We start from the raw sequence: 62,118 nt of genomic DNA, 5'->3' as shown, positions 1-62,118 counted from the left end.
TTTTTTTTTAATGTTCATATTATTTATGCATTTGATAATTGAATTATTTAAGAATTAATATATATATATATATATATATATATACACACACTAGTGCAACGAAGGGAAATAACAACGGTTGTTTTTGACAATATGTTTCGGTTTTCGAACCGAGCTATATACAGGCGAGATAAAAAGGTTGGGGACTTTTGGCCTCGGTTACAACCGAGGTAATATGTTGAACGATACTGCCTCGGTTCTTCATCAACCGAGGTAATAACCTGGACCTATGGCAACGGTTCTAGCTTGAACCGCTGCCAAAGCACTATATTTTTTTTTAAAATAAATTATCGTGCACCCTATGGCATCGGTTGTAGTTGAACCGAAGCCATATGTAGGCTTTCTACGTCGGTTTTGGCTATAACCGAGGCCTATTCTCCTGCAATTTTTTTTAATAACAGGTATGTTTTTGTGATATCCACTATCACAAAAACAGACCTACATATCAAACACAATATATACAACACAGATTCAACACAATATTCAATATTTACATCACATAATGTTTAAAACATAATGTACAAAGTCTAGTAACTATAAATCAACATGTTCTAATGTATTTTAAATCTAAGGTTAAACCCATTCGGAGGTCCCTATTTTCGTGGGATTGTCCCAGTTACATCCCCGTCTTTTAAGTTTTGCCAATTAGGTCTTTACTATTGAAAAATTGAATCAATTGGGCCTCTGCCGTTAAATCAACTTAACGGGGTTAAGTTTTTGCTTACCCGTGAGGTTGACGTGGATAATTTTGGATACGTGGCGTGCACAAACCCTTGTACCTAGGTTTTTTTATTTCTACGTGGCATTTTCTTAAACAATGAATTTAAAAATTGGGGTTTTTGTTAGGGATTATAAAATTAGGGTTAATTGAAAATTGAATTGGGATTATAATTGGGAAGAGAAAATCTGAAGCTGAGTGTTTCGCAAGCAGAGGTGAAGTCCTTAGGGCATTGGAGCTTCGTGATTGGAGTAAGAAAAGTCCTTTCAAATATTTGCTTTCCATCATAGTCCTTAACTTTGACCTTGATAGTGGACCCTGGGTTTCTTGCTAATAGCTCATGAGCATAATCATAAATTCTACTATATTGCATAGTGAAGGACCCTTCCACTTCGTCTGAAGCATAGGCTTTCGCCCTGTAAGCCATATTTTTACTTATTGCTATGTTCCATTTCCTACTTATTTTATCTCTAATGTCAACACCCTTAACATTAGAATTCTCTCTTACTGTTTTTTCCAATTTTTTACTTAGCCATTTTGCATTGAATATGCCCAACTTGTGATCCCTACTGCATGTGTGTCGATCCACCACAATCCTCAACTGCCATGTATCTATTGCCTCCATGTAACCAAAATAAGCCATCCATGGACATTCTCCTTTTGCTCCCGCACACTTAAGCCTTATTCTTTTTTATCATTTTTAATAAATTTTAGATTTTTTTCATTCTCTAGTGCGTAGGTTTTGATGGCATCCAAGATGTCTTTTTTGTGCCCAAAAAATGTTCCCACCTCCCAGTTGAAATTAACCATCTCTTTTGGCATAGTGAATGTAATACAATTTCCATATCCCTCTTCAACATCACTTTCTTCATCACTGATATCAGGAGCAGTTAACTCCTCAGATTCCCATTCATCATTGAATAAACTGCTATCACTAATGTCATGTTCTTCCAAATCTGACTCACAAAGAACACTGCAATCAACCTCCATATTACCAGAACTATCATTTTCTCTAAAGTCACACTGAATGTTTATGTCTACTAAACCATCCATACTATTCACTTCACCATTATCATCATCTGATTTACTCCATTCACGAACTTGTTATTCTATGTCCTCCAACTCTTCTTCTACTTCTGTTCTGTTAGCCTCACCGTCATTTACTTTTGTCCTCTCATCATGTGGTTCATCAACTTCCATTGTCTCACCCTATACATCATTTGCTTTTGGACTCTCATCATGTGCTTCATCAACTTCTATTGTCTCCTGAACATTATTTGGTTCTGTCCTCTCATCATGAGCCTCATCTCATCATCTTGTATTTCCTCACCCTCAACATCAACTTCTATTGTCTCCTGAACATTATTTGGTTCTGTCCTCTCGTCATGAGCCTCATCATCTTGTATTCCCTCACCCTCAACATCAACTTCTATTGTCTCCTGAACATTATTTGGTTTTGTCCTCTCATCATGACCCTCATCATCTTGTATTCCCTCACCCTCAACATCAACTTCTATTCTGTCACCCTCACCAACATGACCACCTACCCCCTCATCCAACTGTTTTGTGACACCACCATCTTCCAAGGATTGCTTAAGACATAAACCATCATCTTCTTCTGTCCTTTCATCCAACATTGCACACTCACCACCCTCATGCATCTCAAGTGCAACTTCCTGACCTTCTTCATGAACATTATATTCAATCATCTGAATGACATCAGGTTCAGACACAGTGTGCACAACATATAAATGAACCTGGCCATTTAACCTAGCTAAATTGATCATATGCATAACTCCTACGTCATCACACAAGGCTTCTAGCTTACCATCTAATACAGGACCACATCCAACAGAATACCACAAATCCTTAAATCCATCATATCCAAGCGATTTTACTGCACTTACCACAACAAAGTAACTCCACAAGTCAGGGTCAAAATGCATAGTATCATTTTCCCCTTCATACTTTAGGCACCCTTCGTTCACCAAGTTCCCCCTATGGTGAATAACAACCTCTATATCACCCTCCATCACAAACAACAAAATCAAGAATATTCTACAACTATAAATAAACGTAAAATGACAAAAAACACCAAATATTAAAACATTGAACAACTGATAATGATAGCAGACAAGGAACTTTAACTATGGGGGACATGTGGGACCACAATCGCAATATGCATACAATCACACTACAATCAACCCCAACCCCACATTCAAAAAAGCATGGCCAGATAACAACAAAAAGCACCGAATATTAAATTGATACCTATCTATAGTACACATACTAACCTCCCACGAAAATGCACACCAACCGCTTGTGATACACGTTCGAGGACTTCGCAATTCACGTCCAGATAACAACCCTTACTCCAATCACGAAGCTCCAATGCCCTAAGGACTTCACCTCTGCTTGCGAAACACTCAACTTCAGATTTTTCTCTTCCAAATTATAATCCCAATTCAATTTTCAATTAACCCTAATTTTATAATCCCTAACAAAAACCCCAATTTTTAAATTCGTTGGTTAAGAAAATGTCACGTAGAAATAAAAAACCCAGTATAAGGGTCTGTGCACGCCACATATCCAAAATAATGCACGTCAACCTCACGGGTAAGCAAAAACTTAACCCCGTTAAGTTGATTTAATGGCAGGGGCCCAATTCATTCAATTTTTCAATATTAAGGACCTAATTGGCAAAACTTAAAAGACGGGGATGTAACTGGGACAACCCCACGAAAATAGGGACCTCCGAATGGGTTTAACCTAAATCTAATAACTATGAATTATTATATAATCTGACTAAATGCTTTGCAAATGCCTTCCTCGGGAATGTAAGCGGCTTCTCAGGAAGTGGAGAAGGAGTCTAGAATCTCTGCACAAGACAATTGATATTAATTAGTGTATATGAATTTCAAATGTTGGAGAAAATAAAAAAATATTAAATTTAAATACTAGCGTTTCCCAACCTCTTGTGATCTGAGAAGGAATAATGTGGACCATCAAATACATTACATAGTATCCACACTCATATGACTCACTTTGTCTGTTACACTACAATATATCATCATAATTGTAAATAGTTAGTGAAAATCATTAAAACAAAAAAAAACTATAAGAAGCTATGACTTTAACATATGTCAAACCTTGAGAGCAACCCATGCAAGCTTTCTACCGTTAGCAGTTGATCTCCCAACCAACATCATATGTGCTACAATAGAACTATATAAAAAAAAAGTTTTAGCATTCATTTATATAACAAAAAAAGTCCAAACATTGAGGTTCTTACCAATCAACTGCTTGTCTGAGATGTTTGGAAGGAGACTTCTGCAATGAGCAGAACCACAAAGCATAGCTCTCTAGTACGGAAATAACAAGTAGCTGCCAATAGTGCCTGAAATTGATAATAACTTAATTGTTATATATTAAAATCACATATCGATCTTTATGAAGTTAACAAACTTCACTTACCCAGATATATAAGGAATAAAATATATTTATTTCCTTACTAGTACAAAAATCGCGTACAACGTCGAATATTTTGGGCTTTTAACGGCGAATTCGCGAACGACGTCATATTAGGAGACGTTAAATTTACGTCGAATTTAAAAAATTCTACGTTAAATTAACGTCGAATTTTGTTAATATACGACGTTATCGAATTTTGTCAATATTCGACGTTAATAAAATTTTTTTGTTTTTTTTAATTAATTCTGATCCTTTTTTACAACTCTACGAGATCTGAAAAGCAAAAAAACAACAAATTTCAGTGTTTGGTATTTTATAAAGAATGAACTATGAACGTATAGTGCAGTATCAACAACAAACAACAATAACCAACATCAAACAAGTTCAATCAAATAACAACAACAAACAAGTTCAACTAAACAACAACAACAAACAAGTTCAACAAAAAAACAACAACTAAGTTCAACAAAAAAACAACAAACAAGTTCAACAAATAAGTTCTTCAAAACGAAAACGAAAACGAAAACTAACCTTCAAAAGGTGGGTTCGTCGGAATAAAGTTTTGTCACAGTGAGAGAGAAAGCAGAATGCGCCTATGAAGGATAAGAGCACGAAAATAATCGGTTAAAACAAACAAAAATAATACATAAAGTAATTAATTAACATGCATTTGTATCAAATGAAAGAAAAATTACATGTGATGCTCGTCAAACTTCATTCGAGAAAAGTTTAAGAAGAGAAGAGGGTATCGCGCGCTAAGATAAAGCTAATGAATTTTCAATCTCCCGCTCAAATTTTTATTGAATTCACTAACCTTTTGACGTCGAATTTAAAAGTCATTCGACTTTTTATATCCTTTTACGTCGAATTACAATTTTAAACGACGTTTAATAATTGCATTTATTTACAAAAATGCCACTGCTCATTTTTAACGTTGGTTATTTAGTGGTTGGACGTTGAACACGTGACGTTATACGTTATTTTTGTACTAATGCCCGCTTCCAAATCTGCTGGTGAGATATGTTGTGATGTCATCAAAATCATTTGCTTCGTGAATGACTTGGGGATCAATGAACCCATAGACATCATTGTACCCCAAGTCGTTATTGACACCAAACATATACCTGAAATCAAAAGTTACCTTTGATATAAGTATACTTGATATATAAATCAATTTTATATAAATAATTGCTCATAGACTTACATCACCCATAGCTGAATTAATGTAATATTCAACTCTTCTCTTCCCGACGCAAGCCTCCTGACATCTTGGCTATGCAGGTCTATTGGGACCTTAAAGCCTCTCCTAAATACATTAGCATCATATTCAACCTCCATAGGCTCATCTCCAATGATGTCATAAAGTTCCTGCAATGCATCAACAATATCGTCCTCATATAAACGAATCTTCTCTTGTCCATGCATACGTTGTTACATGGAAAAATAAGATAAGTTTCGACATCAATAACATGTAAAATTTAAAATTAACAAGTGTTAAGTAGAAGTTCATACCGGGGGGTCAGAAACTGAACCAACCAAGTGTTTAGGCCAAGCGATAAAAGCTAGAATGCCTGTGCCACAGTGAAAATCTCATCTGTGGGTAGAGGAACTGAGGCATTTGGTATGATAATGTCGTCTACTAAGACCTTCACCTCATCCGTTGATAGCTCCATACCATGAACAACAATCGCTGCCTTAAACATTGTTCCACGATCTAGCAACATCGTCCTGATACCATCTAAAACGTATAGCAGACATGAACTAGCATTGTCCATGTCATCCCCTAGGACGGCTGGTGCTGAACAACTTCCTTTTTCGCTTCTCCTTATCAGAGTAAAGGTTAGATTAAAAAAATAATAAAAACATAAATGTTTATTGATTTTACCTGTGGGAGACACAATAGGTTCCTGTACTGGAGATGGCTGCGGGCGCATCCCATAACTCTTAGATTGCTGCTAGAACTGGCACATAACTTTGTCAGTCACTTATGTAGTGACTTCATCATACAATTCTGTCCTAAGCTCCGCCCTTAGCTCCGTCCTAACCTCCGCCATAAGTTTTTTTGAGATCTCTTATGTCAGCCTTTGTTTTTGTTCTTCATTGTATGCATATGAAGTCTGACGCGAAGAACTCCCAAAATAATCTCGAATGCCTACTTCAGTACCAACAACACGTACACATCCAGGGTGCTCAGGTCGTTCAATTGCAGTGGTAGGAATATCCTGGCGACCCTCTAGAGTGAATTGACCTTGGGAGCTCTGCTCAACCAAGGAGTCCTGTAACATAAAAAAGCACCATTATTCTTTAAAAAGTTCAATGTAGTATGTATAATGAAACTATTATTGTTTTAGGAATAGTGATAACTTACAATTCTTTTAGATATTTGTCGTGCAGTCTCAGAAGAGTAGCCCTTGATGATCTTAAATGAGCCAACTTCCACTTCTCATGTCGAGAAGGTGAAGAAGGAGGCTGAGGGCTACCACCCTCAGATGATGGTCTACCTTCTACCTTTTTCTTGAGGATTTTCTCCTCAAGCTTCCTATACCCACCACGAGATAATAGGTGGGGGTTCTTATTTTTAGCACTTATTCCTTGTGCTTTGCTTCTTGTTACCTGTCACATATATTGAATTAATTAGTTCATATGATATATATTTGTTAATTAGGAATTGAATAAACATCAACTATACTAACCTGTCATTCCTCTAATGTTCGACTCTGTACAAAGAGGTGCCAAATCTCCTCATCAATGGCCTTATATGTTTTACATGGAGACTCATTTTTTTGCCTCCAAATATATATCTCGAGGTCAACTTAGTCTTAAAAGCTTGGAATTTCTCAGCAATAGATGATAAACACTTATTTCTAAGTGTTGCGACATTTGAAATGTCAAATGTCGTCTGCAATAAACATAATAAAGTTGTATCAGTATAAAATTATCAATATAAACAAATGATATTAATTAAATTACCATAGTGTCCTTTCACCACTATTTCTTCTGACCATCAGTTGTTTTAACCCGGTGGCTCCTCTAGTAGGTTTGAATGAGGGAGCCTCATCTCCTGATGAATGTGGGTGGTCAGCCACATATCTGTCAAAATAAATAACAACATATTAATAAAAGACTTATGTAATATCAGATAATTTTAAAAAACATGTAATATGGGTCATATGAAATACTAATAAAAGACTTATGTAATATTAATAAAAAACTTATACACAAATTTGAAATTCATACATAAATAAATCGATTAGTCATATGTATATCCCCTCATCATGATCTGACCGAATTGCATGTACATCGTCAAGTAAAGGGTGATTATCCAAATTTGTCGTTGTTTTCAATGAATGATTGTCATATGAATATTAATCAGATTGTCTTTGTTAACTTCAATTTCCTTTTTGCCTTGAAGAGTGACATACCAATGATCAGACGCATGATCTTTGACATAAAAAACCTGAGATACTTGATGTACCATGATAAAGGGTTCATCTCGATAACCCACCTTTCGAAAATCAACTAGTGTCATATCCGATTCATCTATTTTCACACCATTCTTATTGTCAAACCACTTACATTTGAACAATGGAACAAAAAACTTAGTGTAATCAACCTCCCATATCTCTTCTATTATACCATAATATCTCATTGATCCAAGTATAGGATTTTGATCTTTTGATGTGGAAAATTGGAACGACTCAGCTTCTAGACTAACTCCACTATTTTGTATTTGTGCTTTTATCATCCAAAGTTTTCGTATAGAATGTGCAATTATTGATTTCATAACCTGTACAACATATGACATCAAACTTTAAACCATTTGCAAGCCACAACAAAAGTCTGAGAAGAATGTGGCTCTTTGTCAACTTCAGATTTGAACCAAGACATAAATGTTCTATTATGCTCTATCAACTGTCATTTCTCTGATTGTCGTGGATTTTTATTCTTCATAATGACTTTGTGTGCTTCCAAAAAAGGGATAACCTCATATGTGTTGTTCAATATATAAAGATGTGCTTGCAATAATTCTTCATCGTCTTTGGTCACCACATTCACACCTCGGATGCTTTTACTTGTAGAACATTTATTCAACCATGATGCATGAGGAACTCCTATTGGATTTTTTGAAGTCATGTAATTTGAACAAAACTCAATACTTTCTTCAGCAATATACCTTTCAATCATTGAACCTTCAGGACGATACATATATTTAACGTACCCTTTCAAAATCTTCATATAACGCTCAATAGGATACATCCATCTTAAGTATACCGGTCCGCACAACTTGATTTCTCTAACCAAATGAACAAGTAAATGTACCATGATGTCAAAAAAAGATGAAGGGAAAAACATCTCTAGTTGACACAAGATGATAACAATCTCGCCTTGAAGTTCATCTAACTTTGTAGGATCGATGACTTTACAACAAATTGACGAGAAAAATGAACACAACCTATTTATGGTCTGCCTAACATTTTTGGGCAAAATTCCACGAATAGCCACCGGTAAAAATTGTTGCATTAAGACATGGCAATCGTGAGACTTCATGCCAACAAGCTTTAAGTCCTGCATCGATACTAAACTCTTCATATTTGAAGAGTATCCTTGTGGTACCCTGATACTCTTTAAACTTATCTTCTCTTGTCTAGACATTGTGTAACATGCAAGGGGCAAATAAGTACGTTTACCGATCTCCCTAGGTGCCAACTCTTCTCGGATCTTCATGTCAACCAAATCCAAAGGAGCATTCACTTCATCTTTTGTCTTTTCCTGAATGTTGAGCAGTGTATCAATCAAGCTATCACACATATTTTTCTCTACATGCATCACATCTATGCAATGTCTAACATCTAACTTTGACCAGTATGGAAGATCAAAGAATATTGATTTCTTCTTCCAAGGGGTCGTTACAGATCACTTCTTGGAAGTTTTCCCAAATACATGATGTATTTTATTAACTTTTTCAAGGATTTGAAGGCTAGTAAGTGGATTTGGTGCTTTGTCCCTCTCTTGATATCCATTGAATTTTTTTTAACCTTCGATATGGATGATTACATTTTAAAAATCTCCAATGATGCAGATACACCGTCTTCCTTTCGTGTTTCAATTGCTAAGTTGCAGTGTTTTTTTCACATATAGGACATGCTTTATGACCCTTGACACTGTATCCTGACAAATTACCATAAGCTGGGAAGTCATTAATGGTGCAAAATGACATTGCACGCATCACAAAAGTTTTAGAAGCGAAGGCATCAAATATTTCAACCCCATCAACCCACAACAACTTCAAGTCTTTAACTAGTGGGCTTAAATAAACATCTATGTCATTTCCAGGCTGCTTTGGACCAGATAACATCATAGACAACATCATGTGCTTCCTCTTCATGCACAATGCAGGAGATAACTTGTAAATTATTAAAATAACTGGCCAACAACTGTGATTGGTACTTAAATTACCAAATGGGTTCATTCCATCAGTTTTTAAACCAAGTCTACGATTTCTACATTCTTGACCAAATTGGGAGAATTGTTGATCAATATTTTTCCATTGCTTTGAATCAGTTGGATGACGAAGCAACCCGTTAATTTTTCTCTCATCTGCATGCCATCTAATGTTTTTAACATCTTTTGGATTCGTAAACAAACGCTTAAGTCTGGGCACAATTGGAAGGTACCAAACTACTTTCAAAGTAGATCCATTTTTTTCTATCTGACCATTATCTTCACTATTGTTTTTTGACTTGTATCGTGATAACCCACATTTTGGACACTTTTTCAAAAATTCAAACTCTTTCCTATATAAAATGTAGTCATTTGGACAAGCATGTATCATTTTATACTCCATACCCATCGGACAAAGAATTTTCTTCGCATCATAATTACGAGTGGGTAGTGTGTTTCCTTCTGGAAGCATTTCATTCAACAACGTCAACAATTCTGTAAAACTCTTATCAGTCCATCCATTGGTGGCCTTCAAATTCATGAGCTTTAACACCGTTGACAATCGTGTGAACTTAGTTGAACCAACATACAAAGGTGTTTCCGCATCAGTCGACATCGTCTCATACACATGAGCTTTGGCAAAATTTTCTACGCCAACATCGCGGATCATGTCCTCTAATTTGTCTTCATCCGGTCAATCTACTTCCATGGAGGAATCAATAACATTTTCAGTTTGGGAGACAGTCAGAAAATGTATTTCTTCGCCGTGCCATATCCATGTTCTATAGCATCGTAGGAAACTATCATAGATAAGATGTTCCCTAATTTGAGTTGCATTCAACTTTCTTCCATTCAAACAGTTCACACAAGGACATCTAAACTTCACTTCAGCATCACTTCTACCTTCATTACGTTGCGCAAATTGTATAAATTCCTCTACCTCTCTCTCGTACTCAGCACTAATGCGTGATAAATTAATCCAATTTCGATCCATACGTAAATATTCTGACTTATATTCTACAAAATTACAATACAAAAAAAATTATTCACCATTTAACGATAAATTAAGGCTAATTCAATTCAATCATACAATAAAAAACATTGAAATAATCACATATTCAACATAAATTTTTTTAAAGGTAACATTGTAAAATAAAAAAAATTAAACTTTATAATCATACCTTCACAAAATTATACAATCATACAAAATTATTCAATCGTACAAAATTATATCATCATTCAATCACATATTCAATCATACAAAATTATGCAATACTATTAAAAAGTAAACTTTAAACAATAATATAAGAACCTGATAGTGTGAAAAGCCAATACCGATGGACAACCCGCGCTCAAAACGGTTGAAAATTCAACTCTACAAAATTCAAACCTACACAAATATACAAACAAATATTAGTTTTAGAAATAAAAACAAACAACAAAACACAATTTACCTCTAAGGGGAAGAATCGAAAAAACTAAATCAAAAAATCGTTTTGAACGATTTTGATCGGTTAAAAAGCTTCCTAAACGTTGAAAATGGCCACGACACCAAACAAAAGCAAGTTTAAACGGTGAAAATGGATGGAAAATGGAAGCATTCCGTAATGGATGTCGCGTGCTAGAGGAGGAGGCTCTCTGAAACTGTTAGGCGCGAGGAAGGCGATACTGTTCCTTTCGCGTTTTCTTTTTTTTAATCTACGAAACGTTATTACCTTGGTTCCCCACTTAACCGAGGTCTATTCTCCTAAAAAAAAAATTAAAATTTCATTTGAAATAGGAATTTTGAAATTTTTTTCAAACTATATGCTTCGGTTCACCGCCACAATCGAGGATAAATCCTCTGTCAAAAATTACATTTTTATTTAATGTTTAAAATTTGTTCAGATCAGGGAATAGGCCTCGGTTTGACGGTCTAACTGCCAATGGACCTATGGCATCGGTTTTGAGGCGAACCGATGCCTATTCCCTAACCTTTATGATGTTTAGACTGCATATTGGAGAATGTTAGAATTTGTAGCACTCTATGGCATCGGTTCTAAAGAGAACCGAAGCCTAAATATCTGACTGTTTCAACTGTCAACTTTCCATCAAACAACTTACTAGATTGTTAGCGTTTTACAGAGTTTTTGGTTTCGGTTTTTCCACAACCGAGGCTTATACTGTCCCTAAAATTTCAAAACCGTACCATATGCTTTAGTTTCTACTAAACCAAAACATAGTAGACGTGATAATAAGTTTTTTTTACTAGTGATAATATATTTATTTATATTTGAAATCATGTAAATAGTACTCATGAATTATTGAGACTAATCTTTCTATCTATCTATACAACTGCACAAAAGAAATATACGTTTTTTATAACTATTTGGATAATATTTTATATTGAGACCACTTTGTGTTTCAATGAATTAAAGTATTTTTTATTTAATATACTATTACTCTTTCTTCCTTTTATGCAAACAAATTATATTTCCTAATATAATTTCACTTTGGTAGTGTCGAAGAACTGCAGAAAAGGTAGAAGGGTAGAAGAATGATAAAATATTAGGAAGCATACATGAAAGAGAAAAATATATAAAATTTCAGACTTTGCATTCTTTTACAAAATCGAATAAGTCTTCAACTAAAATTCACACGTTCAATTATATATTACAATGTAACTTACTAGTATTATTATATTTCATGTTATAGAAGTGATTATAAGTTTTTGTAATTTACAAAATAATTATAATAATTTTCTTATTTAAATCTTTTTTTCTACTTTCACATATTTTACAATAGAATATTTCACTTATTTAAAATATAATATATTATTCTGTTTCATTAAGATGTGATGCATGAATAATGATTAATGGCACTGAAATACAAAAAGTATAGGGAACCTAAAAATAGCATCTCTAATGAAAAATGAAAATGAAAGAATGATATAATGTAAACCAAACTCTGAGGACCCACTCCAACACCTTCCATCCATTCCTCACTCATATCATAATTAATCATGCAATAACATTACCATCTACACGGTGCTTTCATTAACCAATAAAAAAATAAATTATTACTTATATTTTATATATATTATTAATTTTAACGTCGAAAGTGTTTTTTCAAACCTCCCCACGTCCAAGGAAGATTTTAACACATTAATGGAAGACAATAGGAATCATTATATATAGTAGTTAGTTTTTGTGTTTAAAATAATAAATCATTAATGATAGATAAAGCTGAAATCTAACTTTAAATAACAAATTTCAAAATTTAGATAGACCTCTTTGAAAGAAATCTAACTTCTTTGTTAGATTTACCAAAACATACTAAATTTGTTTACAAAATATTATTTTGTATGGTAATTTATAATATTAAGTGATAATATGATTTTTTTTTTGTGGTTTATGATGTCAGACTTATTGTATCTCTTATATGAAAGGGTTAGAGCACCTCACAATTTTGTCGAGGTTATACATAAGAAAGAAAAAAAAAAGACAAAAAGAGTAAAAGAGATTTCTTATTTGCATATACGACAATAGCGTCACAATTTTTATTTTTATTCTATTATTAGGAAAAATAAAAAATTAATTCTATAAAAGACCAATAAAGTAATGGGAGAAGAACAATTATTTATTGGTGTGGGAAGCATGGCATAATTAATACATAAATTGATTTATACATTTTTCATGTAGTTTTTAAGAAATTTATTCTCAACTCGTATACAAATTAATTTTAATTTACGAAAAAGTTAATTTTTATTTATTTAAAAAAAATTGTAGGGAAGTGCAGAGAAAATATGAAATGAATTAGTGGGAAGGGTATAAAATATATTGAGTGGGTGTGGAAGTGGGAAGGTCCCCATATGGTTGCTACTCATTATAGTCACAAATCAAACAAACAAACAAACACATTTGACTTCATCACTATGCAAAGTTCCATTGGATTTCCCTCTCTACATCTATAACTATTTTAGACCCTAAAATACTTTCTTGTTATTATTCTTAATATTTTCAAAATTATAGCACTAGTTAGGTAAGAGGCAAGGAAATTGACATATAGCACTAGTTGGCACCAATAACAAACAAGTATATATGTCATGTCTTTGTGTAGCTTTTCTCTAACTTATTAGTTATTTTTATTGAAAATATAAGCTCTCTAGTGTATGTGGTATTTTTATTAGTTAGAAGGTGATTTTTAGGTTACATCCAATATTTCAATTCCTTTAATATATTGCTTCACTTTAGTTCTTAAATAAACCAATATTTAAATCAATTTGTATACTTGCATTCATCCTTAGGAAATAAAAGTGTTTGAGCTATAATTAATACCTCTAAATTAATCCACCAAAATACTTTGTACCCTTCATTTCTATATAATATATTATTATTATGTGTTGCTATTTGTTTTTGTTAATGTGTATTGAATTTATCAAATACCATCCCATCTTCCATTTGTATTGGCAGGCACCCTGGTCCATGATATTAACCTCAAATTAGTAATAAAAATTTGAATAAAAAAGATTTTTTTGTGGTTTTATAATGGTCTGTGTAGTTTTTTTTTTCCTTTTAGATAAAAGTGGGTCCAAAAGAAGGATACAACCAATGCTACCAATGAAACTTGTTGCCTTATAGTTCCTGAAAATGGGTATTTTCTTGTAATCTCCTATGTTAACTTATATGTAGATATTTGGTTTCTTACTTGATGTTACTAAAAAATTTATAAATTTATTGTTTTAAGATTTTATGATTGAAATTGGTGTCAATTTTGAAACTATTTCTCATTGATATATTGTATTTCTCAATTATCTTCTTGAAAGAAACATCACTTTGTGCAGGGACTGTTGACTTAGTTTATAAGCATTTGGTTAGAATTTGTGTCAACATCTTTATTTGTGGAGAGTGTGAAGCAGCTACTCCTTATTTCCCTTTCCTCTTCACTTGATAGGACTACAATATTATACTCAATTTATGAAGTTTTGAACTTTTCCAATTGTGCTAATTTCATGTCAGTTTCAAGAGATTGTTACTTAAGGGGAGGAATTTCTACTATATCCACATATTTCTTAAAGAAGATACTTTTGGTGAGAAACATTGTATTTATGTTAGATGTCAATATTCACACTTTTTTTAGTTCTTGTACTTACAATATTTTATTATTAAAAGAAAGTGGTCAAATCATTGTTTATAAAAATTTAGTTCTCAAAATATCTGTGTTTTGCTTTATATGCATTGTATTTGTAAAGTTTTCCTTTTAATGTTGAAGGGCGATGAATCTCTTCTACCTTTCTGGTTTTGCATCTCTTGGTGGCCTTTAAGCAAGTAAAAGTTGATGACTTTTGTATCGTTTTTTTGTGTTAATATTTTATTTAGGATTGAAGAATAATTGGTTGGTTGTAAAATCTTGTTGACTTAGTCCAAAGGTTGCTTTTGAAATTAAAAAGATTTCAAGAGATTTGTGTGATTGTTGTTTTTGAAGAAAATACAATACTGGAAGTGTTTGTGAGTGTACATTTGGATTACTACAATGGTGAAAAGCTATAATGAAAAATCTAAATGAGTTTAAGGTTGTGTTCATTCAGGGTGAGACACTATATTTAAGGATTAGGAAGGAATGATTTGCGGGTGATGTAAGGAGAAAATGAGAGGATTAGCTAGATGCAAGGATTTTTAGATCTCTCTTCAAGTGAGAGAATTTTGGAATGATAGAGGTGAAAATATAATTATACATTCGTTACATATAACACTTTATTCACGTGCATATTTTGGATTTTTAGTAGCTTTAAGTAGTGTGAGATTCATGAAGATACAACAAAGATTGACTTTCAGATGAGTTATTTCCCTGTGTGTGTGGTGCATGGTTCATGATTAACAACCATCAATTGGATGATATTTGGTGAGGTTACATCATCACATAGCCATGACTTCCAATTTTGGTTGGAGATGAAATAAGGAGGAACATTCTAGAAAAGGGAATCGATTTTCATACAAGCTAGAACTGATTCCATGGTAAATGCAAAGGATTAGGAATCGATTCCATAGATATGAAGAAAAAGTTAGAAACGATTCCAACCTGCTTAGAATTGGATAAGCTACGCGTATAACTGATTTTGACATTGAGTTTGTGTGTTGCAGATTGTAACAATGTTATATTAAAGTTTAAGATCAATACAAGAGAAAAGAAAAAAAAAACAAGGAGAAGTCGGTCACCACATTTATGAGTTGTTTTGTTGAGCTCGATTAACATTTATTGAACCAACAAGGACGTCTATAAGCTTGGCCAAATGTCATTAAGTTAGACAAAGACATCACTGTGCTCAACTAGACATGATTATGAGGACTTGGTGGTTATAGTAGTGAAGCTTTGATGACTATGGGAAAATGTAATTGTTCATAGTTGTTGAATTGCGAGAACTTTGGTATTCATTATTTTGGTTTTAGTCGGTCCAATAAAATTGAATCAAATGCATTACAAATATTAGACATACACATAAAAAGACTTTAAAATACATGCACACAGTAAAATAATTAGTTTAGTTATTTAATTTATGGGTTAAGATATGTAAACAATAATTTATAGTATTCTGATTGAGTAATTTTGTTTATTTAATTTAGTAGTTTAATTATCTTGTAATACAAATAATAATTTAATTATAATCTTATAAAATAATACATTCACATTTAATTCTTATAATAATTAATAATAATATATTAATTTTTGTCATAGGAATAAAATAATAATCTTATATTTTAATCTATTAAAATATTTTTCAATCAATAATATCAATTATATCACTTAAAAACTTTACTTTTAAATTCATTCCCTTTTACTTCCAAATCTCTTAAAAATAAACATAAACTATACCTTCATATCTATTTATATCTATTTATTCACCACAAGTTCATCTTTAGAAATAAACACAACCTAAATCTTATATAAAAATAAAGAAATTAAGTACTATATAGAAGAAAAATTATAAAATCCATATAATTGAAATGATATAAATTTGTTAAACTGGTTAGTGTTATTTTTAATAATCATATTTTGAAAACCACGGTTGATTGTGATAATCTAAAACTTGTCTATAGTATTGAGGAAGAAGATTTAGAAAAGAAAACACATTAAAGTCAATTGTGAAAAATTTAATAGTTACAATTACAATCTATTTTAAAGTATATTATAAATGCATTTAAAATTTATTATTAATTATTGTTTTTTTTAATCAAAGTCTAAAATTACATTTTACCTTCTAAATTATTAGTGTTTAACAACCAACATTTTAGCATTACACACCACTATATCAATCCAATAAAAACCAATATTAACAGGGAAATCACAAAAAAATAATACTGCACTTACATAATGAAAGTTACATTGGTTCAATTAACTATTGGCACTAATACAGATTAATGAATAGGCACCGGTTATTTTCAGTCATCAACATCGATTTTCAAACCGAGGCGTACTTAGGCGAGATAAAAAGTATATGCCTCGGTTCTCTTTACCCGAAACGGTATCTAGGATTCAACTCGGTTCTTTACCCGAAACGGTATCTAGGATTCAACTCGGTTAAATGAACCGAGGTAGTATCAGTATCAGTTCTTTCAGTGGTCATATGGTATCCTCATCGTTTCGCTCAGGTAGGGTTCTCTTTCGGGGGAGACTCATTGATCTTGCAAGAAGCAGAAATGGTTGGAGACATGAAATTTTTTGAGTCCTTTGAACAAACAGCTGGTGATCGAACCTTCATAGGTTTCAAAATTTGATCTTTTCCATTTTTTTTATCATCCAAGTAGTCTAGAAAAATCTGCAGAACACCAACAAAGCCTCTTCCAGAAAAATCTGCAGAATAAGTAGAGATTGGAAACGGGAAGACCATGGCGACGGGATGTGAACCTCCATGTGCGAACACTGAACAGGAAGCCCTAAATCAAAATCGCGCCTCCACCTGCAACCACAACCAGATCTGCAGAAACCAGATTTAACACCATATAACCATCACGCAGGGATTCAATTCAGAAATCGCGGCTCCGGAAGCAACGCGAACTGCATCAACCCTAATCGCACACGGGGGCGGCATGCTTTAGGGATTCTGGTGACGGTGGCGCGATTAAGGGTTTTTGTTGCAGAGTTGCAGGTCCGGTGATGGTGATGGAAGAAGGTTGAAACGCGGTGGCTGGCGCGACGGTGGAGAAGATGGGTTTCTGTTTCTGGATCTGTTTGAGTTTCCCTCTTTGCAGGTGATGGTTGCGCGCGACTTGGAATGGTTGCGCGTTCTCCGGTTGACGGCCATGGTGGCCAACGGCGTGGTTGAACGGCGGTGCTTGCGAAGATGGCTGGTGGTGACGGCGGCCTGGTGCTGGAGTTTGGGGGAGAGTGGAGTTTAGGGGAAAGGAGAAATCGTGAGGCGGAGGGTGAGAATCGCGAGAGTGCAAGAGTGTGAGGTGCGAGAGGCGAAGTTTGGTTTTTAACCTAAGGATACTACCTCGGTTATATTTAAAACCGGTGCCTAAACCCCAAACCGGGGTGTGAATATGCCTCGGTTGGCCTTCTACTCGAGGCAGTAGCATCTATATGCCTCGGTTATATATGAACCGATGCCTATAACCACTCAATAATTACTGAAATGCCACCGCACTTTTATACGCTTCGGTTTCAGTAGAACCGAGGCATATATAGCGCGTTAAAAAATCTTTTTTTTACTAGTGTGGATTTTCATATTTAAAACTCAATCAAATTGAATGAAAATAAAAACATACCTCACTTACAAGGAAAGGTGTTCGTATCCCACGTTTGATTGCACTTATATATTGGTTTTCTTATTTCCATTCTCAAATACATTTTAACATGAAAAAAAAGCTTAATAAAAGTGTGCTATTGAAGATAAATTCAAAAAATAAGTTATCTTAAATATTTACAATTAGTATCGTGTCACACTATCAACAGTAAACATAAATATAATATAATCATATTCACTTTTAAATAAAAGGAAAACTGAACTGAAAAAAAAAATTATAATAAATAAACTATAAATATTGAAAATAAAAAAACTATAAATATTGAAAATAAAAAAACTATAAATATTGAAAATAAAAAAACTTATTCAACTTTAAAGAAGAAAGCATTGGGCGCAGAAGATGATTTAATTAGTCAAACCAAGAATCTGATAATGAGGGAAAATTTAGTTAACGGCATTTAGCCATTGGGAGAATTAAACAAAAGTTGCAGATGTAATTATAATAGTAATAGTTAAGAAACAAAAAATAATGATGAAATCAGGTGAATTCCAGCTTGCTAAGAAGCAGGAGAAAAACAAGGGCTAGTTAGACTTTTAAAACGGTGAAATAAGTCGTGCTTCCTTTTCTGATGGATCTTCTTCAATGACTCAGAAAAAGAACCCTCAAAATAAACACCTTAAATTACTTTTTTAAGCCTCACATTGTTTTAATAGAATGCGAAAATGAAGAGAGAATCAACATGGGCACTCTATTTTCTTGTGCTCTTACTCACATCCATATTCTTCTTCAATTTCGTATACCCTTTTGATCGACAATTTCTTTCTCGTCTTGCTTTTTTCTCATCATTATCATCATCATCGTATTTCGCTACAAAGAAATCGCCGTTCATCGGAGTCTGTGATTACTCCAGAGGGCACTGGGTTTGGGATGAAACCTACCCACTTCGGTTATACGATGAAAACTGTCCCTTTCTTGATCCAGGATTCCGGTGCCACCAAAACGGACGCAAAAATGAAAGCTTTCGCAAATGGCGATGGCAACCTGATGACTGTGATATTCCCCGGTATGTCATATACGTGGGCATTATGTCATGCACATTGAATGCTACTTTTTGCATGCATCCATGCAGGGCTATGTATGTGTTATCATTCTTTATCAGTTTTCCAGAGACTCTTTCTTTGTATGTGTTTTTGGATTTTTTTTTTCATTCTCCACTGATATTTTCCAACATGCAACACTTGACCAATTAATTCCCACAATCGTGAACTTTTATCACAATAAGAAAGTGGGTTCCAAACCGAATTTCGAAGACATTTTTCCCTTTTCTTTTCTTTCTACTCATGAAAAAGTTGGATCTTCCCAAACCCAATTTCTCAGTATAATAGGGGGTCCTTGTCAACTAATCGAACGGTAAAGTATGATATAGGTCTGTAATTTGATTAGTCAAAACAACCACATAATCACATTAAAAATGTAATTATAAGTCGCATGTAGCTTTTTGATGTTCAACTATATAGTTAAAATAGGCGTACCGTTCAGAGAAGGGTTTGGTTGGAAATAGTTAAAATAGGTGTACGGTTCACAAGTGTATAATTGTCGAATTCAATTAAGGAGCATAATCTGAAGGTGAGGCCAGTGCTGAAATAATACAAAAAAGGGTTAAAATACAATGGTTGAACACGAACATGTCGCATTAATTAAAGTTTTGAAAGTTGATAGACATAATTAAGATTTTGTTGGAAGCATATTAGAAATGGAGTGAAACTAAGTGTAGCAATTGCAGTTTTGTTTGAATTTGTGTGGTACTTGTTGGTAAAAGTGACGAGTGGCTGAAAGCAAGTTGTATTGATGGCGTATGGTGATGAAGCTCAGATTCAATGCGAGTGTGGTGCTAGAGAGAAATCGCAATGGACGCATTGTGTTTGCGGGTGATTCTGTGGGAAGAAACCAGTGGGAGTCTTTCCTGTGCATGCTGACAAAAGGGGTTTCTAACCTCTCCAGAATACATGAAGTGAATGGAAATCCCATAAGCAAACACAAAGGGTATCTGGCCATGAGGTTTCAGGAATACAACTTGACAGTAGAATACTACAGAACACCCTTCTTGTGTGTTATAGGTCGTCCACCCATCAACTCATCCAATCATATAAGAAGAACTATCAGGCTTGACGAGTTGCACTGGTATTCCAAACAATGGGTTGGAGCTGATATTCTTATTTTCAATTCCGGACACTGGTGGAACCCAGACAAAACTATCAAGTCGTAGGTCAACCGCAACTATTTCTTTAATAAAGTTAGTCTTGCCAATTTTCTTAGCAACTTTCGGACATATTTCAAAGAGCCTTTTTCTTTCTGAAAAAAAGAAACTATTAACTTTTTCTAAAATTATTTTAATTATGTTACTTGCTAAATAATATAAAAATAAAGATATTTTAGAACCGAAAATAACAGTCTTACAAGCTCCTTAACATTTTGCAGGGGCAACTACTTCCAGGAAGGAGGGAGGGTAAGGATGATGAACGTGAAAGAAGCATTTTTGAGATCCTTACAGACGTGGAAATCATGGGCATTAAACAATCTAGATCCTAGGAGTTTCGTCTTCTTTCGTAGCTTCTCCCCCGTCCACTTCAGGCAAGTGCATTGACATGTTTTTTCTGGGCCTGACACTCAAACAAACACCCTTCAAGACAATCTTTGATACGAAATGCCCGAGTCACCCTGCAGAAGTTAGTTTTCAAGGGTATAGAGTCGATTTAATTTACCGATGTCTGTTTGTCAATAATTTTTCATATGAACAAAAAAGATAGATTCGAACTAGTAAGTCAAGTTTGATAGATCAGCATAGTAAAACTCTTTGTTCACAATAGATTAATCGGTAAGAGCATGTTTCATGTAACATGGCATTAATAATTTTAGCCAAACAGTTAATTAACTCAGTTCATAACTATTGCTCAAGTTTACTCATTCAATAATTTTTAGTAAAATAATAGGAAAGAGAGTAAAATTAGAGATGATAAATGTGTTTGTTTTCTTCAATTCAAATGTACAAAATTGTAACAAAGCTTCGGAACCTGTGCACCTTGATTACAACGTGTATCCAAACATTCGCAATTAAACTATATAACTAGAAGTTAGACATCAATTATGAGAAATCAGATTTCCCGATTCACCCACTTCCCCCCTTTTTTCCTTCAACAACCAATGTTCAGAAATTTGTTATTGTAAATCTAAAATATATGTATTTGGGGGAGGGAGTTTGGTATGACATGGGCACTGATACAAGCCTTAAATTTTGGACAAGTCTTTACTAAACACTGAAATTGCAGGAATGGCACATGGAATGATGGAGGACAGTGTGACAAACAAACAGAGCCAGAAAATGACCCTACAAAACTTGAAACAGAACCATATCATAACATATTTATATCTGGTGTTGTCAAACAGATGCAATATGAGAGCCGGAAAGCCCAATTTTTGAACATCACATATCTTTCAGAGTTGAGGAAAGATGGTCACCCTTCCAAGTTTCGGGAACCAGGCACTCCACCTAATGCCCCACAGGATTGTAGCCACTGGTGCTTACCAGGAGTGCCAGACACGTGGAATGAACTTCTCTATGCCCAACTCCTGTCTGAGAAATTTGGCATGAACAAAAAATTTCCAGAAAGAGGATAACAAAGCAGTCCGATTTTCATCAGATCACAAAGAATAGTTTTGCTAGCTATACACAAATCGGCCTTGCTTCTCATCATTTATCTTCATCCACTTCCTCATCTGAGCTTATATCATCGACTGCCATTTGCTTTACTTTCTCTAGCTGCCTCAAGAGATCTAACCTTTCTGGTGCATAAGTGGTTGGAATCTGCAAGAAAGAACGCATAGTAAATTCTCACAGCGTGATTATTATTGGAGAAGTGATGTTTGAATAGGAGATTGAAAAAAATGCAGCCGTAAGTCATAGTATGCATACTAGAGCTGGTACATATCTCTGAATAGCAGCCAACATTGCAGCATGCCCCACGGCAGTAACCTGTGCAAAATAAGCATTTCGTCTTAGTAGGTTACACTGGACCATTACACAAAGGAAAGGACCAGATCTAATGTTGGCAAATGATAATTTACCACTCACATAAAATAGCAATAGGTTTTTAATCTTCCATCTTTTCTGCATCTTCTATAAGCAGTCGTTCTTCATCTTATTTTTCCAGTTCAATATTTATAGACGGGAGAGTTAAAGGAGTAAAACGAAGCCCATGCCAAGTTTGGCAGGCTCAGTCTCAGGAAAAAAAAAATGGTAGAATCTGTCGATTAGACAGGGATCAATAATTAAGTTTATACAAAGATTAATAGGACATGTACACGGAGAAAAGTTATTCTACCCCAAATTGGAGCTATTTACTATTTCAATACTCCTCAAGTTGATGAGCTGATGACAGTCCTTACCAGCGCAGGTTGCTGAAATCACTCTATAGGTAAGCTCTTAGTTATAAAGAAAATGTCAAGCAATGGTTTGCCATAAGGAGGTTAAGAGAATATACAGACCCACCGCAAAAAGTTTCCTCCATTAAGGGAGTACATTTGGTTAAGAATTGGAAGAATATTAGGGTTCAAAGATGCTGACGAAGAGATTATATGAAGGCCCGAAGGTACCAACCAATTGGTGGCAGATTGCACTCGGTGAAGCAATAAAAAAAGGGGTGCACTGAAGGTGCCAAATACTGGTACGACAGCAGCAGATAGAGAGCATAACAGGTGGAAAAAGCAGTGATGGAGGCAACAACGAAGGCATCTTTCTTTTTTTTGCAGAAGCAAATCCTCCTCCAAAACAAATAAATATTGGGAACTATGATATCATGAAGTATGATGATAACGCAATATATTCTAATAATTATAGATACTATCGGGATATATGGAGGAAAGAGAAAAGATATTTTATGCTAAATTATACCTATGTTTATTTACAAACAGCAATGTCATTCATACACAAAAGAAACCTGGCAGTCTGAATGGAAAAACGAGAAAATCTAGCAATATGTTTTGAACACACTATTATTAGCTGAAATTTATTGGAAACTATAAATTTGGGTTGGCCTCACTTCTCATTTAACGAGCCTCTGTTAATTTTGTAGTTTTCAATAAATTTTAACCAATAATAGACAGTGTTAGAAAGAGTGTGTTGCTAGCAATCCTCTTGAAAATAAACTAAGGGAATTCTCCCTTGAATACAATGCCTAACTTGCAGGCTTGGAGGTTCTACAACTTCTACGACTTGAATATTGATGTAACTAGCTAACTAAATAATGGATATTTATTAAAGCTTTCATCTAATAGCATAACTTTTTGTAGTTACTCCTTGACATTAAAAATTTTAGCTTCTTTAATCCTGTGTTATTGGGTTTAATCTTTGTTACTCACATTGATCTTAAAAAGAAAAGGAGTTTTAATATTAGTATGGTACAGACGGGCTTGCGAACTCTCCATTTTCACTGGCGTCAAGGGGTGCATCCAAGGTGTAAAACAGACTTGACTAATTAAGAGTTCTACGTTCTTTGTTGCACATTATAAAAATAGGCTGAACAATATCCATAAGCTAAAACACTTGCATGAGGAGAACAATATGCTTCTCCTTGCTGAACAAGAAACGATTGAGATTAGAAAATGAGAATAATAGTGCGTTCAACTCACTGGAAGAAGCATTAAAACACCAATAGGAATAACCGAAGCCATGTCAGTCAAGGTTCTTTTAAGTGTTTTCTTCTCCTTCTCAGTCAATTCGTCCCCTATAAGTGCCCTTCTAACTAAACCCGTGGCAGCAGCAACATCAATAGCAAGAAGCTGAGTTCCTTGCCAGACATCCTGCTTATTGAATAATAGATTTCAGATCTCAGAAGTTTATAAAGACATAACAGATGACTTAATTCTAAATTTCAACATGGGAGACATTGTCACTATTTTCAGAGGCACAAATGCATATTGTGCCCACCAGTTTTTTAGTCTTTACAGAAAAAAACAGGGTACAAAGATAAATCCTTCCAAGAAAGAAAAGCCAGGAGGCTAAATCATACCGTTCCTGTTTCTTTTAGTCTGCCAATAGATTTTTCCAGGATATTTTCTTTCTTCTCAACCCTGGCCAACTTAACCCCAGCCTCATCAGTATAACGAGCACCATCATCAATACCTAGTAAATCCTGTAAAAGTGACATTCAATGCGCAATATAAATCTAACAGAACAGTCAAGGTAAAAATCTTAGTGGAAAGAACATACAGACAGTAGAAATGATCAATGATATCACGGACCTTTACAATCCGTGAATATGGAACAAAGTGATAGGCCAAAATCAGCTTTAGGCAATTATAGTTGTATATTAAGGATTTATTAGTGTGAAAGATGACGATGATGCATATGGTTGAGAATATGAAGATAGTGATGTAATGTTAATGGCAAAAATTATGCTGCTTGGGAATTTCAATGTAAGCTCTCTGTCAAAGAAAAAAAATTATGGGGTCATATTGATGACCGTGTTCCAAGACCTATCAATGCAACGAATTTAGCGAAATGGGAAACCAAAGATGCCCAAATCATGACCTGGATTCTTAGCTCAATTGAGCCTCCATTAATTCTTAATCTTAGGCTTTACAACAATGCTAAGGACACGTGTGATTATTTGAAAAAGGTTTATAATCAAACCAATGCTGCTCAGAGTCGTCGCATCTTTATCACCATGGATGTCACCTTTTATGAAACACAATCCTTTCATGTAGTCCACCACTTCAGGGGGAGAAAGCACTTGAAGTGGATGAACTCTCCTTCTTGTCATTACCATGTTTGCCTTTCCAGGATGCCCAAAATCTGAGCAATGAAGCTAACATAGTCCATAGTGAGGAAGAAGAGAAAGAAGACAATTTTTTTGGCAAAAAATATGAAAGAAGAAAACAACCTACTTCGACTCTCGAGCAAGAAAATTTGTCTAATCCGGAAGATCCCTGAAGATAACAATGAGGAGGTAAGTATTAATGAGGATTTACCCATTGCATTGAGAAAGGAAAGAAGATCATGTGCTAAATATCCTATTTCTCAGTATGTTTGCACTAACAATCTCTCTAATAAGCATAGAAGCTTTATTGCTGCCATTGATGCCACAAAAATTCCTACCTCAGCCCAAGCGACTATCAAACTTGAACATTGGAATCAAGCCATGAAAGAATAGATGAATGCATTAGAAAGAAATTCAACTTGGGAAATTGTTGATAAGCCAAGAGACAAGAAGATTGGAGGATGTAGATGGATATTCACAGTGAAACATAAGGCAAATAGGACAATAGAAAGATATAAAGGTAGATTGGTGACAAAAGGATATACCAAAACTAATGGGATTGACTATGAGGAGACGTTTGCCCTGGTAGCAAAGATGAATACAATTCGAGTTATTCTCGCTTTGGCTGGTCATGTTTTTTTGGGACTTACACTAGTTAGATGTGAAGAATGCCTTTCTTCATGGAAATCTAGAGAGGAAGTGTATATGGAGATTTCCCTTAGGTTTTGAAGTGAAAAATCAAAAAATCAAGGTATGCCTCCTAAAGAAAGCATTGTATGGTCTTAAGCAATCCCCTAGAGCATGGTTTAGAAGATTTACAAGAGCAATGGTTTCCTTGGGATACAAACAAAGCCAAGGAGATCAAACTCTATTCATAAAGCACTCTTCTACCAGTAAACTCACTCTATTGCTTGTTTATGTGGATGATATCATTATTGCACGAGATGATGAATAAGAAAAATTGGCAAGCCAATTTGAAATGAAAAACCTAGGCAAACTCAAATATTTTCTTGGAATAGAGGTTGCTTACTCTAAGAACGGAATTTTCATCTCCCAAAGAAAATATGTACTTGATCTCCTCAAAGAAATAGGAAAGTTGGGATGTAGAACCTCCAACAGTTCCTATAGAACAGAATCACAGAATTGGAAGTGAAGAAAGTGCTCCTGTAGAGAAGGCCCAATATCAGAGATTGGTAGGAAAAATGATTTATCTATCACACACAAGACCAAACATTGCTTATACAATTAGTGTAGTGATGCTGACTATGCATGTTCTATACTGACAGAAAATCTACTTCTGGGTTGTGTGTTTCTTGGAGATAGTCTGGTAATATGGAGGAGCCAAAAGCAAGATAGAGTATCTTGTTCTAGTGCAAAAGTTGAATTCCGAACTCTTGCTCAAGGAATGTGTGAAGGACTCTGGAAGAAAACCATTTTGGATGATCTTAAAGTTAAGGTGGACAACCCTATGCAACTACACTGTGACAATAACTCTATTATGAGCATTGCCCATAATCCAGTATAACATGATAGGATCAAACACATTGAGATTGAAAGAGAATTCATCAAAGACTGAGGTTTTGTGATTACAACTCATGTTCCTACAGAACCTCAAATAGCAAATATTTTACAAAAGGGCTCCCTCTAGGTAGATTTCAAGATCTTGTAGGCAAGTTGGGAATGATTGATATTCATTTACCAACTTGAGGCAGAGTGTTGTAATTAGAGGAAATATCTATAGAATATTTTTAATTAGAGTGTTGCAAGATCTTTTGATTATTGAATTGACGACTACAATCCTGTGAGGGAGGTTATGCTCCCAACTATCCTTTGTTTAGAGAATTCTATTACCATTAATAAGAGAAATTCATTCTTTCATTATCTTTTCTGCCTACTGTGATCGTGGTTAATTAGGTTTCCTACTCAAAAACCTAACAACATCATTTGTGGATACAAAGACTATAAATCATTAATGAGTAACTGGTGGAACAGAAAGAAAGATTAAAAAGAAAGGATGACGTAAATAACAAAACATTCATGTATCCCAAGCCAAAAGCAACAGTTAAGTTTAAAAAATCTCAAGTCTTTCCGCAGCAATATGCGAAAAAAGAAAATTTGAACATAAAGCTTATAAACTAGTGAGTAAATGCTTGGATAGAAAGAGAATTAGGATAAGGCAGCAGCACAGTTAGGGTAATTATTGACAATGCAGCTACAAACAACAACAAAGCTTTATCCCACTAAGTGAGAACAGCTACATGGGTCACAACATCATTTGGCAATGGTCAAAGACCAAATCTTCAGAATTATTTACCAATGCACTTAGTAAGAAAAACTTTTGTAAGCAATATAAAATCATAAACTTGTAACTTATTGAGTGTTTCAGACATACTTCATTATTTTCTGACTGATAGGCACTTCTTTGAACCCGTTTCTCAAGTTCTATAAGCTCATTTCGCAGAAGCTCAAAGCGGCGGATTTCATTGGATTCTTGTTCCACAACCCCTACGTTTGGTGCAGGCTGTTCGATATTATTTTCCTTCAATCAAGATAGCAAATCCATGTTACTAAAGTTCCACAAAGTATCCATTCACTAATTGTAACAGACAACTTTTTACAACTAGACTAAATGAAGTACAGGCCAATTCAAGATAGGAATTAATAGGCAATAAAACTCATGCAAAACAAGTTATTTTGACATTGTAAACTTTTAAGCTAACAATAGTCAACCACTTTTGCAAGGTCTAAGCAAAAGGTATAAAAAGACAAGTTTATAAATTCTTAAGATAGGCCTTTTGAGGTCAACTTTCACTTCTCAATATGTGACCAGCAGCAGTTTCTTTTTCTGTTTCACTAATCTAACATACAATTGACCAGTAAAATTGAGCTAGTCCCCCATCCTTGAATGGCCTCAGAGGCTCATCCTCATGTGCCTGAGAGGGGTGGGTTTCATTACGAAGTGCTACACAAGGCTGCTCCATAGATCCAGAAGCAGGATGATAGAAAGGCGTGTGCCTCTGGTGACTCAAGTGCCTTGACAAAGGGTGGGTTGCAAGATCTATAGAGTGGTTATGTCTCCTTGATGCAGTGAATCAGTTGTGTCAAGCAATTGCAGCAATTTGACCAACTATCCAGACTAATATAATACCTAACAGGTGTCTAATCTAATGGGGTTTCAACTTTTATCTGTGTTGAATACCTAGTCAATAATTTTAATTGACTATGCTATTTATCACCTAAATATAATCAAACATTATATTTAGACATAACCAGATAGAATCTTTAGTGTGCTACCCATCAAACATTGATTTTTAATTCTCAGTTCAATTATCAAAAGATATTATGATACGACAAGATAAGAGAACTGAAGAACGTATAATAATAATAAATAGTATAACACAATTACAATGAAAATATGCTAATACATTATTTATTACTCATGACAATAAAAGAAAAAGCATTATAGACATTTGAGTTATGTTGCCCCAATGCCACTAAAGATACGGAGAGGATATTAACAACATCAAATTATAAATACACTAATGCGTACATAAGGTTCTACATCAGATTCTAAACCGGGCTTTTTGGTGACAGGACCTCCAAAGATGCTCCAAAATCCCCGCGATTTTCCAACATTTCTGGAAAAAAACCATGTTCTTCTCAAATAAATATAAAAACAGGACAATAAAACACTCCAAAAAAAAAAGTAATAGATGCCAGTTGAGCTCTCAGAAATAGGCAACTAGATATTCATACCTTTTGTTCCTGTCTACCCTTACATTAGCATTCTTTCTGCTTTTCCCTTTCACATACTCGTCTTCTTCAACTGGTGTGTAGTTCCGGCCACTGTTAACCCCCTGAATGAGTATAATAGAAATATTATAACAGTAAAAAAGAAACTCAAAGGAAAAAGTACGTGACTAGTGTACCAGGTAGTCAAGCAACACAATGAACTATTGTACAAAGAAATTGTTACAAGTACAGAAATATGGATCGTATCAGTGTAAGAACAGATATGAAGATCGTATCTTTATAATTAGAAATATCAAGATCATATCTTTATAATTAGAAATATCAAGATCGTATTTGCATCATTAGTAATGTTATTTTATTATCACATTTATATATTCTCATGGCCTTCACTATCACAATCCATCAACACTTGTTTGTGCATTTGCTATATTTCTAATGATAATTCGTGCACAATTAGGAGATCCCGGGTTGACCAAATTGCAGAAGATGGTGCTTAGTTTATAAAGTTGTCTAGTTTGAATTGTGTTAGGTAAACACATTTGACTGTCTTGTTATAGCATCTTTTGTTATAGCATTCAATTTCCAAACTCCTATTAATATCAACTTCTAAATGTTCATTTTTATCTTCCAAATACATGTTTAATATCATATTGGTTCTCTATTTATAAGTAAAATGGAAAAATGACCCTTCAATGTCAATCAAAGCCATCAAACCGGTCGATTAGTTCTATTATTCTAATCTTTCAATGAACCAAAAAACAATATAACTGCAATTTAGGAACCAAATCAATGAGTCTTATATGCAACAAATGTAACAAGTGTCAATTACATATTTATAATCCTAACTTCTATAATTGGACCACTCACTAGTTAATTTATGGATTTGTTCATAACTATGAACAAATACCAACAAACAATACATATACAATATTATAAAAAATATAACAATATTAAAGGCAAAAAATTATTTAGCACTAGAAACTAAAATAGTTTTCATCTTTCAGGGTAAGAGGCAAAAGAAATTCTTAAAAAGTAAACATTAAACTTAACTCAATTTCACAAAATAAGTTTAGTAAGGTGAGGTTTATATACACTCATTGTAATTTGATCATATATGTAGTCAATGTTTCGATGTGGGATCTCCTATACACCTCACTAAGGACTGGATTAGATATTTGTAGGTGGTTTGATAGTGATCTAATTGCAGGTGATAAAATAGGCCCAACAAGCTTTGTTAGGATAGGTTCTAATACCATCTTCGAAAGTGGACTTAAATAATCATCCTCACAAAATCGATTTAATAAGGTAAGATTTACACTCACTTATATGCTATAATGATCTTATCTCTAATTGATGTGTGAGCTCTAACAACATCAACATAAGAGAAAGGACAGTGTTGTAGATTGTGTATTTCCATCATTTACCTCGTATACATTATATCATTATCAAAATTTACTTCCATCATTCTTTTACAAAATTTAAGTAGACATCTTTCCACATTATATGTAATTAGGACTTATTTTCATTTTTGTAGCAATCCGGTTTGTTGGCCAGAATTCTATGATAGTTTTTATCATCGAAGGCTTTCTCTGTAGCAACCAGCATTGTACAGTTTGAATTATTAGTGTCTGAATGAAGCTAGTTAAAGGTTAGTTTAACAGTTGTCACCAGCCTAAGCAGTTAGTTGTATTATAATATCTTTACATCATTCACAAATTAGAAATTGATATTCAGTTCTTAATCTCTTTTATCTAGTTATGGAAATTAAACTTCAAGGTAAATATCCATTATGTATAGTTTCAAAGAATTGATCAAGGAGGTTAGTGAGGAGTGGACGGTGTACCTCATGAAGAGAATCAGCTTTTGCTCTAAAAGACACCACCAGGAATTCAGCTTCTTTCCAAAGTTTTCGTATTTTCTCCAAGTCAGAACAGGCTGCTTCCAAATGCTCTTTTCCAGAACTAGAGCTTCTTGATACATGAAACTCTTCAAGCAACTTTTCAAGTCTTATCACAGCTTCTTCAACACTTTTCAGTGCCTAAAATTATATGCCAAATAGAATGCACAAACAAGAATGAGATACATGAAAACAATAGGTTTGAGAACCATCTAAAGTATGAGGCAAGAATATTAATAAAGATATCCCTTTGTATATATTAGTCTGTTTTATAGACAGGACATTGTTGTATACTATTTCCATTAATAGACAAGAATCAAATTTCATAACTAGGAGACATGATTACTAGTATGTTTTGTACTTATGCATATGAATCATTGACCCTTAATTACACAAATTCAGAGGGTACTGTCAAAATATGTGAATTTATTACACAATTAATATAGCAATTATGTGTAATCCCGCAATTATGTGTAATCCCCAAAATTAAGGGATTAGGATTAGTAATTATTGGGCAGATTTCCTTTTATTAAGATTAGGTATTATTGGGTAGATATCTCCTCATTTAGAGACTTTATTTCAGAAGATTTTTTACCTTAATTAGACAATGGTTTGTTTCTTTTTAAACACCTATGTATTGTTTCAAAAGAATGAACAAGAGAATTATTAATTCCAGCATCCTACTTCTATTTACAACATGGTATCAGAGCTCTAGCTTTTTCCTTGAGCCCTAGTCTTTGTTTCTTGTCTCACGGCCTTCATTTCCGTTCCTCAACTATTGCTTGCCTTCATTGCCATTCTCGTCCAAAACAAGGGGCAGCGTTAATTGCTGCTGTTGTTCTTTCCGCTGTGTTAACCTAACCTCCGATTACAATGTCTAGCACTACATCAAGTAGAGAAGTCTTTAGTTCTTCACACAAAAATGGAGAACTCCAAGGTCTCCGAGCATCATACAGGTTGGATAGAAAAAAGGATGCTTGGTTCATCTCCTTGAAAATGGTCCAAGCATGGAGGATCCAGCATTCGCAGCATGGGATGAAAAAGATTCCATGATTATGTCTTGGTTGTGGGACTCCATGGAAGCTATACCATCAGCGATACTTGTATGCTTCTTAATACAACTAAAGATATTTGGGACTCCATAAACCGCACATATTCTAAAGCCAATGATGCTGCCCAAGTATATGAAATCAAAATAAAAACTGCAGCCACAAAACAGGGAAGCAGAGAAATCACAGAATATGCGGCACTGTTGTAGAATCTATGGCAGGAACTTGATCACTACAAAGTTTTTGAAATGAAGTGTGCTGAGGATGCAATCCTCTTGAAGAATTTCATCGAGAAGGATCATGTGTATGATTTTCTTGCAGGACTAAATCCTAAATTTGATCAAGTTAGAGTGCAAATTCTAGGGAGAAAGGATACTCCTTCACTAGAAGAAACCATCTCTTTTGTTCGTGCAGAAGAGAGTTGAAGGAGTGTAATGCTTGAGTCTCAACCAATAGATGGGTCTGCTCTACTTACCAAACCTGAACTAGTGCAGAAAGGAAATGAGCAAAATACTAATTCTCTATGAAAGGGAAACAAAGATAATTTATGGTGCACCTATCGTCAGAAACCGAGACACACAAAGGAGAAATGTTGGAAATTGCATGGCAAACCTCCAGGAAAGGAGTGGGTGAATCGTGGAGGACAACAAAAGTCCCAAGTGCACATAACTCAAACAGAGATTAAAGAATCTCCAGCAATAGAAAGTTTCAATATGGAAGAAATAAAGAAATTGAAGAAGCTATTGGGGAATATGGAGGAACCCTCTGGATCATGTTCTCGTTTTCTTTGGTAAAACTTCTTGTATGAATACCTCATATAATGTGAACTCTTGGATTGTGGATTCGGGAGCTACAGATCATATGACACATTTATTCCACTTGTTTCATTCTTATACACCCTTACCAAGTAATAGAAAAATTATTGTTGCCAATGGGCCAGTAGCTACTGTTGCAAGATATGGTAATATCCAAGTAAACCCCAACCTTATGCTTAAAAATGTTCTCCATGTTCCCAAACTCTCAGCCAATCTTCATTGTGAAACTTGTGAATTAGCCAAGCACACTCGTGCCTCTTTTCCCAACAACAATAATAGAAGCTCTCAACCTTTTCAATTGATTCATAGTGATATATGGGGACCGTCTACGATACCTAATATTTTTGCGGCCCGCTGGTTTGTAACATTTATTGATGATTGCACTAGGGTTACTTGGCTTTATTTGCTTAAACAAAAATCTCATGTCAGCACTATCATTCCCATATTGCACTAGAGTTAATATTAAAAGGTTTAGGACCGATAATGTTAGAGATTATTTCAACCAAACCATATCCTCGTATTTCCAATCTAATGGGATCATCCATGAATCTTCATGTGTTTATACCCCACAAAAAAATGGAGTGGCAGAAAGGAAAAAAGAGCATTTACTCTATAACTCGGGCTCTTCTTTTTCAAGGGAATGTTCCAAAAAATTATTGGGCAGAAGCTGTTCTTACTACATAATATCTTATTAATAGACTTCCCTCACATGGCCTAAGTAATAAGAGTCCAATAGAAGTCCTAAATAATTTCTTTCCTCACTTTAAGAAATCAAATGGACTGATTCCTAGAATATTTGGATGTACAGCCTTTGCACATGTCCCTGTTCAAGCTAGAGATAAACTGGATCCTAGGGCTGTTAAATGTATTTTTTTAGGATATTCAGCCACACAGAAAAGGTATAAATGTTATGATCCTATCATTAAAAAATGGTATATCTCAGCTGATGTTACTTTCCTTGAAACTAAACCTTTTTTTAACATAACCAATCCTACATAACAATGTCTAGAAGACCCTCATGAAAAAACTGAGTTCTTAACTCTACCATATATCACAACCAACAGATTTGAGCCTCCAACTATACAACATAATTGTGGACGAGGATCAGAAGCTGAAATGGATACAGATATCCCCATTGAAGCAACTGGAATAGAAGTTGACAATCCTCCGAGATTTAACAAGGTTTACACCAGGTGAAAGAAAATTCCAGAGGTGATGCAAGCCCATGAATCCAATCCAAGTTCTGCACCAGAAAATGAAGAAATACCTGAACCAGAAAATAAGATTGACCTTCCAATAGCCAGCCGAATAGGTACTAGAAATTGCACTAAAAAACCTCTTTATCCTCTTTCAAATTATGTTTCTTATGATATCAACTAACCATAAAAGCTTTATTGTAAACTTGAATTTTGTGGTTATACCAAATAATATTATTGAAGCACTAGCAAAGAAAGAATGGAGATATGCTATGCAAGTGGAAATGACAGCATTAGAGAAGAATAACACTTGGGAAATTGTGGATAAACCCAAAGAAAAGAAAATTGTTGACTGTAAGTGGATATTCACAGTAAAATATAATGTTGATGAGTCACTTGAACGATACAAAGCAAGATTGGTGGCCAAAGGATACACTCAAGCATATGGAATAGACTATGAAGAAAACAGTTGCTAAAATGAATTCTTAGCTGCTCATTTTGATTGGAAACTACTACAGTATGATGTTAAAAATGTCTTTCTTCATGGAGACCTAGAGGAAGAAATCTACATGAATATCCCAGAGGGGGTTGAAGGAGATAGACAAAATAAGGTATGCAGACTTAAGAAGGCACTATATGGACTGAAACAATCTCCTAGAACATGGTTTGGGGGGTTCTCAAAAGTTATGAAGGGATTTGGCTACAAACAAAGCCAAGGAGACCACACATTGTTTGTAAAACATTCAGAAAAGGGGAAGGTAACAATTCTTTTGGTGTATGTGGATGATATTATAGTAACTGGGAATTATGAAAAAGAAAAGGAAAAATTGAAACAAAGACTAGTCCAGGAATTTGATCTCAAAGAGCTTGGAAAACTGAAATATTTTCTAGGAATTGAAGTAACATACTCTACCAAGGAATCTTTATATCCCAACAAAAATACATAACCGATTTGTTGGCTGAGACAAAGACTATTATGCAGACCCGCAACCACTCCAATGGACCCCAATCACAAGCTGAGTAAATTTGGAGATGAACCAGAAGTAGAAAAAAGGATGTCCAGAGGCTATTCGGAAAATTAATATATTTGGCGCATACTCGACCAGATATTGCTCATTCAGTAAGTGTAATAAGTCAATTTATGCATGAACCAAAGGAGTCTCACCTTCAAGCTGCCTACAGGATTCTACATTACTTAAAAGGCACTCCCGGGAAGGGAATCCTATCAAGAAGAATGAAAGATTGAACCTTGAAGCCTACACCGACGCAGACTATGCAAGATCTCTAATTGATAGAAGATCGACTACTGGATATTGTACTTTCCTGGGTGGAAATTTAGTAACATGGAAAAGTAAAAAACAGAATGTAGTGTCTAGATCATCAGCCGAATCAAAGTTTAGAGCACTTGCTCAAGGAATATGTGAATTATTATGGATAAAATTATTTTGGATGATTTGAAAGTTGATTTGAAGGGTCCCATGAAACTGTACTGTGATAATAAATCAGCAATAGAAATTGCACATAATCAGGTTCAACATGACCGAACAAAACACGTTGAAATAGATAGACACTTCATCAAAGAAAAAGTAGACGAAGGTTTAATATGCATGGCATATGTCTCATCCAGACAACAAGTAGCTGATGTGTTAACAAAAGGTCTCAATAGCCCTATCTTCCAAGATCTTATAAGCAAGCTTGGAATGACCAATATCTATTCCTCAGCTTGAGGGGGATGTCAGAATATGTGAATTTATTACACAATTAATATAGAAATTATGTGTAATCCCGCAATTATATGTAATCCCTAAAATTAAGGGATTAGAATTAGTAATTATTGGGCAGATTTCCTTTTATTAAGATTAGGTATTATTGGGTAGATATCTTTTGATTTAGAGACTTTATTTCAGGAGATTTTTACCTTAATTAGACAATGGTTTGTTTCTTTTTAAACACCTATGTATTGTTTCAAAAGAATGAACGACAGAATTATTAATTCCAGCATCCTACTTCTGTTTACAACAGGTACAATGATTAAAAATAATTTAATTTTCCTTTTTAGATTATCTTGTATTATACTATATAAGAGAACATTTCTATGTTATAATTATAGAAAAAGCCTCACATCTTTTATAATAAAAAGTATAAATTATATATGTATTATTATTAGAAAAAATTTTATTTATTATTGTATCACTGTATCTTTATAACTAGAGGACACCATTTTCCAATATAAATAGAGCACTTGTTTTGTTTCAGAAACACAGTTTCATCTTACTGTCTCTATTTTCTACAGTTCAACATGGTATGTAGAGTCTCCTACCATGTTGGCCCAATGGTTACCGTCTCCTATGAAAAGCTTTTTGCAAACACTTTTTCCAGTCACTCATTATTCATTCTAGTGATATCTCCGGCAACTTTTTGGGCAACCACAAGGTCAAGATTACCCAACAGCAATCTACACACTAACACAAATGTCAGTCATGACAAATCTACAACTCTTGCCCATGAATGGTGTTAGATGTTAAGTTGTGTGTTTCTGTTAATTGGGCTTAGTCCATTCTGTATTTAGGGTTTAACCCTTATCTTACATTATAAATAAACTACCCTATGTGTATGCTAAACACATAAGGGAGATTTCTCCTAATCTTCTTCACTATATTCAATATAGTATCAAAGCCATGGTTAAAGCCTCTCCTAGCGAGTTCTAAGTGGACATTCTATTCTTCTATTCCACCTGCTATCGGACTGTTATCAGACCATATGTTGGAAGTCTCACAACGACTAGAGATAAGGCCAAATTATAATATATAAGTGAGGTGCAAACCTCACCTTACAAGCCGGTTTGTGAGGATGAGTTACGCTTAAAAATCCACCTTCTAATATGGTATCAACCGCATGCCATCTTCCGTCCTAGAGAACAAAATCCCTCATTCTATCTTATTTCTTCAAGACCCTCTACAACCATTACCTCTTAGAGTTTTTGGGTCTACATGTTTTGTTCATGATTTTAGTCTTGGTCTTGATAAGTTATCTCCTAGGTCTCACAAATGTGTCTTCTTAGGATTTCCACGGTCACAAAAGGGCTATAAGTGTTTTTCCCCTTCCTTTAATCGTCATTTTATCTCTGTTGATGTCACTTTTGATGAATCTTCTTTTTACTTTACACATCTATCTTCTAGTTCTGTACCTCTCCCTGTTACTGTTGATATTCCTCTTATACGTGATCCTCCTGGTGATGCTCCACCCATTTTGTCTCCTCCTTCTTTAAACTCTCATTCACCACACGATCGTCCTTCACCACCACCCCTTCAGGTTTATAGTTGCCGCAATTGTCTCCCTCATGACTCACTTCCAGTGCCGCCTCCTGTGTCTCCTCCGGCTCCAGCAAATGAGTCTGACTTGCCTATTGTCCTCCGTAAAGGTATACGCTCTACCCGTAACCCTTCCCCCCATTATACTGTTCTTAGTTACCACAGATTATCTCCATCTTTTTACACTTGTCTCTCATCCATTTCTTCTGTGTCAATTCCTAAATCTGTGGGTGATGCCTTAACTCATCCTGGCTGGCGTCAAGCTATGCTGGATGAATTAAGTGCTTTATAGAAAAGTGGAACTTGGGAGCTTGTCCAGTTACCATCTGGAAAGTCTATTGTTGGTTACAGGTGGGTGTATGCTATCAAGGTTGGCCCTGATGGCAAATTGATCGTCTGAAAGCTCGACTGGTTGCCAAAGGTTACACAGATTTTTGGTTTGGATTATGGTGATACTTTTTCTCCAGTGGCAAAAATGACCTCTATTCGCCTATTCATTGCCATGGCCGCTCTTCAACAATGGCCTCTTTACCAACTTGATGTCAAAAATGCTTTCCTAAATGGTGATTTGCATGAAGAAATTTATATGGAGCAACCGCCTGGCTTTGTTGCTCAGGGGGAGTCATCTGGATTGGTATGTCGTCTTTGCAAATCCTTATATGGCCTAAAACAATCTCCTCGGGCCTGGTTTGGTAAATTCAGCTGTGTTGTTCAACAATTTGGTATGTCTCGCAGTGAAGCGGATCATTCAGTGTCCTATCGCCACTCAAGTGCTGGATGTATTTACTTAATAGTGTATGTCGATGATATTGTTCTCACAGGAAGTGACTATCTCGGCATCTCTCATATGAAACAACACCTTTGTCATCATTTTCAAACCAAAGATCTTGGCAAACTCCGGTACTTTTTGGGTATTGAAGTAGCACAATCCAATGATGGTATTGTCATATCTCAAAGGAAGTATGCGTTAGACATCTTGGAGGAAACAGGGTTAATGAACTGTAAATCTGTTGAGACACCTATGGACCCTAACATCAAACTCCTACCAAAGCAGGAGGAGCCTTTCTCAGATCCTGAACGGTACAGAAGATTAGTTGGTAAATTAAACTATCTTACTGTTACGCATACTGACATTTCCTTCGCAGTTAGTGTGGTAAGTCAATTTCTAAACTCCCCATGTGAAGACCATTGGGATGCAGTTGTTCGCATACTGAAGTATATTAAAGGATCACCTGGAAAAGGTTTGTTATATGGCCCTAACAACGATACAAAAATTGTTTGCTATTCAGATGCTGATTGGGCTGGTTCCCCTTCTAATAGGAGGTCTACTTCTGGATATTGTGTCTCTATTGGTGGCAACCTGATATCTTGGAAAAGTAAGAAGCAAAGTGTTGTTGCAAGGTCCAGCGCAGAGGCAGAATATAGAGCTATGGCATCTGCTACTTGCGAGCTTGTGTGGCTTAAACAATTACTTAATGAATTGAAATTTGGAGATGTCACTCACATGACACTTATATGTGATAATCAAGCTGCTCTTCATATTAGCTCTAACCCTGTCTTCCATGAGAGAACCAAGCACATTGAAGTTGATTGTCATTTTATTAGAGAAAAAATCATATCCGGAGATATCAAGACTGAGTTCGTTAACTCAAGCAACCAGTTGGCAGACATATTCACCAAGTCCTTACGAGGACCTAGAATTAACTATCTTTGTAACAAGCTTGGAACATATGATTTATATGCTTCAGCTTGAGGGGGAGTGTTAGATGTTAAGTTGTGTGTTTCTGTTAATTGGGCTTAGCCCATTTTGTATTTAGGGTTTAACCTTTATCTTACATTATAAATAAACTACCCTATGTGTATGCTAAACACATAAGGGAGATTTCTCCTAATCTTCTTCACTATATTCAATAAATGGCAAAGCTGGCAATGGCACCTGCCTCTAGGCAACCTATAACACAGGTGGTTGTGGCTCCACCAGACATCATTTCACGGTGTAATATGAGTTTTTCTCTCCAGTGATTATTTCATCTTTTTTTACAGATTTCAAGAATGTCTTCTAACACTCGACCAACACCCAGAACAGATTCCCTCATCTGTTCTAACCATATTGTTAGTATTGAGAAGATGGATGAGTCAAACTGTTAAAATTAGGCTTCCAAAACTGGGTTCTGGTTAAGTGGGATGAGCCACAAATTCCATCTCACTACAATTGTTGAATCTATTCTTGCAAAGCTACGCGAACAATGTATAATGATTGATTCTCAAGTTTGTAGTATTATTAAATCCATTTTCCACACCTCACTTAAACCTATTTTCCATCCCCATTTGACATGTGTGTCAATTTGGAGTAAGGCTCATTCCCTTTATACAAATCAACAACGTCAGTACAGTGTGTGCCAAGATCTCTTGATACTTCCTCTTGCTTCATAACATTTTTGGGCCCTATGTCTGCTTATCTTGGGTGGGTTGTGCTACCTTATATGATATAATGGCTTCTACCACCATATACAAATGTATAAAAGAAACTAGAAAACCATAGTACATTTTTATGACTTTGGCATTGCATAGATTGCTACAAGGTACGTTGTTACACATTATCAGATTTTGGGATCACTAGTAAACCTTACTTTGACTTTCGCAATGTTTTTGTCCCATGGTATTCCTCCAAAGATAAGCATGAAGACACATATTGTTTGAAGGGAACAATATTACATTTGAATCACACAGCAATAGTTCTCAACACTTTTGCACATATAATTCTAAAAATCATTCAAAATGTGAGCTTTATCAACACACTGGACTTATCATTTATAGTGTTGGAAGCTATATGGGAAACCCCCTTGTTAGCTCAAGTTTGTCCAAATTTCTATTGTTAAGTCAGTTGTTGCTCCTACATTATAAGTTGTCATCCTCATATGACTCCAGTAACATATAGACTTTATGAAATGGTACTCACCATTCCATTAGTAACATTGCCTTGATGGCACACACCAGTAAAGCATTTGCTCATCTCTCTCTATCTCCTTTTCTAGGTCCTTGGGTCATTGACTTTAGTGCAACCAATCATGTATATATCCTTTTACTTTACTACTGACAATTTGTCTTCTATCACTGCTGCCAATGGTTCACAATACAAGGTTGCGGCATGCACTAACCAACCCCTCCCATATCTTATTGTTGACCTTGTTCTTTGTCTCTAATTGCCTATTTATTTACTTCCCCTCCCATATCTTACTGTTGACCTTGTTCTTTATGTCTCTAATTTCCTATTTATTTACTTTCCCTCCCATATCTTACTGTTGACCTTGTTCTATATGTCTCTAATTGCCTATTTATTTACTTTCTATTTCCTAATTGACCCAATCCAATGACATTATCTTCACCATTACTATAAATTGTTGAATCTAATGCAACAACGAGAAATAACTTGAAACTGCAAATGAAACTGAACTGTATGATACTTCTCATTAACCTTAGAATGAAAATACGGAACAGGTTTTATACAAAGATAACATACTAAACAAATAACAGAAAACTGAATACAGTATTTTTGGTTTGACTAACTAATTCTCCTCCTCAAACCAAAGGCATCAACCACACCAATTTGTTCTGAGATATTTGAACCTTTCATATTTCAAAGCTTTTGTTAGAATATCCACAAGCTGCACCTCAGACCTTCAGTGTTCAACAATCAATGTTATTCCACAAGATGGGACATCGAGCAAGACGATTAGCGTCAGATTACATGACCTTTACCATCTCTCTCCACCATCAATACGTGCATCTACAATCTCTCCAATGATAATTCATGTACAATTAGGACATTCCAAGTTGACAAATTGTAGAAGGTGGTGCCAAGTTTGAACTTTTTCTATTGAAATCTAACTAAATCTTAGTGATAATGCTTATGAACATGTCTCAAATTCTAAGAGTTCATGACATCCAATGATATTTTTCATCAAACTTGACATCCTCATATCAACAAAATGGAGTAGATGAACCTAACAACAAACATAACCTGAAAACAAACATGTTACTGAAATTACTCGGACAGTTTTTCACAGTCATGTTCCTCGCCGGTTTTGGGAGATGCTGTCCTAATAGCATGTTGTCTCCTTAGCCAGATGTCATCATCCATTCTTAATGATCAAGTACCCCACTCTATCATTTTTCTTCATTTCCCTCATTATAATCTTCTTCCACATTTTTTGGTATCACATGTTTTACACATAACCTAACACCTTGTGAAGATAAATTTCACTTAGGGTTCAAATGTATCTTCGATGGATATCATCATTCTCAAAAAGGGTATTTGTGGTTTTCTCCTAATCTTAATCAGTACTAAGTGTTTGTTGATGTCTCTCTCTATGTTTGTCACATAGTATACTAATGAAGACATATGCAGTCACTTTCCCACCTCGTGATGCTTTTCCACCACATCTTCAAGTATATAAACACAACCCATGACCTACTTCATCCTAGGGCAAGACTATTCTTCAACGAATAATGACAAAGTACAGGTCATGTATGATCCTTTCCCAACATTATCTCCGGTCTCTTCTAAAAATGACAAGTCTATTGCTATTTGAAAAGGTATACATTCTACCCCCATTATATTAACCTCAATTATCATTGACTTTCCACCAAACACTATTCTTGTTGCTAATTCTCCAAGTGAAGTTTTATCTTATTTCAGGTGGCAACAATTGATGATTGATGACATATTTTTCACTTCAAAGTAGTGATACTTAAGAGTTTGTTCCTCATCCATTTGGAATATCACTTGAAGACGTCCAATTCGACCACCACGTCCTTGCTTCCTACCATCTCTTCCACTAGGTATTGCCATTGCCAAAGTTTCAACAACTTAAACTAAAGTTTCATCTTTTATTGAGGTAGGCACAAGAAATCTAATGATTAAGCTCTCCACCTAAGGTATTTAATCACTAGCCAGAATTTGATCGAATACACAATTAAAATCTAAATGTAAACTTCTCAAAATCAAAACCATGTAAAACTTATCAAGTTTTTTGTTGACATCCTCCAATGAGTCAGCCACAAGGAATCTCTTCATTTCTTCTACAATACCCAAGTTTTTCCTACATGAGAGAGAATAAATGGTTGGTATGTTTGAGGGAGGCTAGGGCTTAAAGATATTTTCAGCCTAAAAATCTTCGAATTTTTTCCTACATCGAAGAGACACTAAAATCATTAGCAAAGATATTTTCAGCCTTCTTCTGAAAAGAAGAGCATGTCTTAAAGGATCTAAGTATTTCTAAGACATCTGGTTCATTCAAAACTAAATTTTAAAGATTCAATAAATTTTGATATATAGTTATAGTCATAAGTTGTAAGTTTAATAGTAAGAACCTAATCAAAATATCTAATATTTATTAAGGTTATCTAATTTTATGATAAACTAAAATCAAATTAATCAATCATAACTGTTAAAAGGAATCAGTTATAGTTAGCTTCCTATTATAATAATGAATATCCCATCAGTCATAAATAATATATATTATATACTATAAAATACATATATACCATATTTATATAGAAACAATTAAAAATGGCGGGACATAAGGTCATGGCCTAATTGGCCTCATTGTACACGGCACCACCCAACCATGGATATTTTGCCTTGCTTGTTAGTGTTGTGACTCATCTGGTAATCCTTTAGCCTTTGTCTCACAGTCCTTATCTCTTAGAGACTAGATACTTGACTTTAGTATCTTTGATCATATGAATGGTAACCAATGATTTTTCTTTGAGTTGTCCTTCTCAGATTCGTTGCCTTCTATTACCCTCACAAATGACTCTTACAAAAAAGTTCACGGCATTGATCAATACCACCTACTTCATAAACTCCTTTTACACTCTGTTTTGTTTGTCCCTAGTAGTCCATTTAATTTAATTTTTATTAGCAAACACAGCTGTTCTCTTCACTTTTTTGTGTTGTTTGTTAATAATTGTTAAACTCTAGAGAAGAGAGAAACATTGAGTTGAAACTGTGTTTATAACACAGCACAGGTACTCTATTTATATTGGAAAAAAGGAGTCAATACAATAAATAGAAGAGATTTGATATCCTCTAATAACAAAGATATGATTCAAGAATATATAAAAAAGATTCTAACAATACGGATGTAATCTAGATATTCCTGATTATATAGGATTAGTTCTTTATTTCTATAATTATATCAATATTCTTGATTATATAGGTTCAGCTTCTTATATCTATAATTATAACAATATTCCTGATTACATAGGATCACTACATTATTTTGTATATTTATAACAACTATTTTGTTCTAGAATAGGATGGATGGACAAACGATAGGAGTAGGACATGAGTATTGGGGATTGTATTGGCTATCACCATCCGTTGGTTGTCTTCGTTGCTATGCTAAACTTTCTCATCAATGCCTTGGTCACCCTATCCTAGAAAATTTGTATTTTTAGTTCTTAGTGTTTCTGCCCTTAAGTCATTAATTGTGCTTTATGTCAATTAGGAAAACATATTTGTCACTCTATACTCCTCAAGTCAATAGGACTTAGTTTCTTATCCTATCCGACCATAACCTCGTAGGGAAGATGAAGTTTCAATTTATACAATGAAGTTCTGAAAATACAAATGAAGAAAGACTAGATACTGTGAGGAAGAGAGAAAGAGTACAATTTCTTTAGTGAAACTGATTGATTGTACAGTACTTAGGCTCTACAGAATAACTATCTATCTACAAAATCTTAACAGACTAAGCGGTTCCAGAACATCTATATTATATATAGACTCTTCATAGACTAAGTGACGCATATTATTAACTTGAAAGCGGCACTTGGATCAAATTCAAATTTTGAAAGTGGGAATCAAACCTCGTCAAAAGAACCTGACTCTTTTATAGTTGACTGAACTGTAGATCTATGTCCATGATCTATTTTAGTGGCTTCAGCCTCCAGGGCGTTTTCCCTGCATTACAATTTACAAAAGTATAAGTGATACAATCTTTGGAATAAAAATCTCTACAAAAGTTCAGTTTCACAATTCCAGGAATTTTAGTAACGCTATAAAATATAAAATACATTGTATAAACTACCTTCAAAAAAACTGTTTCCCCATACAAGCAAATTAATTCAACATCACATGGTATCGGCATTGTTTGCACGTGGGTCCCAGTGCAAAAAACAAGCACACCAGTAGGTAACACATTGATTTTCAACACCTCCAAGTAAATTAAAATTTAATTTATATTTTATTAGGTTAAATTTAAATAAACTTAAAATTTAATTTATATTTAATTTAATTCATATTATATTTTATATTTTTTTGTAATTTTATTTTAAAAATTTATAAAATATCTTTTTTATAAATATTCATGGGTATCCATGGATATCTACGGATTTTTTAAAACCTACGGCAGATATTTTTTAAATAGATATTCGATAGGTAATGCGATGGGTATTTTTTGTTATGGGTCGAGTAGTGAATAGGTATTACTCATGTCCAACCAAATTGTTGTCATCCCTACTAATAACAAAGATAAGATACTAAAAAAAAGTAAAAATGTTCCTAACAATACATGTATATTCTTGATTATATATGATTTACTCCTTATTTCTATGATTATAACACTTCCTCTCAAGCTAGATCATACAAACTAATGTGACCAACTTGTGGCAAATATATTTGATCCTTGATCCTTTAAAAGATTTTGGGAATATGTCACCCAACTATTTACTAGAGTTGACAAATCTAGTGGTGATGTCTCTAAACTGACAATCATCCTCAATATGTTTCGTCCTAATGAAAGACAAGATTAGAGGCAATGTATAGCGTTGCTTGGTTGTAACAAATAAGGTAGGAGTTATTTTAGCCATATGAACTCACAAGTCACTAATGTCATCACTATGTATTCTACTTCTATACTCGATCTTGACCTTTTCCATTTCATCTTCACTTATTGCAAAGACTCTACTCCATAATGGAAAACTAATAAAAAGACTATCTTTATTACAAGTGTTATGTTTATATTGGAGGAAGTGTACTCATGACCTTGAAGAAAGAGGGAATGATATAATCTAGACTGGTCAATATAATTTTGGGTATTTTTGCAAATTTTGTTATGTTTTTAATTAAGCGTTCACTTGCTAGAATATAAAGAATAAAGAAGATGGACTGATTTGCATGATAGACCTACAAAAGTATATCATCTAATACTATTTTCTACATGTTGATGAACACTTAGAGCCCAATTTGAAGAAAACATGACAAGGCGAAATTGGCATTACGCATTATCTAGAAGAAGCATTGAGGGGCTGAAGTTTAAGTAGTTGGGCTAAGTAATTGCTTAAGCCAATTTTTCATCATTGTTAATGTAATTTTCGCATTTATTTTTATTTCAATATTTCATGTCTTTTAGGATGGTCTAGGTCAGTTTTTTAGTATTCTTAGGTGAACTATAGTGGAAGATAAGTGCTAGTGGGAATTTATTTCTAGGTGGGGTCTTAAGGGGTATGTACCACTCGTTGCCATCTAAGCTTTATTGATATGAACATTATGTAAGAAGTTGGGACATATATATGAATTCTGAAAGAAAATTAAGTTCTCTTTGTAAGAACTTTATGGATTCTGAGTTATAAGAACACATTTGATCTTATTAGAGTACATGTGGCAATCGACCCTATAAGTTTAGCACTAACCTCATCTTTTTCAGTTATCACTAACCTCATCTTTCTTGACTATAGCATCAATATTCTTTCCCAAACTAAATATAAGAGCAGTAATTCTTCCATTTTCTCATCATAAATTCAACTCCTTTTATGTGATTATGGTTATCCAATTTAAATAAAAGTAAATTCTTTTCTAAAAGAAGAGGTCTTTGCAGATAAAATTTAGCAATGCGATAAGAGATATTTTATTGAAAAAATGAAGTTTTTACTATGAAAGCTATGGCACATGAAATACATATTTGACCTGTTACAAAGACAAACAACAAAGCACCTATGACAACCTTTCAAACATTCTTGGTGAATATTTTGACAAGACTATAAAACAAAAGCATATGCAATTGTAACATGCAGTCACTACACTGGTTTCATTCAGTTGTTCTTATGCAGCTTTCAGCTATCGATTAATATCCTGGTCTTTATTTTACCCCAAAAAATTGTATGGTTTTGATGCCTAAATATCAGTGTTGACGAATGTGAATGCAACTATTTGAGTGAAAATACATCGTAAATATAGAATTCCATTCATAGCTAACCTAATCATCCCAAGTTCTTCCATACATTCCATCAGCTTCTTGTGCCTAAAATAAAAGAAAAGAACATATAAGAATTTATTTAATTGGTAGTGTTTTGTCAAACCATAAAAAAGCATGGTTCAAGTTACCCCGTTGACAGAAACTCAGCTGCTTTAACATTTGAAGGGCTCTCTGGCCATGTACTGTATTTAATAAAGCTCTGAATCCAATGAGAGCAAGCATCAAAAGCTTGGGGCACTGCATCAGGATTTGGAGGACCTTCTTGTTTATTTCTATGCATATGAGACTGTTTTGAAACACTGGTGATTCCAGGATAAAAAGGAAGCCAATCCAACTCTTCACAAACTACCTACGCAGTCAACAGGCTTTTAGCAGTTAAAATAACTAAATGATTAAGCATGTCTGCCAACTTTAATGACCATAAATACTAACCTCCACATAAAACTGATATGAACTAATTGATGAGAGCTGAGGGTAGTATAAAATACTGCCTCCAATAAGATACCTGCACCAAACAGTCGTGAAAAAAAAGAAATACATAAATATTCATAGAAAGCATAAACAGAGTTAATAATAAATATTTGAGTTTGAATTTGATGGGAAAAGAAAGAAGACATACTCTTGCAGTGATATGGTGCATAAAGTCACTAACCTAAAACACTTACTTATTCTAATTATCTAAGCCAAGCACTAGTTTAGTACTCTAAAAGACACTACAGAAAAAGAAACACACAAAACCCTAAACCCTAAAAGCCACTAATATGATAAGACTCCTAAAACAATAAGAAACATACTTTTTTAACAACAGGGAAAACATATAAACAAGTTGTACCTGATGAAATCTTCGATTGGATCATCCAGAGTTTCAAAACCGTTTGTCAAAAGAAATGACCTTGTACTTCTGCCTAAAGCAATAAAGAACCCAAAAACAGCCAAATCCTTCTCCAAGACCTGCACTAAACCAACTTTCAATTCAAGCTTTTTATAACAACAAAGCACTAACATGAACGAAAGAGGACTTGTTACATTCAACTAAACTCATCTCTTCGGTCCTTTTTTATTCCATTCACTGATTTTTTTTTCTTTTGAAACATTTTGATGATTATGCGATAGATTTTTATTGATATTTGTAGATTCCTTCCATGTTTCCTAGTTTACTTTATTCAAGAGATTACTGTATCATATCTTCGATCTAAGGATTACTTTCCTTTTCTGTATACGATGTATTATCGAAGAGATTGTTGTATCATATCTTATATGGAGATAATATCATGCAGAAAAATATTGTTGATGCGGTTTTGCTACCTATGGAGCAGTGATAGTTTCACCCAAGGGAGGCAATTTCAAAATGAGAACACAGGGTTTGACCGCTAACATTCTCTAGCAATAACACAGTTAATTCATGTTCTGATCAAGGCCAAGAAAAGTATAGATCACATATATATATGGCATTGATTATTTAACGTAAATTAAGAAGTATAGGCTTCAATGTGGTTTTGGTCATTCAAGTTTGGGTTATTTTTTCTTTTAGTGCTCCAAATTAAAAGTTGCACTTTTTAGTCCATGAATTTCAAAAATTGTTCTTTTTGATCCCTCAGCACTAACGGTATTATTCTTGTTGCTGACATGGCTAGCGATGTCTACATCAACAATAACAAGTATAACTAAAATACTGATATAGAAATTCAATTTTCAAATTTTCGACTAAAATATTTTTTAATCTCTCAAATTTAGGTCAAATTTTATTTTAGTCCATCAAATTAAAAAATAAATTAATTAATAGCTCTAATTCAAGACTAAATGTGAAAATTTGGTTTCATTCAACTCCTTTATGTAAAAAATTAAGGGATGGAAAATTTAAAAAAAAAAAAATTGACTCATAATCTGTGTCAACCTTTTTGTTATATGAATAGGTTTAAGTGACCAACAATGTTTTCTAACAACTTTGAATCAGTTCATGTACATCCCTTTTATTGATCATTGGATGTTTATATCCGTGTCCTAAGATAGCTTCAAAACACTCCAAGACAAGACAAGGTCTACTATATGAAGATAAAAGGAATACCCAACTATTTGGGTATTATGATGTTGATTGAGCTGCATCCCTATGGAGAGACATTATACTTTTCATTGGAGATATTATTACTTGGAAAGGCAAGAAACAAAATGTAGTTGAATCTGAATATTATTTCTTGTTCAATCAATTGTTGAAGTTGGATAAAAGGCAATGGCATCTTCCACTTGTGAGCTTGAGTGGGTAAAACAGTTCCCCTAAGAATTAAATTTTGTGAGATTCAACAAATGAAGACGATAATCAAGAAGCTCTTCACATTGCTTCTAATCTTGTGTTCTATGATAGGATCAAACACATATAGATGGATTGTCATTTTATTAGATAAAAGTTGTTATCAAAGGAGATTGGTACCAAATTTGACAGATCCAATAATCAACTTGTTCATGTATTAACCAAATTGTTGAGAGGGCCTCAAATTGAATTTATTTGTTTCAAGCTTAGTGCATACAATTTGTATGCTCTAACTTGAGAGGCAATGTTAGAATAGGTTCAAAATAGCCTAAGTAAGCTTTATTATAAGTTATTTTGGTTTGTACCTATCTCTACCTAGGGTCCTAGATTTCCCTTTACTTGTTTTTTACTCTTTCCTTCCTTTTATTGTATCAGATCAGTTTCTATATAACTATGAAAACCTAAGGGAGGCTCTTCAAGATCTTTAATACGTATATGTGTGTGTATTCCCTTTTTATTTTTCTCAAGTAGAGACTTAAAATGTCGATTTTTCATTTGAAAGACTAAAAAAATACTTTTTAAATTTGGGGAACTAAAATAAAATTTGACCTAAAATTTTAGGAATAAAATATATTTTAGCGAGAACTAAAAAACTAACTTTCAAAGATATGTGATATCCTCTAATAACAAAGATATTATTAAGTAATAAATAAAAATGTACTCAATAATACACATATAACCTAGATATTCTTGATTATATGGGATCAGCTCCTTATTTATATAAATGTACGGTTGACATGGATGTTGTTAGCCACACTAGCAAATAGTGTAATGCCGTGAGTGACAAGGGACCAAAAAGATCATTTTCTGAAATTTGGAGACTAACAAAAGCAATTTTTAGTATAACTAAAAATGACCTATATTTGAGGGACTGAGCATATTTAAGCCAGAAATATATTAGAAAAGAAGTCATCCCCCTATCTCCCTTGGAGTTGGCTACTCTGCCACAATCCGGGATTGATAACTAAGACGAGGCAGTTATTTGTGTATTAATTTCAGAATAAGAAATTATAGCTCATGATGTGACAGTTTTAGTGTTACACAAGTTGAATTTCACATTTGTAGAAGGTAATTAAGATGTGAGATTGTAACTTTTAGTGTTTTGATTGAAGGAGGAAAATCCTCATAAGGTGAAACTTCCTGTTTGTTCAAGTTTGTACTCAACCGAGCCTCAAAAACACAAAGTTTCCATAATTTTTTTCTAAATTCAGTATTCCTGGACATTTAATCCAGCATGACCTCTCTAGAGTGGACAAAAGCAAGCACTCTTCGAAATTGAAGATAACTAACCTCAATACTTTCCGATGTTGTCAATCTTGACCATATTTTCTCCTTATCAATAGCTTGTTGCAGCTGCCTCTGAGCAAGATTTACCCAGAAAACAACCTCTTCTGAACCCCACTTCTCTTTAGCTCTACATGATGAAGCCCGAGGACCAAAATGTACAAGAAACTCTCTATGCAGACCAATGTTTTTTATGGAATTATAAGCTTGACTTACAGGAATCAAACCAACTAGCATGTCCATCAAACTACCGGTTATTTCTGTGATCATTGAAAAGAATTGTGAACAAGAAACTTTTGATGGACCAAGTTTAGCAATTGCAGAAATACACGTTAGTGCTAGCAGAAGAAGTGATATGTCACTTCCACTGCTTACACCCACATTTTTTCCAGACCTGTAAATTCAGTTAAAAGATCATTAATGCATCTGAAAAAAATAATAATGATAATGATATCAAAGAAAAAAAACTGATCAGTAACAGTTAATATCTCAATATATAGATAAGTTAAGATAAATCATACAAAGCAGTGGCAACAGAAAAGCGTCCATCCCCTTGTAACTTGTCAACAAAGGATGTCACTACAGCTGGAACTTGCTCAGACCAAAACCATTCATATGCTTCAGGGTGCTTGGCTGATAATTTTTCTCTAATTAAACTCTCCAGGGGAGAAGATAGCCTTAGCAAACTGAATCAATGCAACATTTGCAAAAGTTTTAGGCTCAAAGCTCTAAGGAGTAGTATAAAATATTAAAATTAAACAAACATAAAAAAAGAAAAAATATCCATGAATCGTTTTGGTGAATCAAGCACTATAAGGCAATCAAAATGGTTTAGAAATTTACAAGTATACAAACATTTTGTATAGTTAAAATTAGTATGTTTGATTTGAAACTTCCTCATGAAAGTTAAAGCAGAAGTTACTTACTGCTACCTTAAACTTTCATTCCAAAATTCAAACCAGATGGTTCTGATATGAATTGGCTAAGAAGCAAAACACTTACCTGAATGATAGATAGAGTCTGATGAAATAAAATATGAGTGACAAAATATATACTCCTTTTTAAACCCACTTTCTAAATTTTACATACGTTAATAAGTCTCATAAAAATAAGAGGCATTATCTTTTAATATTTATATTATACATTTAGCTGACTTTTCTTAAAGTTAAAAAAATTATACAATTTAAATAATATTAGTGTGTCCATAAATTTAGTGGTGTTGGCTCAAGTACCCAGTAGAAGTGTCAGCTTAAGTGTCCAAATTCACACAAATACTTTTTCAATTTGACACCTAACAAGATGTCTCAAATTCAGAAAGAATAATATATGTCTTCTGTATTTCAATATTGAGGCCATTGGTCCTATTAATACATGAGTCTATTGTTTATTTTAGGAAATATATAGAACTAATTCTAAGAAGAAATCCCTTTGTAATTATGGGATTGTTTTTAAATACATCATCCTAGTTTCCATAGCAAGATACAACTGCAATAAAGAATAAAACTACATCAAGGATAAAAATAAAAACCTTCCAAAATTACATAATGAGGAGCACAGTTTTGATAATAAGTGTTTGAGACATGTTAGACAAGTGTTGAGGACATGTTAGTGTCAAACATTTCCAACAAGAACAATTTAAACAAGAGACTTGTCCATGCTTCATTGGGAACTGGATCCCGGAAACACTTTTGAACAGCATGGGATACAGTTATAAATCCAACAGTGTGTAGTCTTTAAACAACTTTTCCATATTTTGCTCCAACATGAAAAATAAGGGGAAAAGTACCTGTCACTAAAAATTAAAATCAAAGGATCTTGATCCCCTCAAATTCATTAAAAACTTAGATTTCATAATAAAGACAAAATTAATGCTTTTAAACTTTAGAATTTGATAATAAGATGTAAAATAGCTGTAGAAAACACACTCTGATATAAGATATAAAATGAACAAACCACTTATGTTATTATTTATGAAATAATTACTGTACATCTATCACAAGTTTACTCAACACACAAATTGAAGCTTAAAATTTGAATTCCTTCTGATGAATAAGTCAGACGTATTATTGTTTGCAAAGTTCAATGGAAGCAGGTAAGAATGAAACGAAATACGAAGAAACATTGCTACCTCCTTTGAACAAATATATTGACATTTCTGTCTCTACCATCGCTTTGAGATGAAATTTCACTTGCAGCGTGCAGTAAGGAGTACACAGCAGCCTGAGAGAATTTATGTAACCTGTTTCTCAGTTGTTCTAGAATTTTGAAATTTTAAAAACAATGAGCTCAAGTGACTTGTGAGTTATGACTAATGAGGTCACAGCATTGTCTTAGCAAAGGCAATAGAAGAAATATGACTCAGATTAATTTATAATGAAGCATTCATATTACAGCAATATATAATTAGTTTCCATCAGTGCAAATGTTTTTCATTAGGAAGATAATTTTAAAAAAGAAAAATAATGACGATGAAGCCAAATTCTCTAGTCCTATCCTTTAAGAAGACAGTGTGATAAATTATATAAAGACTCAACTACCTATAAAAAATATTGAAAAATAAAAAACAGAAGTATGTTTAACATACAAAGAAACACTATCTTTTGAAATGAAAAGTGTTCTCTTTATAAATGATATCAAGAAAGGAATGAAATTGATAGGACTGTTCCCATATGTAAACAATAGAAAGTAACAGATGATGACAATGAATTATATGTTTTGTTGTTTTTAGTAATATCCAAGAAGCGTGTTTTAATTGAATTTTCATAATTGCAATTATAATTTTCACAGGTGCATGCCTAATAATGGAGAGTTTCTTCTAGAAACCACAATTGTTCTTATTTGTTGACAAATGTTGGTGCATCTTTTAGTCAGAATATCAACAAAGGCATGCAAAATAAAACCTATTGTCCACTCCTCTTACTTATACAATTTATCTAGCTTGTGTTTGTCTATGTTCGCATGAATTAGACAACGGCATGCTTTCAAAAGGCTGTCAGTCAAAATTTAGTATTCACAGATGCGTGTTGAACTTACACGTGATATATGGCCCAAATTATACAACCTAACAAAAGTCATGGTAATATCTGACACGGTAAATGCCATACCTGACAAGACAGTGCCTTCACCCATGCATTTTGGTCAACCCCAAGCCAGGCTGTTGAAAACCAGGACATTCGTGAGAATGATTTATGCTCTTTAATTGCCAGTTCATAAACCCTGGCTGCATCATATAAAGCTTGGACAAGTCCTTCACAAAACTCTTCATCTTCCAGTGACCTATTCAGTTTCACCCTCATTTTTTCTAAACCAGTACCGGTGCTAGTTTGAAGACTCCCATTGGTAGTGACACTGTCATCAGAGGAGGCAAACGGTAGCAGATGCACCCTCCTTCTAGGGTTAGAAAACACCAAATAACACTTTCTACAACCTAAACCAGGATTGCCGCTCAATAAAAAATCATATCGTATGAGGCATCCCTTTCTTGAACTCCCCCATTTACTCAATAGTAGGCAATCTAACTTGGACACTTTTTTCCCTGCGTAAGGGGAGCCATTTGAAAGCCAACAATTCGAAGAGCTGCCAGTAGATTTACAATTAACACCAGCACATAAACGATGAATCATATACAAAAACTCAGCTCAAAGAGAATGCAGTAAATACGAAAACCAAATACACTATGTCTTGAAGAGGTGGTGCAACGGATATGGTAATTACGAATTACATCCTTCTGTCATTCAACTCTCTCAAACTCGATAACAAAACATAGCCGTATCATTATTACCTAAAGAAATTGCAAGAAAACAATCATCGCAAGCCATAAATAGTCTCAACTATTTCATTCTTCACGGATTGAAAACGCTCATTTCCATGCTGCAACAGGCAAAGTGATAAATACGGAAATGAAGAAACACTTCCCGAACTACAATTACCGTCACAAATTCGGTCAAGCAACATCAGCGAAAAGCTATATACGCAACAAGCAAATGATTCAATTATGAACATTAAACTACATGGAAAACCTAGGCGCCTCCACACTCAGCAAAGAACCGTAATTCGTAACCAGCAAGAGAAAGAAGGAATGCAAGAAAGATAGAATGGAAGAAAGAAAGAGTGAAGGAGAAATCGATCATCACCTTAACGAGAGAAAGTTATTGCTGCCGCGCAATGTTACTGCCATGTAGTGTGGTGCAGAACCCGAGAGAAGATTGAGTTGTAGTTAGCGCAAGAAAGAGAGGGAAAAAAAAGAAACAGTGAAATAAAATGGTGGAAGAGGTTATTTGGGCAAACGGACACGGAAGAGAAAAGGAGGGGAAGGATGACGTGGCGAGACGGGTGCTTTATCCGTATACGTGGAGAGTCCGTAAATCACAAACCATTGCGTCTTCCATTACTTGCCACCGGGCACGAACCTCTCGGTCCATATAAACATGGAAAATGATAAGTTAACAAAGGGCATATTAGTAATTAGGTTTATAATATGAAATTTGAAGATTTTGAATAAAAGTGGAAGAAGGAAGGAAGATGTAAATTCGCTATAATATTGTTAAATAAATTACTCGTCTATTAATTAAATAAAAACTTTTATATCATATATATATATATATATATATATATATATATATATATATATATATATATATATATATATATAATTTAGGAGGGTGACAAACATACACAAGTATATTATACAAGTATATAAGTATGAACATCTCTCAAACGCTTAGTGACTAAGCATATTTTCAATGAGATGGTATTAAAATAGTTTATTATTATCTTTGGTTAAAATTCGTCCTATATAAAAGTTGTGTAATATAAGCATATTTTCAATGAGATGGTATTAAAATAGTTTATTATTATCTTCGGTTATAATTCGTCCCATATAAAAATTATGTCATAACATAATTATAGTAAGACTTTTTGTGAGGACCTAAAAATAGAGCTCAAGGGGTGCCTTAAGTTAATAGGACCAGACTTAAAACAAAAGGGCTTTTCAAACCTCCTGGTCTATTAACTTCAATACATCATTCTCTCTCTAAGAACTCAGTTTCTCTTTTCTCTGCCTTCTCTCTACAACCTCACATCATTCTCTCTTCAATCTCATTTCACTAAACCAGTAGATTTCGTTTTAGGTGGTGCTCAAACGTCTGCGACGTAGAGGGCTTCAAAACCATCCGATCAGTTTTGGATTCTAAGTTGGTAAGTCCCTCCATGCAACCTCCTCTTTACTGTTCTTGAATGGAGACGTATGTTCTTGTTGGTTGCATGTGCTTTCTTGCTTTCCCTTCTTCCATTTCTACTCAGTTCTAACTCTAAGAGTTGTTTCCATCACCATTTCGGTGGTTGTTCGGGTTCTCGCTGTGAGAGGTACCGTTAGGGCATTTCAGTGAGCTGTGCGATTTTACTCCAAGGTAAGGGGAGCTAGACATTCTTTTGATTTTTAGTGTATGGTGTGCATGTGTGTTGAAATCTGAACTGATATGTTGTTTGGAGTGGTATTTCACTTGCTAGGGTATATGATGCATTATGTGAACTTGACTATATAATCTGTGATGCCGAAATTAGTGACTGTGTAGTTATTTGCATGAAGTGGATATCTGAAATTGGGTATGTTGGGTGTATGTGTTCTGTTGAAGGGGTACTCAAGTGGAAGGTAAGATCAGTACGCACTGTTTTGAGTAAACTGGTAGAGTTTTGGGTCACCTTGAGAGGAAGTGAGGTAGTGATTTTGGGGAGTAGGGGTTCTGTGCACATTTGGGTTGTTGAGACCTCTTAGGCAAGTCAATTGTGACTTGTTAGGATCATAAAACTGGACTAGAACATGTTAGAAGTGGTAAAATTGAAATTGGGTCCTTAAGTATAGAAATTGATGTTTTAAAAGATAAAACTTGATCTTAATCACTTTAGATTAGTAATGGGGAGGTTTAAGATCATCTAGGCAGGTGTAATTGAGCTTAATACACGAATTGGAGGTCTTAGAAGTTGGTCAAGAGGCCTAGAAATGGTAAGGGCTAGTGTGAGTGTGTGATTTTGCAGAATTTGCGTTCTTCAGATGATGTAGAGTCGCTATGCTAGCTGTCTCGCATAGCGAGACCTTGTAGAGAGTGCTCACTGTTTGAGTCATTCGTTGTGCGAGCTGGTGCGCTGTGCAAATGACCAGAGGGTGTTGCTCTCTGTTTGTGGATTCGCCTGGCGAATCCTCTGTCGCTATGGAACTAGTGGTGGTCCGGAACCACTGCCCTTTTAATTCGAAGAGCGAGATGGGCGCAAAGCAAGAGGGTTTAAGGGTGTGCTCTCTGTCTAGGCCCTCACATGGCGACCTGGGTTCGCTATGCGAGAAGAACTGAGGCCTGTAGCCTAAGCAAGTTAATTTGCATAACGAGTTAAGTGGGTGCGCTATGCGAGGGACATGAGGTACAACACCTCAGCGAGTTAATTTGCCTTGCGAGTGAGGGTGCGCTATGCGAATCCTTTGAGTCCAGTCTTCTCTTTTGTTCTCTTTTCGATTGAATCAAGTGTGTGAAATGTTGGGAATGCATAGTATGATGTGGTAATGTGATTATATTGAAAGTATGTGAGTGTATGAGACATGTTTGGTGAATGAAAGTATGTGGTTTAAAAGTATGGTTGATGGACGTAATTCCATGGATCTCTAAGGAAGTTACATGGTAGTGCCCTATAGTATTGGACGTAATTCCATGATCTTCAAGGAGAAGATTCATGGTGGTGCCCTTAGTGTTTAGAATGATTTGCATGGTAGCTCAGTCTTGGGGGTGATCCTGGAACTACAATGGTCGATCATTCTCAAGTAGAGAGGATTGGACTATGTCGTGAGTAGTAGCAGGAGGTCCTAGTCTTGGGTGCTTCCACTATGGCCCAAGGTGAATGATAACGGACTAACCTCGTGAGTGTGGTAGGGTGAAACCCATTGGCAACGGCTTTGCAAAGCAGTAGAGGCCACCACGAGTGCACGACCCGCCATAGCTCGGCAATCATTCTAAGTTCGGACGAGTCAAGTTTAAGTGCAACAAGTCATGTTTGTGTAGTATAGTGTATCTGTCTTTACTTGCACGTTGCATGTGACTACTATAACATGATTCTTATATCTAGCTCACCCTTGCTTTTATGTTTGTGTTTTGCTTGGGTATGCTTTTCTTTTGCAATGATCATCCACTTGGATGTGAGCAGAGGTGTGTTAATCTCTTTGGCAAGTGCACCAAATCGTTCAAGTAATAAACCGTGGTAAGACTAGGTATCGTTTTCCCAATAGACTCGTAATACTAGAAAATTGTGCGATTAACAACTCATCTAGACTCAAGAACAACTCATCATTTAAGAATATGTGCAAAAAGATAAATTCACAAGTAATTACAAGGTTGGACTTTGGTATTGAAGGCACTTGGAAATGGAAAAGACTAGAAATGGTATGAAATGACACTGTTAAGGTTAGTTTTCACCAATGCACTCTTGTGTTTAACCAATTTCATCTCCTCTCTATCAATTTACTAAAGTCAATCCACTAAAACACTCTAGCCCTAATCCCTTAGGTGAAAGAGCCTAGGTTTTCCTTATCAAACTCCAATCCCTTGGACAATCTAACAAGCAAACCCGCATTAAGAACTAGGATCTAAGACAACATGTGAATCATATCCCATCCCTGGCTCAATGACCCACAAGGACTCTTGTTTCAGTTCAAGATTTCATATCCCATCCCTGGCTCAATGAAACCCCAAAATCAAGTCATGAACGTCCCCATTACATGCAAGCTTTAAGATCGGAAACAAGAATACTAGTAATAGATAGAAAAGGCATTTATAAATACGAAACAATCATTCATTACATAAGAGTTCATAGGCTACATCTAACCCTAACAAGATGAATCTGGTTCTCCATTTCCATGGAGAACCCTAAAGCTTACAAACATGGAAGATGGAAGAAGAAGGAGACCCAAAGGAAGAGGAGGAGATGTTCCCACAAGCTCCTCGCGTCCTCCATGAGCTCTAGACGTGAAATCGCGCCTCCAAAGAACCAAAGACCCTTTTTTCTTTCTGCCTCGTGAGTATATATACTGCCCGAATTCTCGCTTAAGCTAAATTATTCTCGCTTAAGCGAGAATTCTTCTTGGAGAAGATAGTCAATCTCGCTTAAGCTAAATTATTCTCGCTTAAGCGAAAATGACTGTTAAATCAATGACTTCCTAGATCATCGAGGCTCTTCAATGTAATGGAGGATCTTCCTAACATCAAAATAGATCAAAGAAAACAAGGGATTAGAGTATTATTTACGTAATGTAGCCCAAAATATAGATAAATACTAAAACTAAATAAAAGAGAGGATTTAAGCAAGTAATAAGCTAAAGAAGAGTTGATTTTGCTACTAAAATGATGCTTAGATAATGGTAAGAATTAGCATTATCAAACTCCCCCAAACTTACAACTTTGCTTGTCCTCAAGCAAAAGTACTTCACGTAGTAAACAATTCAATCACGATAGTCTAGCAACTCAAGCATAGTTTCAATCAAATAAACAAAATCAATCATGCTTGCTCAACTTGGAAATTACATTCAAGAGATAAAATGGCCTTAGCAAGCTAAACTTCAATCATGGTGCTCACAATTTAAAATCACAAGATAGATGTAATTGATAGATCAACAAACGTGGCAAGATGTTTTCATTGAATGCATGGAACCATCCTTCACCAAGAAAAGTGTTTCACTCAAGCACAATGGTGTATAAGGATGTGTGTCTAACTCTCAACTATCACAGTGTTACACAAATTAAACTTGCCGTTCATTTCACAATATCAAACACATTCACAAGCAAGTTAGCATCACAAGGACTTTTTAAGGCTTGTAATGTGGCTGGGCTAAGAAGAAAAATTAGTTTTTCTGGACAACAAAGCACCTTGAGCTAAGAGATAAAACAATTTACTTCATGATATAGCATCAGTCTCTCTCTTTGCTTCACAATTGGATAAACCACTTCTCAACTTATTTCCCAATTCTTTTTCAATGAATTCATTTTTCTTTCTCTTCTTCTTCTTTCTTCTTTTTCTTTCTTTTTGACTCATTTTGCTATTTTTTCAATGCTCCCTTATTTCAAAAACTCCCCCAAACTTAAACCATTCTCCTTATCCTAACATATATGTTCATCTCAACTCAAGGTAAGGAGGTTAAGGATTTTTCAATAAGCTTAAGGTTCCAGGGGTGAGAAAGTTTTTCTTCAAGGTTCAAGTGTTTTGCATTGGCTTTTAGGCTCAAAAATGTAGAAGAGGTTGAAGAACAAGATGGCCTTGATCATTTGTAACAAGCAAGCAAATAGTTCAAATAGAGAAACTCAGGCAAAATCAACTGTGATTTCAAAGTGATAGCACTCAACAATAAACTCTGGGCACAACATCTCACAGGTTTACTCAGGGTTCCAAAGTTTGATAAACATCATGCCAAGAATATTGATCACAATTAAAACCAAGCATCCATCTAAACATATACAAGCAACCACAACCTCTATTCAACAAACTTAACCACATAATCTCAATTAAATTTTCAAAGAAATTTTCATAGATAAAGAGCAAGCACAAAAGATTTGTATTCAATTCAAGGATAACATATGATTCACTCGAATCACCAAACCAATTGCAAAAGAACTATCCACTAGGCAAGTCAAAAAGAAATCAAAAACAAAAAAACTGAAAGTAAATAAGAACTGGAAATTAAAACTGAAAAACCGATCAAAATGGACTCTTTGCAGCTCCAACAGTGTAGAACATTAGCTTCACTTTTCATATGTAACATCTTCCTCCTCCAGTAGCTTATACTCCGCAACTGCTCCACCTCCCCCATCAGTAGGGGCCTGGCCCCCAGGCCATGCTGCACGAGCAGCAAAATCTTCAAGTCATATGTTTCTTAGCTCAGGCATGCCTCAAAGGTTGACCAATGGTGGTTTTGAACTCTTTAATTCCTAAGGAAGATCTTATCCTGTAACAAGAAAGCTCAAAGTAAAATTAGTATCTCATAGTCAACAATTGAAGAGAAAGGTCCAAAAACATACTAAAAGAAATGTGCAAAAGAAAGCAAAGAAACAAAACAATGAAAGTCAAAACAAACAAAGACAAAAGTACATGAACATAGAGGGAAGTCTTAAAATTAAGCTTCCCAAAGGTACAACAACACAAAAAGGTTTAAAAACACATCAAAAGAAGTGTGTGAAAGAGTGAAAAGCAAGAGAAAACTCAAAATCAATCAACAAAAATTAGGTGCAGAACCAGTTTTTTAAGGTGTTGGGCGTCATATCAGTTTTTCGCTTAAGCTAAAAACTTTTAGCTTAAGCTAAATTTACAGAAGAATTTTTCGCCCAGGCTAGAAAGTTTTAGCTTAAGCGAAAATGTTCCAGTAGCACCCCAACTTTCAGCCTAAATCTCGCCCAAGCGACTCAGTTTTAGCTTAAGCGAAAATATTCCAGTGGCACCCCAACTTTCAGTCTAAATCTCGCCCAAGCGACTTAGTTTCAGCTTAAGCGAAAATATCAGCAAAACTTATTTTTCAGTTTTCTGCATATCTCGCCCAAGCGAGAAAGTTTAGCCTAAGCGAAAATAATGCAGATTCTTGCGAGATTGGCCACTCACCCTATGATTTTTTTTTTCTACACCTTCATTCAATGCACTTACACACAAACCAAGCTAAAACTAACATAATACACTTATACAAACCACAAAAACAACATTACAACTCAAAAATCACGAAAATGCAACCAAACACAACATACATAACATAAACCAAGAATGCAAATGACACAAAAATGACACAAACATAAGTAAAAAGGGTAAGAAAATTGGGTTTCCTCCCAAAAGCGCTTGTTTAACGTCATTAGTTTGACGGTTTACTCAATGAAGTGCAAATGTTGTTGTTGGTGTGCTCCTTTCACCAACTCTTCTTGAATCACTTTCTAGTCACCAAATCAATTCTCATAGCATAAGAATCTTCATTTTTGCCCTTCCACTACCTTGAAATCTTAAAACACTCAATCCTCTTGATCAACTTTGGCTTGCTAGGCTTGAGTTCCTTGCCTCTCATCAAAGGGTGGTGGTGACTAGTCTTTCTCTTTTTCTTCTCCCTTTCTTGTTTATCTTTTACTTAGCACTTGGAGCATCTTCAAGGGAGGAAGAATTTGGGGCAGCTTGTGATGCTCAACATAGTTGTCTCCTTGTGTCCTATAATTCCTTTAATCTCAGGGTCTTCATGATGCTTTTGAGGCTGCAGTCCTCCTTATGTGAACATCTCCCTGCATACACTTAGACACAACTAGGCTAAAGCCACAAATTAGCCCAAATAAAAGTGAAAATCTATTTACAACAAAAGAGTTAGTTCTATATACAAAATCAAGTCTACAGAAGTTAGAAACCTCACAAAAGTCTAGTATTGACACGAATCCCCGGCAACGGCGCCAAAAACTTCTTAATCTCTTTGGCAAGTGCACCAAATCGTTCAAGTAATAAACCGTGGTAAGACCAGGTATCGTTTTCCCAAGAGACTCGTAATACTAGAAAATTGTGCGATTAACAACTCATCTAGACTCAAGAACAACTCATCATTTAAGAATATGTGCAAAAAGATAAATTCACAAGTAATTACAAGGTTGGACTTTGGTATTGAAGGCACTTGGAAATGGAAAAGACTAGAAATGGTATGAAATGACACTGTTAAGGTTAGTTTTCACCAATGCACTCTTGTGTTTAACCAATTTCATCTCCTCTCTATCAATTTACTAAAGTCAATCCACTAAAACACTCTAGCCCTAATCCCTTAGGTGAAAGAGCCTAGGTTTTCCTTATCAAACTCCAATCCCTTGGACAATCTAACAAGCAAACCCGCATTAAGAACTAGGATCTAAGACAACATGTGAATCATATCCCATCCCTGGCTCAATGACCCACAAGGACTCTTGTTTCAGTTCAAGATTTCATATCCCATCCCTGGCTCAATGAAACCCCAAAATCAAGTCATGAACGTCCCCATTACATGCAAGCTTTAAGATCGGAAACA

The 62,118-nt window shown here is 34.7% G+C and overlaps 2 protein-coding genes across 3 annotated transcripts; one reads left to right on the top strand and one right to left on the bottom strand.

The window, feature by feature from the left end:
- Nucleotides 1–18,922: 18,922 nt before the first annotated feature.
- Nucleotides 18,923–21,154, top strand: LOC108325967 (protein trichome birefringence-like 8). The gene is made up of 3 exons (XM_017559144.2): nt 18,923–19,456; nt 20,266–20,655; nt 20,872–21,154. The coding sequence occupies exons 1-3, from the start codon at nt 19,116–19,118 to the stop codon at nt 21,035–21,037; spliced, it is 897 nt and encodes a 298-aa protein (XP_017414633.2). The 5' UTR covers nt 18,923–19,115; the 3' UTR covers nt 21,038–21,154.
- A 243-nt stretch (nt 21,155–21,397) lies between these two features.
- On the bottom strand, nt 21,398–54,465 carry LOC108325966 (uncharacterized). Of its 2 annotated transcripts, XM_017559142.2 has the most exons (18): nt 54,215–54,460; nt 53,186–53,657; nt 52,210–52,301; nt 50,603–50,767; nt 50,088–50,475; nt 47,325–47,443; nt 46,925–46,997; nt 46,621–46,841; nt 46,493–46,537; nt 44,106–44,199; nt 30,805–30,999; nt 28,965–29,065; nt 28,759–28,846; nt 27,601–27,747; nt 24,459–24,581; nt 24,079–24,249; nt 22,364–22,423; nt 21,398–22,255 (listed from the first exon to the last, which is right to left on the bottom strand). In XM_017559142.2, the coding sequence occupies exons 1-18, from the start codon at nt 54,256–54,258 to the stop codon at nt 22,142–22,144; spliced, it is 2,712 nt and encodes a 903-aa protein (XP_017414631.1). In that variant the 5' UTR covers nt 54,259–54,460; the 3' UTR covers nt 21,398–22,141. The 2 variants fall into 2 exon arrangements, with proteins under 2 accessions (XP_017414631.1, XP_017414632.1); XM_017559143.2 differs by lacking the exon at nt 24,079–24,249 and having other exon boundaries at nt 54,215–54,465.
- Nucleotides 54,466–62,118: the final 7,653 nt, after the last annotated feature.

Source organism: Vigna angularis, chromosome 3 (genome assembly GCF_016808095.1).
Source record: "Vigna angularis cultivar LongXiaoDou No.4 chromosome 3, ASM1680809v1, whole genome shotgun sequence".
NCBI lineage: Eukaryota > Viridiplantae > Streptophyta > Magnoliopsida > Fabales > Fabaceae > Vigna > Vigna angularis.
Note: the sequence above shows the minus strand (reverse complement) of the source record. Positions and strands in the feature narration are given on the sequence as shown.

Excerpts from the sequence above, each read along its gene's own strand:
- LOC108325967 (XM_017559144.2), top strand. The coding sequence starts at position 19,116 with ATGAAGAGAGAATCAACATGGGCACTCTATTTTCTTGTGCTCTTACTC. Across the intron at positions 19,457-20,265 it reads GATGACTGTGATATTCCCCG|ATTCAATGCGAGTGTGGTGC; the intron begins GTATGTCATATA and ends GATGAAGCTCAG. Across the intron at positions 20,656-20,871 it reads CCAGACAAAACTATCAAGTC|GGGCAACTACTTCCAGGAAG; the intron begins GTAGGTCAACCG and ends AACATTTTGCAG.
- LOC108325966 (XM_017559142.2), bottom strand. The coding sequence starts at position 54,258 with ATGGCAGTAACATTGCGCGGCAGCAATAACTTTCTCTCGTTAAG. Across the intron at positions 50,476-50,602 it reads TTTTCTGTTGCCACTGCTTT|GTCTGGAAAAAATGTGGGTG; the intron begins GTATGATTTATC and ends CTGAATTTACAG. Across the intron at positions 29,066-30,804 it reads AAGCTGATTCTCTTCATGAG|GGGGTTAACAGTGGCCGGAA; the intron begins GTACACCGTCCA and ends ATACTCATTCAG.